General features: G+C 54.5%; 1 long non-coding RNA gene across 1 annotated transcript; it reads right to left on the bottom strand.

Annotated features, from left to right (window-relative positions):
* Positions 1-16,720: 16,720 nt before the first annotated feature.
* Positions 16,721-58,557, bottom strand: LOC119045397 (uncharacterized). The gene is made up of 3 exons (XR_005081777.2): positions 58,477-58,557; positions 58,044-58,172; positions 16,721-16,944 (listed from the first exon to the last, which is right to left on the bottom strand). It is a non-coding gene; the product is annotated as an uncharacterized LOC119045397 (long non-coding RNA).
* Positions 58,558-70,045: the final 11,488 nt, after the last annotated feature.

Genomic DNA, 70,045 nt, shown 5'->3' with positions numbered 1-70,045 from the left:
TCTTCTCTGCAACAGAGAACCATGCTCGGCTGCAGTATGTCTGGGGCGGCGGCTTTGGCCAGGAGATGTGATTTATTCCATGAAACGAAAGACTTTTTTGAAGAAGCTTCAAGAACTGAGAGGCCCTGGGACCTCCCCCTCGCAGGCCTACCTCGAGATACCATGCGGTGACGTCTGTGTTGCTGCCTCAGACTCCCTCCTGGCTGCTGCCCAGTGACCTTTGCCCCACAGACTCTCCTGGAGGCAGGTCTGGACCTCAGCAAGGAAGCCCACCCGCTTGGACCCCCCAGGATGAATCCACACCCCACCATACACACCCCTCTCCAAGGCCTTGAGCTCGCCTCCTCGAGTGGTCCCGTCGGGCCCCACGGCCCTGGCACAAGCTCCTCCCTCCTGAGAGATCCCCACAAATCACACTGCCCTGTGGGGAGGACCTGTGGACTCCAGCACAAGTCTCAGCCTCATGAAGACGAAAGGCTTCAGCAGGAGAGGAGGGAGAGCAGGGGCCCAGCAGAATACCCCCCCCACAGGATGCGGTGCCCTGCCCTGCACTGGGCCTCCATGCAGAGGCCTGGCTGGTCCCCTGCTGAGCTGCACCAGTGCCTCAGAGGCTCTCACCAAAAGCCGGGGGTCCATCCCCAAGGGAGGGGAAGGGGTAGGAGACAGTGTAAAATCCCATCAGCAGTTTGGCTGCCTCTGGGCAGGAACCCACCAGGCACCGAAGCCACCCCCCCCCCGCCCCAGGCAGGACAGGATGCCTGGGGGGTGTTGGCTCAAAGTCGGTGCCACCAAGACAAGAGCTTTAGGCTGCCTTGCTGAAGGCCTTGACCAGGCGTGAGAACAGCCTTGTCATCTCCCTACACATCTGCTCTCCGGCACCGCCCAAATAACACTTCCGCAGCTATACAGCCAGCAGCCCCAGCTCCAGAGTAAGGAGGGAGGGGCGTGGCATTGCCTTCTTGGCCTGCCATGCGTGGGAAGATTGTCCAGCTGACAGCCAAAACACCTGGCACTAGTTTGGGTGAGTGACATCCCCTCTCTAGGTGCCCAGGAGCCAGGGGGCTTCCCCCACCTTGACTTTCCCAGATTCTCTGCCTCTGAGCTGTTCTCCTCCTAGTGGCCATGGACTTGCTTTAATTGTCTGGGTGACCTTGAAACCGGTCACATGTGCTTTCTGGGCCTCTTTCCTTCTCTAACACAGGCCAGGTTGGACTGGGCTGTCCAGCCTCCCGGTTAACCTGATTCTGGGTCTCCAGGCTGAGTGTAGACAGTGACTGGGGGTGGGGAGGTCAAGGTGGCCTGGCACCTGCCCAGTGTGGAACTGGACACCTGGAAGGAGTCACGGAGAAGCCCAGCAAGGCTGCGGGCACACCACCACCCCGCTTCTTCGGAGAACGCCCTCAGGCACCACCCCAGCAGCAGCAGCTGGAGCTCTGGACAACTCTGATGGATGAACCACTCACCTCCGTACCCCCCCGGCTCCCCTACCCGGCACCTAAGGGTGCAGAGAAACAAATTCTCCTTGATTTCAAATAACCCAAGGGCTTTGGGGGATGTCTGGTTAAGAGACGTGTTTGAAAAGAACTTCAGTGACATTGCAATGGCAAGCAGTCTCAGAAATGTGCCCCTGGGATGTTCAAGCAGAGGACAGAGGGACCATTCAAGGAAAAGATAAGAACCTTAGGGAATTAGCACATGCACCAAAGCTACAGCGGTTCCAAAGGTTCTCAAGTAGGGGAACCATTGCCCCTAGAATCGGGATTAATCAGGATTAATCTGGACTCTTTGTTAAACTAGGCCTTGCTTTCTGGGTCATGCCAAGGGACCTTTATGTCATGCCGGCTGAAGATTCAGGAGAGTACAAATGCCAAGGGACACTGTCCAACAGAGCGGGCCTTCAGTGGGAGAAACAGTGGTCAGAGGGCTGGGGTTCAAGTGCTGGTCCAAACCCCACCACCAGTGTGCGGTGTGACTTTTGGCAAGTCGCTTCCTCTCTCCGGGCCCCGTCTCATCTTTTGTAGAAGGATGAGGTCACACGAGATCAGCATTTCCAACTCTGTTCTGTGGTGTGTGCATTAGCAATGCGTAAGAAATTGTCCTCGAGCAAACACGTTGGGGAAACACTGGGAAAACCATCTCTTTAGGTCAGGGTGACCTGGCCCCAAGAAGTGGGTCTTGTCAGTCTCTAATATGTGACTCAAAAGGTCCCTCTCCCCAGGTTCCTCAGCCCAGAAAATGCCGGTCTGGGTCTCCCCGAGGGTCCTTCCGGCACTGACATTCAGAAAGCTTTGGCTGAAGGCCTACTGTATGCCAGGCACACCGGGGTAGCCTTGGGTGCGTTTCCGGCCCTGGTTGGAGCTCGGTGAGAAGCATTTGAAGAACGTCTGCCCAGTGGACCGCTGCCCCGCTCCCTGGTGTGCCTCAGCTGGCCTGGCCTTGTCCCCAACCTGTGGTCTTGCCACCCGTAGGTGTGGCCTCAGCCCACACCGTGGAGGCACCGTGCACCCTGAAGGCCAGCCCCCGAGTGCTCTGACACTCAGTGATGGGGCGAGCAAAGCCGACCACAGCTCCTGCTGGGGGCTGCTTGTCTGGGGGAGTGTGGAGCCCCCGCAGCGAAGTGCCTTGAGGGTCCAACCTCCTGCCTCTGCACAGAGGTGGGGTCCTCCCTCTGAGACCCTCAGCTGAGGAGACCAACTCCAGACCCTGGGAGAGTGGCATCGGCTTTCAGAGGCACTTGTGTGTGCCCAGCCATCCCCTACTATCCACGGACAAAACGAATGACATCTACTGTCCCCGACTGCTGTGACCGACGATGGAGGAGTGGTTCCATTCTAGCTGCTGGTGGGTCCTCACCTTTTCCTCCGGTGGTTGAGAAAGCGAGAGATCCTCTTTATTCGCCTGGAGCCAAAAAGCCTTCTGGAAGTTGCTCTCAATCCTAACTTGCCACCCGTTGGTCCCTACGCTTACTTGAAGGCTCTTTCTTTCTCCCTTGGCTGCTGTTCCCCTTCTCTTCCTCGGCAGGGACTCCCATTGAGAGGAAGTGGGAGAAGGGGTCTCCCCAGTCTGAGCCCCTGCCTGCCTGGCTGGAGCCCGTGGGACACTCCAGCTCCCACCGTTGCCAGGCCCCAGTGCTGCCTCTCACTTCTGACACATTGGAACATCTCCAAGTGGTCCCCAGGCACAGACGAATGCCGCATCCTCAGTGCCCTGGCCAGGGAAGAGAAGGGCACTGCTGCCCCGGGGCCGGGTGGTGTGTTCACTGCAATGGCATGGGGGAGACATTTTTTATCCCCCACTAATCTAGCAGGGACTAGAGAAACCGGTGAGCAGAGCATGGGCATGTGCCTGGGCTGCAGCACACCCTGCAGAGCCAGCGTACGGCCAGCCAGGGAGGGGGCATGTGCCGTGTTCTGCAGCTGGATAACCTGATGGGCAGCGATCTGTCCTGAGGTCAGGAGCTTGGCAGCATCTCCTGGTCAGGCTCCCGTGCCTAGTACAGGGCTCCCTGACCGTCTCCTGAGCTACCTGACAAAGTGGGGTTTCTTCTGCCCTTGCTGCAGCCCTCCTTGGCTCAGAGCCGGCGGCCTTGAGCTTGTAGCCGCTTCCCAAGGCAAAGCGCCTCGTCTCCATGTGGCCAACTGTGGTGGCACACGCAGTGTAGTTTCACTATCTGCCCAGGTGGCTGTGGCTCAAGTGGCATGGCCGGTGCTTGTCCCCCTCAGAGCCTCAAGTGCCTACAGTGTGCTGGCCCGTCCCCTTGCCTGCTCGCCTGTCACGTCCCCGTGGTGCCTGGGACACTTCTTGTGCTTGGAATCCACGTTGCCTTTTTGCCCAGTAGCCAATGACGTAGATGTCGTGGAAGTCCCAGACACCAGCCGTCTAGGATCCACCACTGAGTAGGGAATCGCACCCTGGAGCTGTGTGTGTCTGTTCTCAAAAGAGCAGCTTCTTTGCACGTGGCGGCTACTGTTCTCTTCCAGGCTTTTAGCTTATAAAAACTGTTGAAGCTGATGACATGACGAAATAATACCTGTGTCTGCCCTTTTGTTCTCCAAGCTGATACTTGACTTTCGAACTGGGGGGCCAGTGATCTGCTTGCTTCAGTGTGTTCACCTCCCACTTGCTTTGGGTTTCCCCGGAGTGACCAACTGCCCCAGTTTGTCTGGGATGGAGGTAGGGAGATCCCAGGATGTGGGACTTTCCAGTCTTAAAACTGGAGCAATCTGGGGGAAACTGGGACAAGCTGGCCACAGTAGTTCTCCCGGAAGCAAAGCCTGAGATAAGGAGTCGGCGCAGATGGTGTTGTTGTGTGATCCAGGAGGCATTCTTGGGCAGTGACGGGATGGACACTGACAAAGGGAGTGTCACCAGGCCGGTCAATGCCATGGGTCTGGACTTTCATCCCACTGGGAATTCTGGGAAGCAGAGTAGACTCACAGGGAAGGAGTAGGGGGAGGGGTACCAGCTCCACCCAGTCACTGGGTGAGGTCACCCCGGGGCCACTAATTCCATGGCACTTCCGGGGTGCCCCAGGCATACCAGCTGTGCTGACTTCTGCAGTTAGAGGAAGCCAGGTGCTGGCAGTGGCCCAGCCTGTGTGCACAGAGGAAGAAGAGGCTCAGGCGACCCAGCCAGGCTCAAGCAGCCGTTAAGTTACAAGGTCTGCAAGCTGCTTTCCACGTTTCCAATATTCCTCAATCAGGTATCACAAAATATCTTTATGGGAAAATCAGCACACACACTGATACCGAAACCAAACACGAGGCTCATTTGGAAACCCTTGAGCAGTTCATCTTGTTTCCTCCAAATCAGTCATTGTTTCTTGGCCTTCTGGGAGAACAGTCTATGCAAGCAGGAATTCCCCAACGGCCAAAACATTGCCGCAGTGTGCTGGGCCCCTGAGAGGAGCCATTCGGGGAGCCCATGGGCTGATACTAAAACAGTCACGGCGAAGGAGTGTTCACAGGCAGGGCCTCGTGGGTGACCTCCGCTGGGCAGTTGGCCTTCCCCGAGGCGGACAAGCCCTTCCTCCACCCCCACCCCACCCCCATGCAGATCTAGGTGCCTCACTGACTTCAGTGAGCTGGGGTACTCCCTCCACCTCTGTGAGAAACTGGCTGCTTTGTTCTCTGCTGCCACTGGGCAGCCTGTAAAAGCCGTGTGTTTGTGTGTGTGTGTGTGTGTGTGTGTGCGTGTACGTGTCCTGCTGGGATGGCAGTAAGAGTCTCCTAGTCCCTCACACTAGGAGCAAGGTGCCCCAAAAAACAGGGACTCAGAGCGGGAACTCTCTAGGAGAGAATGAAGTGAGCCCAGAGGGATGGGTCTCTGGGTCTCCCGGTCTCCCGGGCCCTCTGTCCTGTGGTTGTCGGTCCCCTCCAAGGCCCTGCTGGCCCCCCGGGAAACAGATTTGGAGCCTGTTTCCGTCTATCCTTCAGGATAGACAGGACCCACTTCCTGTCTATCCTTCATTCCTGGCCTCGGGGTCTGGGGCTTCCCCAGAGCAAGACACCAGGGGCTCCTGACACAAACGCCAGGGCATGCAGAGCCTGCGGCGTTGTTCTGATATCGTCCAGCAGAGGGCGCTGTGGGCATGCATTGCCTTCCAGGCCCAAGGCCTGTTGAGACATTTGGGGCAAGAGGGGCCGCAGGAATGAAGAAGGGAGGCTTCAGAAGCTATTTCTGTCCCTTATCGACAGTCTTTCTTCCTCCGCTACAAGGGGGTGATTCGTGACAACTAGTTAGCCCACTGAAAGGCTGTGCTGGTTGAGTATTCGCCTGTGTGTCCAGCCACCAGGCTAGCTCACCTGGGAAAGAAGAAGGTGACTACTTTCCTTTGCTGCTCACCCACTCCTCCTCCCCGCCATCATATTAGTACCCCCTCCTTCTCCGGACTTCGTGCAGACCCACTTCCTGCAGGAAGGCTTCCAGGCCTCCTCCCAGCAGCAGTTTCTTGCAGGAGCTCCCCTGTGTGCCCCAGACACAGGCCTTATCTCCTCCACTGGGCCAGGGGTTCCCCCAGCAGGGCTCTGTGTCCTCCCTCCGACTCTCATGTCCCTCCATTAGCGACTCTGTCCACAGACAGGGACCGGCTTGGGGACAGCCCCCTCCCGACTCCCTCCTTGGGGAGATGCCCCAAAGTCCCATGAGCTTTGCGCATTGTCAAGAGAAAGATGGGGTTTGAGCGGGCAAAAGATCAAAGGATTGGGCAAAATAATGTCTGGGAAAGCAGAACAGTGGAAAAAATACAATGAAAAAAAAAGATGTTCACCCCCCAAAAAAGAGAGAAAGTGGCAGCAGGTGAGACGGTAAAAGACTGAAGACACCAGCGCCCCCTTGTCTGCACCACACCTTTGCCCTCCCCCGCAGGACCCCCACTCTACCTGCACTGCCACCCAAGAGGTGGCCCTCATCCCTGTATTGCTCACCCGGTCCATAGTTCAATCCTGCCCTGTTCCCCCTGCCTCCAGCTTGGCCCCTTTGGGTCCAGTATGTGCCATGAAGCCGGATAAAACGTCTAAAAACACCTTCCGTGGCTGCCCACCGCCTGTGGAGGGAAAGACCAAACTGTCACCCTGACCTTCAGGACCCCTCGCCATCTTGCTCGTTTTGCTTCCTGGTCTCCTTCCCTCCACTTTCCATGTGTCACAATCGAGGTTCATTCATTCACTCAAGAACTGTGAGTAGTGCTGACTACTAAATGCTGGGCCATGTCCTACCTGGGAACACAGATGAAAAGGAACCGTCTGTGCCCGCCTTAGCTTGTAGGGCTGCCCTGGAAAAGCGCGCAGATCAACACAGACTTGCCGTCTCGGGGTTGCAGAGGCTGGAAGTCCAAGGCCAGGGTGGCAACAGGGTCGGTGCCTCCTGAGGGCTGCGAAGGAGGCTCTGTGCCGGCCCCTCCCCTAGCATCCGCTGGTCCCTCAGCTTATGGCGGCGTAACCGCAGGCTTCACAGAGCTTCTCCCAGCGTTGGTGTCTGTCTTCCAGTTTCCCCTCTTTACAAGGACACCAGTCATATTGGATCAGGTTTAAAAAGACCTAATTTTTTAAAATATTTTATTTATTTATATTTTAGAGAGAGGGGAAGAGAAAGAGAGGGAGCGAAACATCAATGTGTGGTTGCCTCTCATGTGGCCCCCACTGAGGACCTGGCCTGCAACCCAGGCATGTGCCCTGATTGGGAATTGAACTGACAACCCTTTGGTTCACAGCCCACACTCAATCCACTGAGCTACACCAGGCAGGGCAAAAAAAAAAAAAAAAGGCCTCATTTTAATGTGATTACCTCTGTAAAGATCCTGTCTCCCCAAATGGTCGCATTCAGAGGTATTAGGGGTTAAGACTACAGCACGTTACAGTTAAACCTGTAACATCGCACTCGTAGGGTCGATGCTCTAGCACAGAGACGCAGACAAGAACACAAAACTGCATAACTATATGTTAGGACTGGAGATGATGGGGCAGCTGAAGGAGGCAATGTTAGGGGAGAGGAAGTAGCAGGGTGGAGAGGATGCTGTTTATCCCAGGGCGGTCAGAGGAGCCTGCCCGACAAAGTGGCGGGGGAGCAGAGACTGGATTCCAAGGGTTCCCCCAGCAGGTCGTTCATGTCTTTGCCATGTGCCCACGATGGATATTCACCAAGAGCAAACTCCTTCAAAGCTTAGTGTGGGGCCCACCTCTTCCAGGAAGCCTTCTGTGACCTGCAGCCCAGGGCAGACTGGACCTCTCCCACAGTACTTAGGGCTCTTGGTGATGGCTGTGATGAGCACTTTCCGCAGTAGTTCAAGGCTGTGTGGCTGTTAAACAAGAGCAGAGACTGGGCCTCCCAAGGCCTCAGTGGTGCTCAGAACACCCCAGATGCTCCGTGAGCAAATGTGTGCTGAAGCGCCAGGTGAGGGGGTGACCCCGTCATTGTACCTGTAGTGCAAGTAATCGGCATAACTTGGCGAGTCCTAAATGTCAGATGTGATGCTGAGGTTTTTCCATTGATTCACCACCTTCGCTCCTCACAGCTCTGTGCCGTATCACTAGTGTTACAGAGGAGGAAACTGAAGTTCAGAGACATTTACTAAGTCATCTGCTCGAGACCACACAGCCAGAAACTGGTGGGGGCAGGACCCCAACCCGGGTCTGCCTGAGTCTGGAGCAAGGTCTCCTAACTTCAAGACATGCACTCACTCACTCGTTCGCTCTCTCTGTGAACTCACCTGACATCTACCAAGTGCAGGCACCCAGGCCAGGCCACCTGGGGAGAGGAGGGGAGGTGGGGGCAGCATCTGTCCCTGGGCTCTCCATTTCCTTCCCCATAGAGGAAGGACAGCACTTCCCTGCTCGGCTGTGGGACGGCGGCTCATTGTCCCCGTGCTCAGTGTCCCTGTGCCCACAAGTCTCCTCACCACACCATCCTCAGAAGGTAATTATAGCCCAACTCTTCCTGTCCCTCCCCAGGAAGACAACCAGGGACCGAAGACACAGGAGAAGGGGCTGTGGCAAATCCTCCTGCCTGTCCCTGCTCATCACGTGCCGCTCAGTGGGGCCCACGGGGGTTGCCTTTTCTCACTGTGTTTTCCCACAGCCCGTTCCTGCTCCTGCCCCGAGGAGGGCGGGCAGCAGACGCCCCCGCCTGGCGACCCAAGTCCCAGCTGCTCCTACTGTGGGCAGACTCCAGATGCCAGGGGCTGGAAGGGGTGTTTAGAAACCTCCAAATGCCACCCCACCCCCATCTTCCCGACAGGGACACTGAGGCCCAGGGAGGCACAGGGCCCGGACCAAGGTCACTCGGGTCCCCCCAAACCTGCCCTCGTTGCATCTGAAGATGCCATGTTAGAGCTACTCTAAGTTAATGTCTTCAGAAAGGCCCCTGTGGAAATACGCACGTGGGTGAGTGAGAGCTAAAGACGGGGGACTTCAGAGCAGGACTGCTGAGGCCAGGAAGCCGGTCCAGGGCAGCGGAGCTCTGGGGGAGCGGGGAGCAAGAGTCGGAAGGAAGGCTGGAGCAACTGGAAACGAATCTCGCTGCCTCCCCATGTGGTAGTAAAACCGAGATTCTCTGAGGCTAAGAAGAGGGACTGGGGGAAGAGGTGCCCAGCTCCGACGATCACTCAGCGGAGACCCGGGTCATTTCCTGTGGCACAGCCGGTGTGGCCCCAGGCAAGCCCCCCCCCATCTCCGGGCCTCCGTTCCCCCATTTGTTAAATGGGGGAGATGGACTGGAGAACTGCCAAGGCTCCCTCCAGCTCTGAGGCTGGTGAGTTCAACATCCTGATTCCAGAACACTCCAGGATGGATGCGGACCGTCCCCACCCCACCTTCAGCCCCCGCGAGGCTGCACTCGCGCTGCTGGAGACTCGGACTCTCCCTTGGCCAACGTTGAGACAGCAGATTCCAGCATGGCCGCACCTGGGCCAGGGCGGACGAACGAGCCCTGGGACCCCAGAACAGGCAGGTCAGCAGGGCTCCGTTCCAGAAAGCTCCGAGGCCACCACATCAGCGTCCCCTGGGACCAGAGGCCTGATGAAATTACAGCCGCCATCAATCAGAGGTTTGGCCCTGGGTGATGGAAATGGTGTGAGTTTCTGGGCTGGCCTCTCCATCCCGTGTCTGCCTGTCACTGCCTGGGAGAGTCACTTCACCTCTCGGAGCCCTGGTCTGCGCAACTGGAGAATCACCGTGCCGCCCCGGGGCTGCCCACGGCTGGAGACGCACTTGGCTCAGGAAGCTCAGGAGAAGGACCCAAGAGGCCCCAGCGCAGCCCAGCTTTCAGGCCGTCTCTGTCCTGGGGTGGGAGGGGCAGGGCATGGCTCCCCAGGGTTTATTAAGTTGCAATTGCCGGTCCAGACAGAACTTTCAGGGTGACACCAACCAGGCCTGGGCGTTGGCAGACACTGTACCCACAGTGCCAATAATAAAATTATATGAATAAATGTCCCCTTCTGGGAACTAAGACCGCCTGCAGGGATGGGCTGTGCAGATGCCGCCAGGAGGGGGAGGGCCCCCACCTGGCGGTGGGCAGAAGCCAGCCTGGCAGGACCCCTCCCCGCTGTCCCTCCAGCCTCCATCTCCCCCTGTTTTTGCCCAGCTGTCTGTCCCTCTTCCCCTGCTTCTCTCTTCCAATCGTCACCCGCCCCTGCCTTTGTCTCCTCTCTCCAGGGACGTCAGTCGGGGTCTCCCCCAGTCCGTTTCCCTGCTCCTCTCCCCACTGGGACCGGCATCCTCTCTGGTGCCCCAGAGCGAGTGCCCAGCCTCCAAACCCGGTAAAGCCATGTCTGTCCTAACCCCAAAATCCCACCAATTAAACTGCTCTTGCCCGCTCCTGCGTCTATTGCTGACGCACAAAGAAGCGAGGCAGCCAGGCAACCGCCTGCACGGTGAGGTGGGGAGAGGCTATGGCCATGGCCCCCTCCGGAGGCCGGCAGTCGTCTGTCCGTCTGCCGTCTGTCCGCCCACACCCAGGAGGGACTTGCAAGGCCCAGGTGCAGCTGGTCCGAAACTCCCACTGGGCCTCATGCTTGGGGCCCCCACCTGCCCCATCTCGTTCCCCCTGCACTGACCCTCAAGTTCAGGGATCCCAGCCTTGGGTCCAAGATGCCAAATTGTGCTCCAGCCACCGCCCCTCTTGCTCTATTTCCCCAGTCCTTTCCAAGACCCGCCACCAGGCTTCCCTGCACCACCCCTGACAGTGGGGGACCCCCTCCCAGCTCCAAGACCCCCACCAGGCTTCTCAGCACTGGGAGATGCCCTCCCCTCTCCCAGGCTCCAAACTGCATTCCCGGCCTGCCCCTGCAGTACGCGCAGCCCAGCGACCTCCACCCCTCACTATGGGCATCCCCAACTCACCAACTGTGAACTCCCAGCACCCTCTGGGCCTCCACCGCGCACTCCCCACGCCCCCACCCGCCTGCCCACCCATGGTCCCAGCACCCTCTGCGGGCCGGGTCCCTGGTTTCCCTGCTCTTCCACAGCACGAGCGTCAGGCTCCTTGACGGCGTCGCGTTGGGAACCGAGAGTGGGCACTTAAGAGCAATTAGCTCCCGCACAGTTGGCAGTGATACCTTAATAAATAATAGCTTGAAAAGCATGTAAATACATATTAGAGCACATTACATGGGCAGAAGGCACAGCACGGGGTCCAAGAGCTGGTTCGGGACGCGGAGATGCCGGGGGATCGGCAAGTGCTCACGGCCACAGGGAGATTCCCTGCATCCCAGAGGCTGAGCTGGGGGGTATGGAGAGAGAGAGACCAGAGAAGAAGCCCAGGGAGAGAGAGACACAGAAAAAAACACTGGAAACGACATGGAAAGTATAAAAAGGAGAAGTCAAGGGGAGGAGGAAGAGGGAAGGCGCCATAAGAAGGGAGCCACCAAGGGAGGGGGCAGGAAAGGCAGGGTCGGCTGGGGCTCGGCTACGAAGGTAAGTGCCGCCCTGGCTTCTCCTCCTGCCTCTCTACTCCTTCTGCTCGTGCCCCTGCCCCCCACTGCAGACCTCGAGCCCCTTCTCACCTACCCTCAGGCCTGGATGCGCACATCCAGTCTGGATGCAGCAAATGCCATCCACGGGTGGAGGGCTGGCCCGTGCACACGGCAGCCAGACCTGTCTGCTCTGGGCCACGCCACAGACTGACACCTCTCTGGGAGGTGACCACCTTCGCATGCCCCGGCCAATCACCTGACCTCTCCCCACCCCAGCTTCACCCACAGTCTTCCCAGCTCAGCAACTGGCAGACCCCTCCTTTGTTATTGAAGCCAAAACCCCTAGAGCCATTCTCGATGCTTGTCTCTCACACCTCATGTCTACCCACCAGGGAATCCCGTCCTCTCTGCCTGGAAAATGCTTCTAGAATCCTTCTATCCCTCCCAGTCCTTGGTCGCCACCATTTCTCATCTGGGTTGCAGCACCAGCTCCTCCTCATTGGGCTCCCCCACCTCCATGGTCTCTCCATGGACAAGCTGATCAGGATGCCCCTCTGCGCCAGCGCTTCCTTCGAGGGAAAGCCGACATCCGTAAGATGGCCCAGCAGGCCCCACGCCCTCCCCTCCCCTTCAGCTGGCCTCCTCCCCGACGCCCTCCCCCCACCCCACCCCGACCCAGCCTGGCCCCTCAGTGTGCTCAGACACCCAGAGCCTGTCCCCACCTCAGGGCTTTTGCACTGTTTCCTCTTTGTTCAAGCGTCCCACCCTCTACAAGGCCGACCACGGCCACCCTAACAAGACTGAATTTCCCCCGCTCCACCCAAAAGAACACCTCTTCACGCCAATCACCCTGCTCTCCAGTTCCCCCCACCGCACGCAGCCTCGTAACATGCCACACACCTGTCTCACATAGACAGAGCTCCGCCACAGCGGGTTTGGGCTCCCCCGCCCCCGCAGCACCGTAGCTTCAGGACCTGGAGCAGTGCCAGAACATAAGAGACTAAGAAATACCAAGGGAAGAAGGAGGGTAGTTGGTTGGAGGGAAGAAAGGGGAACATGAAGAGAGAGGAGAGACTGCCGGCCGGGGAGCACTGGGAAGGGCGCTGCCTGGTTGGAGCTTGGAGCCGCCTGGGGCTGGCTGGGGTGTGTGAGTGACTCCTTCACCAGCCTGGCACCCAGGCCAAAGGAGCACCCAGTGGGGGATGCAGCAGCCCCGTCTCGGCTGAGATCTCCCCCTCAACCCCGTGGCAGGGGACACCAGTTCCACCTGAGGCCCCAGCCTGGCGTTGGGCCCCGGGGCTACAGACAGTACTACACGGGTAGGCTCCTGGTAACAGCCACAGTAATTACTGGTTGTATGCGATTAAGGGATAATTATGCTTAATAAGTCCAAAAGTAATTACCACGCAGGCTGCTTGCCTCTTTGGAAAACAGAGGCCTCCAGGGAGCAGGATCCAGGAGATGGAGAAGGGGGTGAGTGGGCATCAAGGAACATCAGAGGTGCTGGTCTGTCTCCCAGTCGGAGCCCGAATCCTGTCGGCGGCGCCCCTGCCCGGGGCCTGCTCACCTCCAGGGACGCAAGCTCGCTCTCGCAGGCAGCTCCTTCCACCACTGCAAGTCTGCACAGTCAATTTTGCGTACAGTTCCAGCAACTCTCGGCCACACCAGAGGAGTGGTATTCCACTTCTCACTCTTCACTTTCTGGCTCAACATCTTAGCACGTACACAGGCACAGAACCAAAGTCTCATTTGTAAATGGAGCGAAGTGTGTCATATGTATTGTCCTCACTGACTCACATCACAGAGGTGGCATTTCCTGTTGTTCCTAACACCTAAGCTGTGCTGCTTCCCCCTGGAGAGACATAAAACCAGTCCAACCCATCTTCCCAGAAACTAACCCACGTCCCCTGGACTTTCTTCTTTTTCACTCCAGACAGAAGCAGGGGCTGAACTTGTGGCACTGCACCCAGGAGGCCATGTGGTACAATGAAAAGGACAACTGGTTCTTCCCATTGGTGCTGCTGAAACTCACCCTGTGGCTTTGAGGGGTCAAGTTGATCGACCCCTTTGGGCCTCCACCTTCCCATCTGTGCAAAAGAGGCAAAGGAGCCCCCAGTGTGTGACCTCGGGCTCTGCTCCCTCAGACCAACCCGAGGACCTGAATAGCTCTAAGCCCCCCGCCCCTGGGCCCAAGGCTTCCACACCAGAGGCCTGGGAGACCTGCTCCAACCCTGGGACAGTTTCCTTTCTTTCTTTGGTTTGGACAGCTTTTGAGAGGCACCTGGAGTAGATGCCTCAGCAGGGGCAGTGCTTTGACACCCAACCCTGCCCTTCCATGACCCCAAACACCTACCGTCAACTTCATTCTTCCAACTTGATTTCCAGGGAAGGGGCAGAGAAGTGGAAATTTGCAGGACACCAAGAATTCCATATTACATTGTAAATGCCCTCCCTAAGTTTCCAGCCATCATCTGAGAAGAGATTCATTTGTATGACTGTAATAACTTAGTGTTTTATATAGGAAGACACTTGGATGCCCATTTTCTCAAATGATGTCTACATCAACCCTGTGGAAGCATGGATAGTGCTGTTCATATTTTACACATGAGGCAACAGAGGCCTGGGAAGTAAAAGCAACTTGTCCAAAATCACACAGATCATAAAAAGCAGAGCCAGGCTTTGAACCTGGGTCTGACCCCCAAGCCTCTGCTTTGTAATCACTGCTCTACGCCTCCTCACAGCCACCAAGCTAGTTGCTCTGACATTGGGAAGCCAGAGAAGAGGTGATGCAGGCCGTGGGGAACCGAATCCACTCTCCTCCACATCATCAGAGCCCATGGGGGGGGTCAGAAGCTATGGGGGTCTCCTAGCCCCACCCCACTAGCACTTGCTTGGTAGAATGTCCCATGCAACCATTTCTCCACTGAAGGAAAGAGAAGAATCTGGACGAGTAAATGCCACAATGTAGGTATCTCGTCTCTGCCTGGAGCAGTGCACTGTGGGGACAGGGAGCACGTGAACATAATTAAACCCACCCCAGCACCTTAAATCCCTGGGTCTGCAGGCCGAGGGAAAGAATGGAATGGACTTCAGAGGGGACCACAAACGTGGAGTCGGGAGGGAATACGCCCCCAGAGTAGAAAACAATCGCTACTGCTGTGAAAATAATAGACTGCCAACAGCCCATAAAATCTGCTCCATTAATATGAAACATATAAAATAACTTATGTTTTCTGTGACAGTATCAAAATAACAATTTTTTCAGCAAATAATGTCACTAAAAAGCAATGATCCACTTCTCCCGTGGGTTGGGGATTGGAGTACACAAATGCTCCCCGAGGTAGTGGGGTTCTGACCCACCCCTCAGATTCACAAAAGTATGGAAGCTCTACCAACGTCAGGAGATCTGATTCGATGGGTAAGAAGCAACACTTGGAATCACAGTTTGACGGACTCCCCGGGAGATTCTACAACAGCCATTTCAGCCCAGTCTGGGCTTGGGGACCACTGCACCAGGCTCCAGGTCATGTTTCAGCACCAGGGACAGGGGCAGATGCTTTGCCTCTCTCAGAAGTGCCTGGTCCCTCTGTCTGGGGGCAATTTAGCTCTTTTACCTTTATTGGTGGGGAGGGAAGAGTAGGAACTTCCTGCCTCCTCCTTCTTCCTGGTTGGGAAGAAAGCTATGTATTTTGTGGCCACTAGAGTTCAAGCCTCGCAGGGCATAAAATGCCAGTGATGAAGGAGGGGAATCACATGAGTCTCAAAGATGAAGGACACCCCTCCTTACCTCCTGCTTTTCCTTAACAACGAAGTTAGAGAGATAAGGAAGAGGGAGAGTCCTGGGCTGGGAGTCCTGTATCAGTCCTGAGTCTCTCCCCCTAACTATATGGCCTTGGACGAGCCACTTCCTCTCTCAGGGCCTGACGGTAGCACTTCCTGGGCCAGGTGGCTGGTCGGGTGCTGTGGAGTTTGACCCCAGATCTTGGGGACGACTCAGATGAGGCCTTCTTCCTCTACCTCACTCACCATGGTCCAGAAATGATGAATAATCCCAAACCAGCATTTCTCTGGCTGGGACCCTCAAGGTGGGCATGTCCTAAGAGACGGGTGTTTGGGGCCTATAAAGAAGAAAAGGAGAGCATGATCATAAAAGTAAGTTCAAGAATTACCAAGGTAACCAAAGTCAAAGAGGTCTTTTTGCTGTCGGACTCCTGGGCCCAGACTGTGCTATTGTGTGTTGGTTGTTCCCAAGACGGTCTCAGTGTTTCTCGAACTTCCTTTCACGGAACACCTATAGAAGCAGGTCACACAGCACTTATTATGTGCCAGGCATTGTGCTAAGATCTTTCCATTTTAAGTCTTCATAAAAACCTATGAAGCGGGTACTATTATTATTTTTGCAGAAAGGGAAACTGAGGCACGGAGCCATGAAGCCCTTACCCAAGGTCACATGGCCAGTGTGTCATAGGGCGGGGATTAGAAGCCAGGCAGACAAGGTTGAGAGCCTGTGCTTCAGCCACATCCCTGAACGGCATCTCCCACTGCAAGGACCTGGAGTTCATGGGCCACGGTTTAGGAAATGCTGTCCTCGATGCACATCCATGTAGCTATGGAACATTTTAGCGATGGATTTTCCTTGTCAACTTTGTTTGCTTTTGGCTGATGGTTAGAGTCCCCAAACAGACAGTGGCAGGCCCAGATGATGGCTGGGGGCAGAAAGAGCCCAGTGTGGTTTGTTTTTGTTTAATTACTTTCTTTATCAATCTATTTTTCTGTGTATATAATAAGATTGGTTTTGCTGGACAAGAGACAGAGGACCGCTGCATTTCTGGTCACCTGATGGGGCAGGAGAAAGGAGAGAAGAGAGTGTCTGGAGGAAGGAGGGACAAAGAGAAGATGTCAAAGAGGTGAAGAGAGTGGCATAGGTGCAAGGAAGGAAGGAAGGAAAGAAGGAAGGAGAGAAGAGGAGGAGAGGGCAGAGAACTGGAGTGGAGAGGAGGGGGGTAGAACTGAAGAGAGAAAAAAGGCAAACAGAAAAAGAACTGAGGAATTAGGAACCCAAAGACCCACTTCCCCTTAGCTCCTGCACCCAGGGGTCTCCTCCCCCAGTGCACTTCCCCCTTGACCCCCACTCCTCCCATTCTCCTCCTCCGCAGCCCTAGCCCAGGAGAGCCCTCATCTGGACAGTGCTGGGAGGACACCTGTGGGATTCCAGCTGGTCCTGCCTGCGAGCTGCAGGACTGCATCTTGGGGGCCCTCTCTTCCCCCAGAGCCCCATTCTGGACCTGGACCCCTCTCCAGGCAGTTTTCTATGTTCCTTCCCCAGAACAAATCAATGCCTGTCACCCACCTCTGCTGACACTGCCACTGGGAGCCTCTGCCGCCTCGTTTCCTCCCTGGAACTTCCAAAGGGCCTCACGAGGTTCCTCTCCAGCAGTTCTTCCCCATCTAGGCAGTGCCATCCACTCCAGGACCCAGCTTCCGGTCTTAAAAACAATCTGAACCATGGTTCCTGCTTCTCTCTTCATGGGGAGAATCTGCACCAAATTGGAGCATCGTTGGTGACAGCCCCTGCTCTGGGCCCAGCCCCGGGGCTTCCTTGAGGGCTTCAGGGTGATGTCATCCCACTGGCCTGAGACACAGAGGACTCCAGCCCCATCCAGGTCAGCCCCCCTCCCACCCCTCCCCATGCTGGAGGCCTCTCACAGCTCCAGCCAGCGCTCCCGGCACCCCTGGGAGGAAATTTGGGACCAGTGTTGCCATGGTAACCTGATATCAGTGATTGTTATTCATTATTCTCAGGGTATAGAATTATATGACCTGCAATCAAAATGAGAAGCCGCTCGCATCCTGGAAAGAGCAATAGCCTTGGAGTCAGGGGCCTGCGTCTGGCCGCAGCAAAATCACCACCAAACAGAGTGGCTCCAACAAGTTACCTGTCTCTCTGGGGACTCAGCTACCCCATCTGCCAAATGCACACCTGTGTGATGTGGGGAGGGTTGGATGAGGTGGCCCCCAGGATCTCCCCAGTGGTCAGTGCCTCCAGTCCCTAAGCGACGGCATGCAAGCCCCTGCAACACCCACCCAGCAGCTCCTGGGGGAGGGCGAAGATGCAGTCAACAGGGCATCATCCAAATTTCTGTTTGAGATCTAAGCCCACGGCCAGAAGTCAGACATCTGTTTGTCCAAAGGAAGCCAGCCCCCATCACGAGTTGGTGTCCCTTAAAAAGAAACCGCCATCCTGGGAGTGAGCTTCCAGGACCCCTTGGACCTCTGCCCGTCTCCCCGCTCCCAAGCAGCCCTTCCTTTGGTCCAGTAATTCCCGTTCCAGAAATCTCCACTCAGGAAACCACCTGAAGTGTAGAAAATGCTCGAACACAAAGAAATGCAGCACAGTGCTGCTTATGAGAGGGAAAACGTGGAGTCTATCCACCTATCCAAAGTTAGGGGAATTGCTAAGAAAATGGGGGTGCACATCCCCAGCCAGAAGAGCCATCAATAATCACACTTGCTGAGAGTTTCACTCACACAGGAAACTGTTTCTGCTCTACTGTTCCATTGAAAAACCAAGATGCCAATTGGTGAGGGCTCTGATGTCTTTTCTGTGGCATAGAAAAAAGTCTCGTTTTAAGGGAAGTTCTATTTTCTTTCCTGAACTCCACTTTCCCAAGTATCTACAGCCAGCCTGTATTATTATACTCTGCAAAGGTTCCTAAGTCATCTTTAAAAAGTAGGCCTGGACAGAGACAGAGCAGGGATTGACAGGCCTTGACTGGCATTTCAGCCATGGGCTTGATGACACCCCTGGCCCATCCGTGCCGTGGTGTCTAGCGTGGGGATGGTGATGACAAGTACGCCAGAGGCTACTGTGAGGCTGGAAGGAGACAAGGCCCCTAGAGCACATAGCGCAGGACTTGGCACATAGTAGGTGCTCCGTAAATACCAGCTATCAGCTGGATTCTGTGTGGCTGTCATCTCAGACCCAGGCTGGCCAAGGTCTCAGCAGCCTTCCAAACACTTGGCCTCTGCCTCTCAGCCTGAGGTCTTAGCCCTCTCAGCCTCTCTCAGCTCCATCTCCAGCCCCATTCGGAAGGCTGGTCCCCTGCCCACATCCATCAGGCTCCTGTCCATCCCAAGACACCAGCCACCCCAAGTCTTCCTCAGGGATTTGCCCACAGGGATCCCCCAAGACGCCCAGCCTCGGTGCAGGCGGCACCACTTCTTAGCCCCCTCTAACACCCTCAGCTGGGGACTGCCCCTGGCCAAGTATTCATTGACCCCGGTTGCTCTAAAAAAAATTCTGCAGCCCCAGGGACTAACAGCATTTTCATAGTCTTTGTCACTTTCTCTGGCTCCTCAGGGGACAGACAGCAGGCCCAAGTGGACCTTCACCCCTCTCCGGAGGAGAGGAGCATCTTTTGATGAATCAGCCAGTTCCAGCACTCCCACCCAGCATGCCTGGTGACAGACATGATTTACCTCTGATAATTGCACTGTTTTTGGCACCTAAGAGACAGGGAGAGACAGAGCAGAGCAGGCAAGAGAACAAGGAATATTTTGTGGGAGCCAGAGGCAAACGAGGCTCTGCTGAGTGGCAGGCAGAGCAGAGGGAGCAGGAGGGAGGGGACGGGCCCTGTGGTATCAGCTCTGCAGGTGGAGGAGAGGGGCCCCAGGGGACACGGCCTGAAACCCATGCTCCTCTCTGCCTTTTTCCATCACATTCATTTTTTCGTTCTGTTTTCTTCTCTCCTGTCCTTCCTTACCCTTTTCCTTCATTTTTCCCCTCCTCCCTTCTTTCTGTCATTTCTTCCTTTGCTCATTAATTTGTCCCTATTTAAATCCCTCTTCCATCGATTGATTCAAGTGATATTTCCTTTGCTTCTGCTCCGTGCTGAGCCCTGTGCTGGGCACTGGGGGTGAAACACAGCCTGGGTCCTCGGGCACCCACACTGACCCCCACAACCCCATCACTCTGAGCACAGTGGGGGCCCGGGGAACCAGGAGTGACCAGCGCTCCAGGGGTGTCTGCAAAGGCTTCCCCGAGGAGGTGCCCATTCTGCAGAATGATGAGGCCGTTGGCCAGTGGGCAAGGCAGAGCAAGGCATCAGGGCAGAGAACTGTGCATACAAAGGCATGTGGGAGGTACTGGCCAGGAGTGGCCAAAGTGAGGGTGTGGCCAGGTGGTGCACTTAGTCTGGGTCAGACACTGATAAGTACTCTCCCTTGTACAGATAGGGAAACTGAGGCTCAGAGAATGACATGACTTGCCTAACATCACACAGCCAGGAAGTGGCAGAGCTGGGACTTGAATCCAGACCTGGGGGCCCTTGGCCCTTGACCATGACAAACCTCAGCTCAGTGGCTCTCAGAGGTAGAAACGTCCCAACAGGTGACTGCTGAAGTCTGCAGCCTCTGGGTGCTCATGACACCCCCCAGAGGCACACAGCCTCTGTCTGCAGGCAAGAGGCCTCGTGCTGTCCTGGGTCACGGGAAAGAAACCAGGTCCTTTAAGCTGCTTTGCATGAATGATGCGTGTCCAGGCGCCCTCAGAGAGCTGTAGAGGTCCCCGTGGTCGGGAAGCACACCTGCTCCCGTGTCCCTGGGATGGGAGGCACTGTGCGCCGGTGGGCACTCTCGTGTGTCTGCTGACTTGAGGTTAAACAGACCGACTTCACAACCTGCTGACCTGTGTGGTCGGGCAGGTTTCTTAGCCTCTCTAGCTTCAGTTTGCTCATTTGTAAGACGAGAATTAAAAACATACTTCCCTGCAGGGTCATTTTGAGGATTAAATAAAGTTATGCATGTGACATGCTTAGCTCTATGTCTATCGCAGATAAAGCTGTTAAAAATGTTAATAACTAACAGTGTTATTAATTATGGTAGGAATGACGGTGGTGATGGTGGCCGTTTGGATGGCAGTGATAATGGTGAAGTGGGTGGTGGTGGTGGTGTTACTTATGGTGATGGTGGTGGTGGTGACGGTAGTGATGACAGTGGTGTTGGTGACAAAGACAACAATGATGTGATGGAGATAACAGCCCTGCCTAGGTCAGCTCAGGCTGACCCAGAATCAGCTCCTGCACTGGCCCTTGGAGTCCAGCTAGCAGTTGGCAAAGCAGGCTCTTGGAACCCTGACAAGGCCTTTTGGCCTCAAGTATTGCCACTGCGGTGGATGCAGAACACATCCCCCCACATTCAGTAGGAGGTTGGGATGTTTCCAATGGCATGTTCTGCCAACAAAAGGTGAATGTGATCATTCTGAAAGGAATATTTGTGCACTTGAGCTGCTGAACAGCCATTTAACACATTGCCTGGCAGGGAAGCTGAGACGCATGGACACTAGGAAATACGTACCCATTACACCCAAGAGGGCGGCTGACACATGTGTGGAGCGGAGGGTGCGTGCCATTTGTCTGGGTAAGAGCTGCTTGCAGAAATAAGCCACAGACCTTTGCTGAGCACCTACTGTGTGCAGGCTGGGCATGAAACCCAGTTGTTACCAGATGAAGAGAAGGGAGACAAAATATATGAAATAATGACATTAGTATCTGTCCCTTCATTCAGCAAAGGTCCACTAAGCACCTAGTGGTAGGCCTGTGGTAGACACTGGGAATATGGAAGTCCAGGAGCTCGCAGCCTGGTTGGGGAAACAGGTAAATAAATAAGAACAAGCACAAGAGGGGCCCCAGGCCATCCAATGAGCATTGCTCCTCCAGGGCTCACGGCAGGCCAGGCACTGGGCTAGGGTTTTACATCAGTCTTCTCATTAAGTTCATCTTACTGCAAGCCCATGAGGTCAGGACCACTGTGATCCCTGCTTTACCAAGGAACAGAGGTCAAGTAAGTTGTCCTAAGTCACAGAGCTCCTCAGTGGAAAGGTTGAGATTTGAACCTGGCCTTGGGGCTCTTAGCCACTCTCCTAGCCCAGGAGAGAGAGGGCTCTGCTCTGCCTGGAGAACCAGGGAGGGTTCAGAGGAGCCCCCTGAGCTGGGTCACGAAGGTCGAGGAGGACTGGGCCAGGCGCTCGGAGGTGGAGGGCAGAACCAGGTGCTCTAAAAGGAGCAGAGGTGTGGAGGGGGGACGGCATGAGGCATTCCGAGGACACAGTGAGAAGAGCAATGGCACCAGGGAGGAAAGCTCCTGTAGGCGAAGGGAGAGTTGAGACGGTTCAGCGAGGGGAGAGAGCCAGGAGCACACCACTGGACTCGGAGCAGAACTGAGGGCCCCAGAAGAGCCCATGCTGACCTCTGGGCTCCTGGTGGGCTGGGCACCAGTGAAGTGCATGACCCTTGCCCTCCGGGTACCTGGTCCTTAAGAGAGACAAATCCTTCCTGGGCTCCAGGTTAAAACTTGCCTTTCAGAGATGACTGATGTGTGGAAAGTACTCCACCCCAAAGTACCTGTGCAACTTGAAGCAGGTCATCTAACCCCACTGAACCTTTGTTTTCTCCTCTGTGAAATGGGCTGATTAATCCCTCCCTCCTTTCTGTGAGAAGTTAATAGCATGATTCTATTAAAAAGAAAAAACTAGCCTCAGGTCTGGTATCCAGCAGATGCTCCTAAATAACAGGTCCTCTTTTCTTTTCCCTTCCTTCCTCTCCCTCCCCTCTGGTCTCCCTGTTGTTAGATAGCATGGAAATCATACAGCCTCAATCTTCTGAAATTGTCCTGATTTCAAGTATCATCCCTACAAACCCTCGATAAAAATCCCAGGAATTCTGAAGTTTCTGCATCCACAAAAATCCTCTGGAATGTACACAGCTCAGGAACCAGCCTGGGATTCCTTTGTGAGTGCTGACTCGGGCGCCAGAAATACCGTCCCCACCTAGGGAGGATGCAAGGTCAACACAAACAATGTGGGCAGACATTTACCTCGTTCTCCAATATTCCACCCACCCTTGGATTAGAAACGATCTAAAAATACCAAAGACAGATGAGGTTGGTGCTGACTGGAGTGGCTCACTGGGTTGGGCATCATCCCACAGACTGAAAGGTCACTGGTTTGATTCCCGGTCAGGGTGTGTACCTGGGCTGGGGGAGGCCCCGAGTTGGGACGCGTGCAAGAGGCAACTGATCAATGTTTCTCTTGCGCATTGATGTTTTTCTTCTTCTTTTTCTCCCTGTCTTCCCTTCTCTTTAAAATAAATAAATATATAAATAAATAATGTTTTTTAAAAAAGACAGATGAGGTTGGTTGCATCTGGGAGGCGTCAGATGCAGAGGGACTCCTAATGAGTCCCTCTTCCCAGGGCTGGGAGGACACAACCCCCCATCCGCCCCTTCCCCGAGCTCCAGACCCTTTACCCAGCTGCCACTAGGAAGCCCTAAAGGCAGTGTAAACTCAGCACACCATCACTAGAGCCCTGCTCTTCCCCCCCCCCACAAACCTGGGCTTCCCCAACCTCATGTTTACCGCTTCGGTCACTCAAAGGCTCTTCAGAAGTCTAGAGGTCATTGTCAACACACCCCTCCTCCAGCCTCCTGTACCAGCGCCCAATGCTCATCCTTCACCAAGCCTTCACCTTCAATGGCTACTCTCACAGCCTCGGGCACTTCTATCCATCTCCACCCTCGTGACCGACCCCCAGCCCTTGCTTTCTTTCACTTGGCCAACCCACAGGCTCCTGACTGGCTTCCACCCACCCGTTCTTCACACCATCGTCCAGGCCATCTTTGTAGAGTGCAAACCTGATTATGTCACTTCCTAGCTTCATGGTTTCCAGTGCTCTTAGCATGAAGGCATCACTGCTTCAAAGACAACCTTCCCTGATGGGTCTGACAGGCCCGCAGGCTTGGCCCCTGTGTCCTGTCCATTCTCCATTCACAGCCCCCTCACTCAGACACAGTGCCTTCCTCTCCCTTCCGCACACTCAATCCGCCCCTCCCCACCCCAGGGCCTTTGCACATGCTTTTGCTCCTCCCTGGAAGGTTCTTCTAGCCCCTTACCATCTCAGCTGAAGGACACTTCCTCCAGGAAGTCTTCTGTAACTTTCCAGACTAATTCTGGGCTCCCATAAAGCACCGCATGTCTCTTCGTAGCACCTACTGCAGTTGCACTTGTACCTTGATGTGTGAGGTCATTTGCCTTGTGCCAGTCTCCCCGAAACCCCCCGACAACAGGGGTCACGGTTCATTTTGTTCACCTCAGGACAGAGAGCAATGGTACACTGTAGGCACATAGTGAACAAAATCAAATCAATGAATGAATGACGTGATACTTCAGGCACCCGCCCTCCACTTCCAGATCTTCTGTAAACCCGTCTCACACAAAAGCAGGCTGAGACCCTGAGAGGAAGAGTGACTTGTCAAGTCACACAGTACGTGTGGAGCAGAAACAGGACCAGGAGAATCCAAGCTCACCGACTGAGACACGCCTCCTGCCTGCTGACTTGGGGTCCAAGCTCCCCAGTGGGGGAAGGGATGCGGGAAAGGGTGCCCTGGAGGAGGTCAAGGGCCACAGGAGGAAAGAATTTTAAAGGCCAGTTTCTGCACACCTGGGCTCTGATCCAGGCTGCAAGCACCCTGGCCTGAAAAATGTGTTTTCCCCCATGTCGTGCTGGGCCCTGCAACACCATATGCAAATGTATGCAAATCGTGTGCAAACACGGTCTCTGGCTTGGATGAGAGAAACCTAAAACGTGGTACCAGGGGGAGCCATCTAAGAATAGACCAAGCTGTCAGGCCCTTCTGGCCATAAAGCTCTGACTCTACCCTGTTGGCTGTACCACTGAAGTGGGGCAGGGGTGTTAGCAGGTTGGGACATGTCCCCCTCCTGCTCTCCTGAAACACAGACCACCAACCCCAGGGCACTTGGGTGCTATGGACTTGCCCCCAGCCCCGCCCACCCATCCTTGGCACAGCTGCAGAAACGTCAGTCAGTAGTGGCTCCTCACGGCCTCACTCCAGCAAACTCAAAAGCAGGTTTCATGGCCCCCTCCAGAGACAGAAGCTGCAGGGCCAGGAGGCCCCCATCCCTTCCTCAGATGACACCCTGCTGTCCCTCCTTGAGACTCAACTCAAGGACCCTCTGTGAAGTACATCCCCCAGTCCCCACGGTGTACCCCCCTGATGTGGACCTCTCATGCTCCTTGGGTCTCCCACAGCTGCTGGGTGCCCCTCCAGAAGAACCGGTCGCAGGTTTCGGGTTAAGGCTCCATCTCTCCCACCGCACTGGGAAGAGCTCAGGTGCATGTGGCCAAAAGGGACAGGTAGTTTGGTGAGGGGATGAATAAATGTGAGTGATGGGGAAGGAGAGAATAAATAGAGCATCAGTGTTCTCTTAGGGAAAATCCCAGAAGTGAGGCAGCAGTGTGTGCCAGGCGGATCTGGCCTCCTGTCCCCAGGTGCCACTGAAGCTGGGTCCCACCTTGGCTCACATCCTGGCTCCGGTTCCCCCTCCCTCCACCACCCTCCTGCCTGCCCAGCATCAACTTAATTGGCCGTCAACACCAGTCTTTCCTCCCTAAAGTGATCTGTTCCTTGAAATCTCACAGCCCATGATTAGATCTATGGCAACTTTCTAAGCAGCTCAGTGGTTCCCATGGCAACCCCACTGGTACCCAACTGGCAGCAGGCCACCTGGAGGAAAGGGAGAGGAGGGAGAGACAGGTGTGGGGCTGCTGCCTGAGGCAGGAAGAGGATGGACAGAGGTTCAGGGAGGATGGAGAAATCAGGAGCGCCCTGGGGAGGGAGGAAAGCCTGGTGACATGGGTACATGGAGGGGAATGGAAGTGACACGGGGAGGGGTCAGATGGGTGGCTAGAGGAAGCTGGGAGATTTGAGGCAGCTGAGGGAAACTGGGGAACAAAGAAACTGGGGGAGTTTGGGAGACAAGGTGAGAACTTGAACTGGGGAGACACGAAGGCTAGGAGGGGAGAGAGGGAGGGGGGAGCTGGTCAAGATCAAAGGAAAACCATAGTGGGGATGACAGAGGCAGAGAGAGCCTGGCCAGGTGGGGGGCAGAAGAAGGAAGCCAGGGGTGCACAGCTGGGGAAGCTGTGCAGGGAATGGCCTCCCCACACACCTGTGCAGACCTTGAGTGAAGGAGGAAAGAGGACGCACCACTGCCCCAAGGTCCCTCTGACCTCAGCCCATCACCAGGTTTGGGATGTGGGGCCTTGGCGCCGCCAAAGAGGAGGCCCAGCGGCAGCTACGGAGGAGGATGCCTGGCAGACAGAGGACATTTAAAGGCCAAGGAGCCTCATCAAAAAGTCCCCACATGGCTAATGTGCCCAGGACTCTGTGGAGCCGGTCTCTGGGAGGAGGCACCTCTGCTCCTTGCGGGCAAACAGGGAGACCAAAGAGAAAAGAGGGGCCAGAGCAGGAGTTGGGAATTCAAGCCTTGCCTGCAACTCGCTGTCTGGCCTTGAACTCACTTCAGTCACTTCTTTGGAAAATGCTTGGGTCAGATTAGGCACTTGGCAGGGGTCCTTCACATGTGAGTGGCAGAAACCCAACTCAAAGTGGCAAAAGCCAGTTGAGTCTGTAATACTCTCCACCAATTGCCATTTGCACATGAAATGGAAGCATCCAGCAGCTTTAGGTATGGCCCAGGTACCCCGAAAATGTCCCTTGGAAACACTCTCCCCTTTATTTTCTTCTTCGGTGCTTTAACTGTCAGGCAAGCTCTCCCCCAAGGTGGCCTGTGGTCACCGGCAGCTCCAGGCTGCGTCCAATCTCAGCAGAAAGAGACTTTTTTCCTGATGGTGCCTGCAGAGGTCTCGGGGCCGATGCGCATCGTGCAGGACTGGGTTCCATGCCGTCCATCTCTGAGCAGTAACAGCGACAGTGAGCCCTCCAGCCTGTACTCACAGGCCAGGGGCTGCTGGAGGCACTCTGTGTGTATTAGCCTATTTGGTCCTCAAAAATGTTGTGACGGCTATTATTTCCAGTTCACAGATGAGGAGACTGAGGCCCAGAAAGCTTATGTAACTTGTCCATAGCTGTGAGTGGAGACCCTGGAATTCCAGCCCCCACCCGCACATGCCGTTTGCCTTCACGGTGCAGGTGCTGAAGTGCAGGGGGGTCTCCTGCACTGAGGACAGGCAGTGCTGACTCAGGAGGGGGCCCAGGAAGTCCACGCTGCTGTCTGCAGGCCCCGCTCTCAGCGATGCTGAACACCCCTCAGATGCCTCTCCTGAGCCACTAGGTCCAACTGTGTGAACCAATCACAGTGACTCAGATTTGCCACATCTGGGTCCTATAGCCAAGCCAAGTGGGGTGGGGGTGGGGGCCAAGGCCTCAGCCACACAGACCAAAAACGAGGGAGGGCAGACATGAAAGAAGAGAACAGGTTCTGTAGCTACAGGATGCTTGGGCGCCTTGGGGCCCCTCCTTGTGCCTTAATTTTGTCATCTACCATTTGGGGACTTCCTGTCCCACAGGGTCAAATTAGTTGATAATTGTAAAGCACTTAGAATTGTGCCTGGAACAGAGTGAGCACCCAATAAAAATTAGATACACACTTAACGTGCATTAGCACAGACACACACCTATGCTGATACTTGTGAACAAGAACACAAAAGCACCCAGCCACACCCTTGCAAACACACACATGGGTGCGTAAACATGCAGAACACATGTGATACAACTTGGACTGCATGGCATGTGCAAAATCTCCAGGACACGCATAAGGACACAGGTGTGAACACACAACTGGGCACAGGCTCAAACACCTTTGTTCCCAAGGTGAACGAAGGTCTTGCCCCTGGGTTTGTTCTCATGGGTTCTCTCCGAGTGCACTGCTGCTGGCTGCTGCCCGCAGTGAACACCCTGATGATGGCATCAGAGGGAGGAGGCAGGTCGGGGACAGCGCAGCAGCACAGCTCAGAGCCAGATGTTTAAATCAGTCCACAGTGGGTCTCTGACACTCTCCAGCAATTGCTAGCAGAGTGACCTTGAGCGAGTCACTTAACCTCTCCAAGCCTGTTCCCACCTTCGTCAAAGGGGGATGACAAAGTCCCTACTTCTGGGGGTGGTCATGAGAATGAAGCTTCCCATCAAAAGTGCTCACTGAGGGTCAGCTCTGGTTATTCTTTTATTATGATAAACGGCACTGGTTTCTGGACTGGTTTTCAGTGGGGGGAGGAGTCGGTGCAGATGCAGACAAACAGCTGGGACTAGGCCAACCCTCAAAGCCACCACAAAACCAGGGTCCCCCTCCTGCCACGTGGCAGTGGGGGCAGCAACAGCATTGCTATTCTGTCCTAAGCCGCACAGCCACCCGGCAGGCCGAGAGCCGTTGGCAGCTTTCCCTGAGCATTCAGGGCCTCCCCCTGCAGCTCCGAGTGGCAGGGTGATACTTAGAAATTGCAACAATATGTAATGTTTACTCAGTGATCTGTATAAAGGTATAGGATCCCGATTGGATATAGGCAGCCAGGATTTGCGTTGCAGAAAGGTGTTCTCAGTGAGCAGGCAGCCTGGCTTGGTGGGTCAGCCCGAAATCACCCATGACGGCTTCGTAGTCAAGGACTAGAGGGTGTGAGGGCCAAGACAACGTCTGGGACAACCCTCCGAAGGTCCCCATGGCCAGGCCCAGCTCCTGCACACACTCCTTGTAACACCCTTTCACCCTTCCTAGCAGTCAAGCCAAGTGCTTGAGAACTCGGGCTTTGGAGCCAAACAGACCTGGATTCAAACCCTGCCTCCACCACCCTCTGCCCACTGGCCTGGGGTGACTCCCAGCACCACCTCCTCCTTAAATCAGAGCAAGTAAAAACGTCTGCCTGCCGGGGTGGAGGCTCAGAGAGAGAACCTAGATATCGGCATGTAACAAGAGCTCAATAAACAGCACTTAGGATTGCCTACCAAATTGACCCCTCACTTGCTATTCCCCTTTCGTCATTCTTTTTTCCCAGAACCACCACCAGGCCTTGGTTCCATGACACCATCACCCACCGGCCCCTGCACGCACCCACTGGCACGGACCCCCAGGGAGCAGCAGCAGCAGCGAAAGCCCTGCGGGACGTATGACTCACTTTTGTTGTTTAAATACATTGAGCCCCAAACCGAGACCCACGGTGATGGAGCCTTTGTCTTACCCACTGCTGCCCCCTGGGCTCCTGGACGATGCTGGTCCCACAGTCGGCAGACGCGACCGCTGGATCTATTTCCACTCATTCGTTCTGTCAACAGTACTGGCATCTGCTACATTTCTGACACTGAACACAGAGAGAAATCAAGCACAGCCTGGGGGGAGATGGGGAACAAAGGCAACAGGCAGTCTCTGCTCAAGGTCACCCCCTCTCAGATTATTTCTTCATTCAAAAAGTGCTTCTGACCCAGCCTAGTGCACGTCCCCAGTCCTGAACCCAACAAAGATGCCGGCGAGCCTAACTCTCCCTTTCAAGCACTGTTGAGAACAGCCAATCCAGAGCATCCCATCTGCTGCCCCGTACACCAGAGTCAGCACAAACTGGGTGGCGAGCACAGCATCCCAGTGTTTGGCACGTGAGAGTAGCTGTGTCCCATCTGGTCCCCACCTCTTTAAAACTGGCACGAGGGAGTAGAGAGGTCTCTTCTTGGCATGTTCAGACTCCACTGACTCCAAGATCTGCACAGTAGCCTTGCTTAGGCTTCGATTAGCTCCCAGTGTGCACTTGGGCTGTTCACGCAAATTAACGTCTTTTTTTTTTTTTTTTTGATGGCTTTCACAGAAGATCGCTTTCAGTCTGAAGTCCTGAGGCTGGCATTCAATGACCACGAACAATGTGGCCACAAGTCTAGATGGACAGGTGGATGGGTGGGTGGATGAATGGATGAGGGATGGATGATGAAGGATGGGTAGACACATGGATGGATGGATAGGTGGGTGGATAGTAGATGGTGGTTAGGTGGGTGGGTAAATGAAATGTTAACCATCTCCTCACCTCTCTTTCTCCTGAGTCCAACTGTCTAGGCATGAAAACCTGCAACATCTGGCCCCAACCCTAGACAGGGAGTGAGTGGCTGGGTCAGTGGGTAAATAAACTTTTGCCTCCCTGGTCTTCTCCTCCCCCTCAGCTGGCCTACCCCTCTAAGCATGAAAATCTATGCACCGCTGCCCTGGGGGTTCCCCACAGGCCACTTACCCAGAGCCCCAGGAGAGTAAGCCTCCAGCATTTCCCCATCAGTGGGGAACCTCCAATCAGCAATGTCTAGTGAAATGCGTGAGCTGACACAGATAAACACTCATTCACTCATTCATTCAGTCAGTAAATATTTCCTGATCACTTACTATGTGCCAGGTACTCTATCAGGCGCAGAGCGATAAGCCCAACCACTCACTGCCTTCAGGAATCCGACCAGGGCCCGCAGAGGGAACCCAAGGCCTCTGTCCCTCCATGTTTCACACACGTTTGGATTTACACAGTTACACCAAATGCCCAACCCCTGGTCCCCTTCCTGCACCTCACTTAGACCTCCGCCAGCCCAGCCCCAGTGAGGGCGCCTCCCTCAGGGCTGTCTGTACCCCCACTAGGTGGTAGCACAGGGCTGTCCTGCTCTAGGTCTAAATCTGCGTGTCCACTCACCGCCTTCTCCTCTCACATCATCACCGTGCGTGCGTGCAGCGGTGGCTGTGCTGGGCCCCTGTGATCGTACCCCCACCACAGCAGGCTTCTCCCACCAAAACCCGCAAACGATCGGACATTTGCTTTCTGTTTCATCCACAGATGCCAAATCATATTCGACTGGTTTATCTCTTTTTACTTTCTAACCAAGGCTTGTTTCTCTTTCTAACTACGTAGATAAAAATAGATGTACTTATTTTTTAAAAACACTAGAGAACTCAGTCAACTCCTGATTGTGAACCAAAGTGGAGTGCACGCACTCTCCCAAGCCCTCCTGCTAACTACAGCTGAGCCTCGGACAGTGTATCCGAAACACGCAGACCCTCAGAGACGGAGAGGAGGCCGGCTGGCTAGGGACCTGAGGGATGACGCAGTGGTGAGTTTCTGGACTTTTTTGTTTTGTTACGCTGTGTTTTACTTTGTGTGCATGTGTGTGTTTTGTCTTATATATCCCAGACTGGGTGCTGAAGAAGCCAGCAACCTGAAAATGCCTTTGGGAAAAGGAAGGGAGGAAAGAAGGAAGGAAGGAAGGAAGGAAGGAAGGAAGGAAGGAAGGAAGGAAGGAAGGAAGGAAGGAAGGAAGGAAGGAAGGGTTCTTCCTAGCCAAAGGACCAGGAGAGATCAAGAACCTAGCACAATAACTTAAACACTCAATTCCCAACCAAACTCCCAACTCCAGCCAAACATCATGAGAAAAAACAAGGCCCTGTCCCCATCTCAGGAGGTAGGCCCTGCGACCCTATCTTGGGGCACCTTCTGAGGCCCACGTTGCCCAGCCCTCCCACTCAGGGTCAGCGGTGCCCAGAGAAAGCCCCTTGGCCCTGTCTGAGCTGACTTCAGAGGTTGGCCAGAGCCAGATTTAAAAATATAGCTGCCCATGTACCCTCGGTGCCAACGGCCCACGCAGCCCGCAGGCTGTGCTGCCCACTCCACAGATGCCGATGTGGCCACTGTGGGCGGCACAGAAAACAAGGAGGGGTGGGGAGTCCAGAGAGGCCCGGGGGTGGCTAGTGAGGGGGGTGGACATTCCTCAGAGCCCAGACCACAGAACAGAGCTGTTTACACCATCTGGTCATACCCGGTTCCCTGGTCTCCGGAGAGAACTGGGCCACCTCCGCGAAGACTCCCAGTGGCATGGGCTCCAGGGTCCGACAAGCCTGGAACCAAATCCTGGCTTGGCCAATGAATGGCAGTGTGAGTTCAGGCAGGTCACTTGCCCTCTCTGAGCCTCAGACCCTATTTGTACGCCAGGGGTGATAAAAGTACATCCTTCAAAGGGCCCTCGCGAGGATTAGGTTGGATGACACGTGACAGGGGCTCAGCATGGCCAGGCAGGGGCAATGGTCATGCCGTCACTGCCGTGACAGTGTGGTGTGGTTGGTCTGTGCCGGGCCTCAGTCAGGAAGCTCGAGAGCAGCGGGGGATGAGACGTCCTGGCTCTACTCTCCAGACGCACAGGGGTGCAGGCACGCCGGCACCAATGAAGCCGACGGGGGACTCATTCTCCCGTTACACAAACCGGCAGACCAGGGCTCAGGGAGAGAACATGCTCGGCCCAAGCAAGCCGGCAACAGCAACAGACTCTGATTCTGGAAACCTGCGCCTCTCTCCCCAGGTTGAGAGAACAGCGCCCCTGGAACGGGAGACTACCTGGAGATTACCAAGCCGCCCCTCCTCAGTTTTCCAGAAAGGGAGGCCCCAAAAGGGGAAGAGACCTGTCTGATCTCACAGGAGAGCTGGGACCCAGGCTAGGATTCCTGACCCCCGGCAGGGCTGTCTTGCTTGCCCCACACCACCGCCTCGCCCTCCCCATGGCTGCCCCAGCCTGGCTGCGGTTCTCAGTCCCAGGTGGGCAGCTGAGTGATGGGAGCAGGAGCAAGGCCCTGCTCCAGAGGCTTCTGCCGGGGGCTGGGGGGCTGCTCTGTTCCCCCGGTCCCCCCAGGGCCTGCTACATCCTTACATAACCCACTCCCCATTACATAACCTGCTGCTGCTTCCTTCCCGAATGGGAGCTCCGGGAGCAGACTGGAGCGTGGGGAGAGACCATGTGCAGCCTCGAATGGAAACAGGGTCATTACCAGCACTGGAGCTCCGGGGCCTGCTAATGGATTCCTCGCCACGGCCTGGAGCCTGCCAGCCTGCCCCTGACCCTCCCCAAGCCGGGGTAAGTGGAAAGGCCCCAGCAGGACTGCAGCCCCACCACCCGCAGGGCACAGAAGGAGGTCACCTTCTTCAGGGACACCAGGGGAGGAATCCACCCGAGGCTGCATCCTGTTGCTCCAGCCTCCAGGCACACACCTGCCCCCAGACTCCAAAGTCCCAGGCAAATTTATCAGCTGTAAAGATTCCCCGGAGGGAAACCCGGAGGCAGGCACATTTGGGGGCCCTGGGCGCTGGAATCTCAGGTCTGAGTTTGAGTTCAGACACGTCCATTTGCTTCTCTGCACCTTGGCTTCCTTAGCTGAAGAATGAGGCTTCCATGGGTCCTGCTAACACTGAACGCAATCATGGCTCACAGGGTCCTGGCACAATGCCTGGCATAAAGTGCATGCCCATTTGGCAGATGAGAACACTGAGGCCCAGAAAGGTGATGTGACTTTAGGGGCACATATCACCTGGGAACGGAGAAAAGCTATACATACAATAGAGAACCTTCCACATGCCAGGCACACGCTTTCTATACACTAACTGGGCAACTCCCCGAAACAACCCTGTGGGGCAGGTGCTATTATTCTTCCCACTGGACAGATGAAGAAGCCAGGCTGACGGGGGTTATGTGACTTCCTGAAAGCACACATTTAGGAAGTGACAGAGACAGGACTTGAACTCGGACATCTGGCCCCGGCACTGTAGTAAGCGGCTAGAGAGAAGGCAGGAGGGATGCCCCACAGCTTGTCCCCATCGTTTAGAAGTACAGCCACCCACCACCTGCCTTGTCTCTGGCCACTGTTGTGCTGTGTGACCTTGGCGGAGCCAGTTGACCTCTCTGGGCTCTCATCTCCCCATCTGAAACAGGAAGCCTGATCCCTGAGCTGACAATTACCGGGGTTATTGTGAGGACGAATTAAGATAACGAGTTGGAAACTGCTTTTCAGTGGAGAAAGTACCGCACAGCTGCGATGGCTCATCACTTCCGCAGCCTTGGACTCCCTCCTACTCAGCAGGAACCGGCTAATGGACAGACACCAGGGGCCTCTCCGCACCTCCGGCTGCTCAGACAAACACCGCTCCCCCCCACTGCCCCTGCTCTGGGCTGCCCTTTGCCTGTGGAGGCAAAGCTCTGGGTCTCTCTCTAACTTCTCTCACACTGAAGTGGACCAGGCTGGACATCTGTATCGCCACCTTCCAGCGAATGGCCTTTCTTTAAAAGGCCATTCATTTTAGTCTGAGTCCCCTACTGTATGCTTCATGGGCACTGCACGCTTAATCCTCACAATGACCTCCACGAAGCTGGGATTCATCACCTCCATTTTACAGACGAGGGTGACACCGCTCAGAGAGGTAAAGTCATGTGCCAGGGGTCACACAGCAGTCAGCCCAGTGGAGTCAGGGTTCAAACCAGCATCCCCTGCCTGCAAAGTCCACACTCTTTAACTCCCTCCCCAACCCACTTCTCCATGAAATAGGTGGTGCTGTGCCGATTTTCCAGAGGAAGAGACTGACGCTCCAGAGGGTTAAGGTACAAGCCCAAGAAGCCAAAAAAAGAGCCAGGCTGCTCTCTCAGAGCTGGAGGGGGAGGCAGCCTTGCCTCAGGACCAGGAAGCGCAGGTGCAGGGCTGCACTGGCCCGTGCTCAGGAGAAGCCAGACCAGGCAGACACCGTGAGTGCTGATGGAGAGGCTGAAGCAGAGGGGCCAGTGCGGCCGGGCCAAGCCACACCCCTCCCAGGACCTCAGTCTCCCCACGTGTACAAGAAGCACCAAACTGGACCTGGGGTTGCCTGGGGAGACTCCTTATAGCCTCCCCCTGCCCCAGCACAAGAGGCTGTGTCCTGAGCAGAAGTCCCCAGACCTGGCCCCTCACCAGAAACTGCTGGGAGCTGGCTGCAACCCCAAATGCCAGGCTGTACCCCAGAGAGTCAGTGTGAGGAGGCCTGGGGACCTGTGTGAGAAATACCCACCATGACCACCTCCCACACCCACACCCCGAGCTCTGTCATCAGCCTCATCCAAGAATCCCAGTCTAGGACGATTTTCCCAAGGTCAGAGGGAACACGGTCCCCTGCCAGCCCTCACAGAGTTCACAGCTAGGGCAGAAGGTGGTACTCAGGGGCCTGGTGTGTTGGAGGGGAGGAGCTCACAGGTGGCCTTGAGGGGTCTCTAATGTAGCCCACAGCTTGGAACCAGGGGTGGGACCTTGAGATGCCCCCACCTTCTTATTTGACTAATTCTTCATGTAGCAGCTCCTATGTGTTAGGCGCTGTTTTAGGAGCTGGGGAACAGCAGTGAATAAAGCAATATCCTTTCTCTCACAATGCTTTGGGGCTGGTGGGGCAGATGGTCATAAAGCAGCCAAGACCAGCTGGGCCCTCTGCAGCTCTCAACAGCCTCCCCCCTTAGACCCCCTTCAGGATGACCCTCACAGCAGGCTGGGAGCTTCCCCCTCATTTTACAGTGGAATCACTGAGGCTCAAAGCCATTTCCACAGCCTGTCTCCCTACACTAGGCAGGCAACCCTGCGCCATGCCTCCCAACCAACCCTGTGTGTCTGCCTCTGAGCAGAACCTTCCCTGTTGCCACGGCAACCCCCCTGGGGAGGCCTGCCCTACTTTGCATCCCTGTCATAGAGCGGGCAGTCTCATCCTCTCCCCTAAGACAGAGAGATGGGGTTTATCCCACCATGGAGGGAACTGGTCCCACCGGGGAAAGAACTGGGCTCCTTTATTCAGACATTCAATCATCAAAAATGTGCCAGGGCCCACGCCAGGCCCTGGGAGAGGAGAAGAAATAAGCCGTGGTCCCACTGTTACAGAGCACACCGCCCCCGCCCCAGGGAGGCTGACAAAGAACCAGGTGCCGCACACGTGCCAGGCTGGAACAACAGCGGTGAAGGTGATAGCGGCTAAGCGCAGGGTGCGGTTCCAGCCCTTTTCATGTATTAACTCAGATAACCTTGCCAGTAACTCTCGGGGTAGGCGACCAATTATCCTCATTTTATAGCTGAGGAAACTGAGGCCCAGAGAGGTTAAGAAACTTGCCCAAAGTCACACAGCTGAGAGGCAGCAGAGCCAGAAGTAGGATCCAGAGAGATGCCAAGTCAGATTGTAGGTGCTGAGGGAAGGGATTCCCCAAACTCCATCAGACTGGTCCAGGACGGCTTCCGAGGGAAGGCATCTGTCCTCAAAAGCCATCTCAACAAAAAGCGATGAAGGTAGGATCAGGAGCAAGGTGTGGGTAGAGGCTCTAAGACCTACCAGATTGGGGTGGGGGAGTGGCTTGATTCTTTACTTCCTGCCTATGGGGCTCAGCTGGGTTCTCAGACTCTGAGAAAAGAACTGGAACGGAAGGGGGTCAGTGTTAGAGACAGGCTCAGGAGCCACAGGGCCCTGGTCCCCTGAAAAGCTGAAAGGCTGCAGCAGGAGGCTCCCCAGGGGCAACTCGGGGCAGGTGTGCACACACTTGCCACCTGCCCGCCTTCACACCCATGGGAAAAAGTGCCCTGTACTTACGCTCCCTAAACTTACGTTCCCATGAGAGAAAGGGCCCAGGTTAGGGACTGGTCCCACCCCTACAATGCCTGCCAATGCAGGCATTGCAGTACCAAGTGAGCCTCATGGTTATGAGTGTGGGTTTGGAGCCTGCGTCTGGATGCAAACCCCCGCCCGCCTCTGTCCCACCTGTGGGAACTTGGGCAAGTTACGTGTCCTTCCTGAGCCTCCGTTTCTACATCCGTGAACATGAGGATGACAATAGAATCATATGACACTGTCATCGTAAGGGCTCAATGAACTAACACACCCTCAAGCGCACAGTGCCTGCCCGACACATAGGTGTGTAACTGTCAGCTGTTGCTATCTCGGTGGATGCACGCAGGTCTGGGTACATGTTTACGTAAACAAGCCTGTATGCACGGCGAGTGCACACTGGCAGAGCACCACTGTCTGTGCTGGCACAAGAGTAAATCTACTCACACGTGTAGAGCTGAGAAGACACCACTATGAGTGGGAAAGGAGGAAGCAGCTACGCAGCAAGGCCAGGGACATGTGCACACGCTGTGTGCCTGCCAGAAAGTGAGCACGTGTGCAAGGCCAGTCATGCCCATCCCACATCTGTGCCTTTATGTGCACACCAGGTGGGTCTGTGCGGTGGGCACCTGTGGATACATGCTACAGGCTGACACATGTAACATATGTGTGTTTTCATGAAGGAGGCAAGGAAGGAGCTGGCTGAGGTCCTCTCCCAGAACCACAGTGTTGCAAAGAGAGCTCAGGTCTGGAAAAGACAGCTCAATCAGCAGGAGGAAAAAAAGTACTTAAGGCAGAAACCTCCCCCACAAGCCCCCAAGGAGTGTGGGAGCCACAAGTCAGGAAAGAGAACCACAATGAAGATTAGAGTTAGGAGGACACAGAGTGGGAGTCCCGGGCCGAGGAAGGTGTCCCCAAGGAAGCCGTGGCCCTTTGGGGACCACTCAAAGGCCTGCCCAGGCTCCAGCCCACCCTCAACCTATTGAGTTTTCTTGGAGGAAGAAAGTCCCACTTATTCCACTACTCCCTTGGATGTTACTTGAAGAGAAAAGACTAAAAAGAAAAGGCTGTTTAGCAAGACCCCTCTGGGAGATTGCCTTGAAGCAGGCCTTTGTTGAAGGGGGTGTATGCTGAGGAATAGAGGGAGGGGTGTCTGTGCCTTAGGCTATCAGCAACCAACCAAGACCATAAGCCCAAGTAGCAGAGAGGGAAATAGATCCTGAAATGAGGAAGACTTCTCCAGTTTATTGAGCACTATACCGTTTTCATGTGAATCCAAACCACACACCTCTGAAGTTCAGAGACGTTCAGTAACTCACTTGAGATTGCACAGCATTTCAGCGTAGAGTAAGGCTTGACCCCTTGTCTGATTCCACATCTCATGGCATTGTCTTTGCATCATGGCACTGCCCAAATGCAACACATCAACAGTGATTCTAGGAATAAATTAGCGTGGGGCCTGCTCTCAAGCAGTGAACTGACACAAAAGCAAAAAGCAGAGAATGGGGGCTCGTTTGGGCAGCTCCTCATCAAAGGGTCAGAGGAGAAAGGCGGCCTCAGCTGGCCTGGGGTAGTGAGGAAATGCTCTGTGGGGAGTGAGGGGGGCTGTTCATGGGCCCTAAAGGATGAGTAGGGTTTGAATAAATCATGAGTTGGGGGGCATTCCAGACAGAGGGGACATCAGGCACAAAAAGGCAGAAATTAGGGGCTTGGTGTGCTGACATGGGGGGAGGGGCCGGGATGAGAGAATGTCTGTTTGGCAGAAGGGAGATGAATAAGGTGGGGTGGGCCAGACTGCCCGGATCATAGGCAGGCAGCCCAACCATGAACTTCCTACCCTGTTCAGCCCAAGGTGGTTCAGGTACGTAATATCTTTCTGAATGGAGGGATGGATGATGAATGGATAGAAGGTTGGATGGTGGATGAATGGATGGATGGGTGGATGATGGAAGGAAAGGAGGGAGGGAGGAAGAGAGGTGAGCGTGACAGCAGGAGCTCCAGGCTGGGACCTGAGAGCCTGCAAGCCAGATCTTTGCTCTGCCACTAACCAACCACCTGTATCTCTAGGGTTCGGCCGTCCCCTGCCCCCACCGGTGGAGCTCAGGTGATTCTCAAGAAAGGCCCGCACTGGACGGTCTGTGTTCTTGCAGAGAGAGCAGGGGCTCAGGCAGGCGTGTGGGCTCCTGTAGCCCCAGGGAAGGAGCTGGCAGCAGGCGCCATGCCCTGCATGTTCCCTGAGGAGGAGACCCAGCTGGCTTTCGCCTGCCCCTGCCACGTCTCTGCCTGCCGTCACTTCCCCTCCCTGGACCCCAGACTCGGCAGAGGCGCTCCAGCATTTTAAGTTCCTGAGACTTGCCTGAGGGGCCAAATCTATAGAGCAAGAGGCCCAGCCCGCCCCCTTCTTACCCCACTTAGGAGATTAAAGCAACTTGGGAAAGCACTTATTCTCATCTCCTGGAATTACCCGTCACTTTCCTGGCAGATAAATGGGGCAAACAGAAGATGCCGACGCATTTAAATGGAGCAAGGCAAGCGGAAGTTATAAGATTTGAATATGCTTTTTGGCCACTTTTGAATATTCATTTGCCCAAGGGAGTGTGGGGCAGCCAGATCCCCTGCTTAGAGGGAGTTTATTTGAGGTTGGGGAGAAGGGGGGCACACGAAGAGGGGGTTGGCAGAAATCCCTGCTCCTCCAGCTCTCAGAGCGGTTCTCCACTAGCTGAAATGTCACGGCCCAGGAAATTCTGGAAGTTGATACACCCCATGGTTACTGTTGCCATAGCAACTGCCTCCCTGTAACTGTGTGTACCAGCAGATCACAGCAGATAAGTCCGCAGAGGTGAATGATGGGGAGCCAGCCCTGGACTCCAGCAGGTCCCCAGAGTTCTGAAATATGTCCAGAATTCCAGAAAACACCCAAGGCTTCTCATACATCCCCGAGAATTCTGAAACAGAGCCCAGACTTGTTCTGGAACAAGTCTGGAATTCTGAAATCTGTCCTCGAATTCCAGAATATTTCCCCCGAGGTCCAGAACACAGTCTAGCGATCATCCAAAGAAGACCCTCCCTTTCTAGCAGTCTGGGTACAGTCTCCAGGGAGAACCCCCCAACCCTAAAATATGTCCTGAGACAGAACACGTCCTTAAATGAGTTGATTCTTCCAAAGAACTAGTTTTCTGTTTAACTGGGAGCGTTGTGTTGGAAAAGTGAGTCCGAAGGACCACCTGTGTGGTAGAGAGGATGATGACCTTGACCTCAGACCCCCACAGACTGCCCATCTCATGCCAGCCCGCAGTCTGGGGGGCTGCCCTGGCCCGGAACCCCAGTGCGGTCCACAGTGTGCCTCATTCTCTGCAGTGCGGATGAGTCGACCCTGAGTCACCCTTCTCTCTGCCAAGGCTCCTGGGGGACCAAGAGCTCATTAACCCTGGGCCTGAAGGGAGGGCCACCCCAAACTCTCCTCTGTACTCAGGCAGCCTGAGGGAGGGAGCCGCTGAGTTGTGAAACCTCACCCTCCCCATCTGGGGAGGGACGGGGGAGGCCAGCCCCACCCCCCCGCCATCCCTGCAACAACACACTCGGCCAGAAGGATTCCTGGACCAGAGCTCTGTCCCCGATCAGAAACTTCAGCACTGTCCCAGAGTCCTCCCTCTTCCTTTCCACCTCACAGATCCACTGCCAAACAGGCTCTACTCTCAGCTCCCTCCCTCCTGAACTCCGTGATCACTCCATTTGCACTGCCCTGGACCGGGCTCACCACCTGTCAGCCCCTCCCAGTCTCTCTGCCCCGCCTCTGCCCCCTCCATCCCATCACCCACACGCAAGGCTCTGATGGTTCTGTCCTACACCAAGGTTCGGTGCCGACTCTCTGCGCCAGGTCCCAAATCCGGCCCAGACAACTCACCTCCGCTCCCAAGGCCCTTGGAGAGCCCACCCTGCAGACATTTCCCATGAACAACCCCCCACCCTCCTCGACCTCCGCCACCCTGACTGGCTCAAGGCTGTCTGGAGAAGGCCCGCCTCACCCCCCACCCCACGCCAGGGACTCTGTTTCTCTTCTTCCTTTTTGAAGGCTCTTTACAGTGTCTCTAAATCTCCACAGAAACGACTGGCACCCTTCCTCCCCTTGCCCTTCTCTGAAATCCCAGCACTTCCCAGCCGTTTCTGAGTCGGTTACAGATTGTCAGAACTGCTGGGGGTCTTCGAGATCATCCAGTCCAAAAGGTTTTCAAGCTGGGCTCTGTGGCCCCCCAAGGGGAGGGGAGCAGAGAGGGGCTCAGAGACCATAGGTGGGGGGGTCGGGAGGGGTGGCAAGGCCAGTGGGGTGCGCAGCCCCCCACACCTGTCTCAACCCAGAGCAAGCTCCCCTTCATCTGTTGGAGCTGCTCGTGAGTGCGCTCATTCATTCACTCCGACTGCCTTCCCTGTGCTCATGGGTAGGGGTAGAGAAGTGAGAAAGGAGTCAAAAACTGCCCTCACGAAACTCGTAAGCTAGTGGGGAGAACAGACCACCAACATGCTAACACACAAAGACACAAGAAAACATCGAGAAGGGGTAACCCCTGAGGGCACAGTAGGGTGGGGATGGGGTGCAGAGGACTTAGCGGGTGCAGGACACCAGTAAACAGGCTCAGAGAAGGCCTCTCTGCAGAAGCGACATCCCAGCTGACTCCTGAAAGCCCAGCTCGGGGCCAGCTGTGCACCGCCCAACCCAGGGGAAGGACGTTCACGCTAAAGGAAAGGCCGGTGCATAAGGAAAGCCAGAGCAAGGCTGCCGTCTCAACACACACACCAACTCCCACCCACCCAGGGGTCAGGCGAGTGGCGACCAAGGACCAGAGCCATTCAAGGTGAGACTTCCACAGCCCATTCCAGTTCGGGAAGTTGGGTTTCACTGCTTTAAAAAAATATGTAAACCACTGAGCTAGTCTAATGCTGCCACTGCACAGAAGCAAAGCTAAGACCCGGCACGTCCGGGGATTGCCTGAGGCCCCACCACGAGCTGGCTGCAGAGCACAGACCAGCACCCGAGTCTCGGGACACTGCCTGGCACCTGCCCTGGCCTCGGCTTGTCCCAGCTGCCCGGCAGACCCCACTCCTGGCCCCCTCCCCGCCCTTTGCACAGGTGAGAAGGCAAATGAGGTAATGTCTCCCGGGCCAGCCAAGCTCTAGGGAACAAGCAGTCAGCCAAATAAAGGCCTTATTGGATTTGTTAAACTCGCATCCGGTGGCCAAGGGCCTCCTGGCACCAGACAGCATCACAGGGGGAAAAAGGAAAAGCAGACGATGGAATTAAAAGGCATTTCATTTCCAGAGCTGAGGCTGACACATTCGATTCAAGACTGTGTCTCTCCCTGGCTTCTTCCCCCTCCCTCCTACCCCGTTTTTGGCCTCTATCTGTGGTGCAGCCACGCCGGCCAGAGCCACAGCCACATGGTGACGCAGGCTTCCTGGGCAGCCATCTGGGGGCACCTGACCCAGAAATCCAGGGCCTGGAAGGGCTTCTGGGGAAGAAAGGATGCTGGGGAGGTGTTGGAGAGGTCACCGAGTCTATTCCACCGCCTGAGAGCAAGATCCGAACTTGACCAGCTCCACGGCAGGAGAGCAGCCCAAGCCCTCCTGGCACATAGTAGGCTCCACAAAAATAGCACTCTGTGAAGGCACCGGGAGCCCCAGTTTTCCATGTGACCCCCGCAGAGGGCGGGGCTGGAATCTCTATTTTTTTTTAATCCCCACTCTTACTCCAGTTTGCCCAGAGCTCTGATCAAAGCAAACTGTTTGTGTATAAATATATTAAACTGCATAATATTTTCACTACTCCCCCAGAGAGCATTGCCTCGTTTCTGGTTGCTCCTTTTGGTCAGTCAGGCCACTAAGATATTTGTGTGTAAACAGATGCAGTTTCCCCACCACAATCCATCGGGTGTGGCCGTGTGTGTGTGTGTGTGTCTGTGTGTGTGTGTGTTCAAAGAAAGGAGCAATGTTGTTAAACACATGCTCCCAAGGCCAAGGTTACCACTCTATTGTCTCCAATGCCCTTGAGAAAGGGTCTGTGAGAATTGATAAGCACCACCAGGAAACCAGATAATTGTAAATTGCTTCAGAGGAGATAATGTCACTGCTGGCTCTTTTTAATGCTTTTCGCCCCATCAAATATCTATTAAGCACCTAGTGTGTACAAGGCCATCTATTCAATATATTCTAGCCCTGGCTGGTGTAGCTCAGTGGATTGAGCACGGGCCTATGAACTAGAGGATCGCGGTTTTGATTCCCAGTCAAGGAACATGCCTGGGTTGCAGGCCAGTTCCCAGCAGGGGACGTATGAGAGGCAACCATACATTGATATTTCCCTCCTTCTCTCCTTCCCTTCCCCTCTAAAGATAAAGAAATTTTAAAATCTTTTTAAAAATTAAAAATATATATATTCTGTTCAAATAGACCTACCTTCTTGACTTTTGAAGCTTACATGTCAGGGCTGAGAGACAGTTAAGTAAACCCATAAGCGGTCAAATGACCCAATTCCAAGGGTGCTGACACATAGATCAGTGTCAGCCTGCAGGGTCTCCGACGGTATGTCGTGGAACTCCGTCTTTGGACCTCTCATCGAGGAGCCGAGGGTGGAGGAGGCCTGGGTGGCAGAGACAGGGGCATTCCTGCACGGTGTTCGCCGGGCGCCTGCTCCGGGCCAGGCCCTGGAGAAACAGCTGTGCGCACGGCGGACCGAAACCTCTCCTCCTCGTGGGGCTGACATCCCAGTTGGCGGAGACAGAGAACCAACCAACAAGTAATTGAAATAAAGGAACATCAAGTGCTGATAAGCGCTCTGAAAAAAAAAATAAATGAGAGGCTAGAGAGGGCTAGGAGGTGGGGCCGGAATGTTAAATAAAATGACCAGGCAAGGCCTTGTGGAGGAGAGAGTATTTCGGCAAATCAGGAAAACCACCTGACCGACACAGGGCATGCTGAACAAAGGGGAAGCACGTGCAAAGGCCCTGGGGTGGGAGTGTGCCCAGCATGTTCATGGAGCAGCAAGGAGGCCAGTAAGGCCGGACTGACAGAGGGTGTGGGGGGGTCGGTGAGGTCAGAGGGGAAACAAGGAGAGGCCACGGTGGGGGTTTGGGTGGCCAGTGAGCACACACAGCACAGGACAGACACACGGAGAAGTGAATAAAAAGCAGGCTCTGAGGCCAGGGTGCTGGGGTCAAGACGCATGTTACTCAAGCTTGCACAGGTTACTTTAACTTTCTCTGCCTCTGTTTCCTCACTTTAAAAAGGACTCGGTAAAAGTATCTTCCTCCTGGGGCGATTCTGAGACTTAAAGGAGCTGACACCCACCGCAGCACAAACACTGTTTGGTACCTACTCAGTACTTAAATGTCAAGGCTTTGCCTTTCTAGGGGAGAGACCTAGTGAAAGCCTCTGTAATTATGTAGTCAAGGTTCACCCCTCTGACAATGCCACGTGGGTGTCGTGCACCCCGGTACAATGGGATGGGAAGGGCACTTCATCCCAAGGCGTGATTTCCACAACCCTAGTCTCATCGTGAGAAGAACACCAGAAAAACCCAAGTGCAGGGACATTCTACAGAATGCCTGGCCATTCCTCCTCCATGCTCCGAAAAGGTCATGAAAGCCTAGGGAAGATGGAGACACTGTCACAGACCAGAGGACACAGGGGGACGTGATAACTACATGCAGTGTGGGGTCCTGGATTGGATCCTGGAATGCGGAAAGAATGTAAGTGGAAAGACTGGTGACACCCACATGAAATGAATGGACCCGAGTTAACAGTCACGCACCAGTGTTGGTCTCTTAGCTTTGACAATACACCAGGGCTGTGTGAGATGTTAACGATAGGAAAGATCAGGGGACAAGGGGGGAAGTCTTAGCTCCTGTCAAACTCCCCAAGGACCAGACTAGCATGTTTGTATTATTCATTCACCAAATACATAAAGGGGCACCAGGCTACCTCTGCTCATTCCACAGGGTCACAGAGGGGAGAGACAGCAATGAGCAAGGAGGTGAGGCGGGGAGGAAGGGCTCCCTAATAATCCAGGTTCATCATCCCCGAAAAGGGTGCTTCCTCACCATGGGAAAGACTCCACAGAGGATGCAGAACCTTGGCCTTGGAGACCAGATTCCACCATCCAAAGAGGAGGCTGCAGACGAGCTGGGTGGCTCCGGTCCCCACCAGAAAGTCTGGATCTCTGGTAGGTCTCCAAGATTTACCCCAACCCCCAAATGAGTCGGCCCCAGGTCACCCTCTCCTTCCTGTCCCTCAAAAACAGCTGCAGCTGGCAGAGGCGAGCTGTTCAAACCCCTTCCTGTTGACACATCCACCCACCACCACACGTCATCACTGTCAGTCATTCAACAAACTCCGTCTCCATGTTGGGAGGGAGTATGTCACAGTTCAGAAGACGGGGCTCAGAGGGGTCAGCTCTCGGCTGCGCCACCTCCGACTGTGTGACCGCGGCTAGGCCCCTTAACCTCTCAGAACCTGTTTTCTCATCCAAAAATGGACAGAATAGTAGAACCTGCTTCAGGATTCGTGTGTTTGTTAAAAGATAACTCTCATAATTATATGTATGCAGCAAGCATTTTGCTGGAATCAAAAGGCCTACAAAGTTGAACAGATCCAAGCCTGACATCTTGGAGGGGAGCCAGACATTTAACAATTAATTCCAATAAAGGAGAGATGTGCCATTGGAGATGCCTATTAGGTCACAGAGTACCCGCTCCGGGAGCCCCAGCCCCAGGTCTCAGGACTTCAAGGAAGGAATTCTAGGGCCCTTCCCCCAAAAGCTTAAGGACCCTGACTCTAGTTGGAGTTGGTGCCCTGCCAAAGAAGACTGGCATCTGAAATCTGCGTGCCTGGGTTAGAGAGAAAATCCTTTTGGATTTTACAGACACAATGAGAATAGAGACTTCCCCAAATCCTCAAGGCAGGCTCCCAGATCAGCCCTCCTGTCCCTCGCTTCCCTGCCCCGCCACCCCTGCGGGCCTCTGCTCCTGCAGCACCCTGGTCCCGTGGGTGTCCTGGGGACTGCTCACCTCCGAGGCCTGCTGCCCTGCTGCTACCCCGAGGGGAGGACTCAGGTGCCCCAGCGATGCTGGAGTGCTGTTTGGCCGGCTGGCCAGGACAGGATGCGTCCAGGCCGTGCTGTTTAGAGCCAAACACAGAGTGCAGACAGGCCAATCTCTGAATGGTGGGGGCCAAGCTGGTGCACCAGGAAGTCAGCCAGCTGCCTGGGGCACCGGGAGGAAGTCAGGAGGAGGCACCTGCTGTCGGGGTGTGCAAGCCTGTGGGCTGGGGTGGGGGACGCCTGGCTTATAAGAGCAGTGATTTCCGCTGAGTGCCTACTCCGTGCCAGGCCCCGTGCAGAGTGACTTCATTCATGAAGTCATCGAGTCCTCGTGTAGTGGGCAACTAGTTTTCTCCCCATTTCTTAGATAAAGTTGAGGAACTTCCCCATTTTGCACAGCCAGCTGGTGGGAGAGCTTGACGTCCAATCCAGGCCACCCTTTCAACCACGCCCCTAGTCTGCATCATTCATCTCACGTGGCCACTCCTTCCGTCCCTCCCAGCTGCCGGCCTTGACCTGGGCTCTGGGGACACTGAGCCGAACAAGATCCAGTTCCTGTCCCAAAGAGCCCACAGCTGAATGTGGACAGAGAGTGGCAGCTACCTGCAAGCATTCTCGGGCTCACACTGATAGCAGGGCACACAGCTCCGACAGAGCAGGCAAAGAGCAGATGACTCTGCGCCAGGCAGTCCTGAGGGGCTTCCTTGAGGTGGCATCCGTGGGGTAGGACCTTGAAGGACTCTCTTAAGGAGCTGTCCATCCATCAGGGGCAATCTCGTGAGCATGGGCAGCCTGAGGCCAGGCTCTGATCTAACTTCTTACTCCTGGACAAGGACCTGGGTCTCAGTCTTCTTTCTCTGACCTTGCGGAGGGTCTGTCTTAGCAGCACACCTGCTCGGGAGCCAGGGCTTTGGAGGCAGACGGGAGTGCTACATCCTCCCACTGCTACTTTCTAGCCAGAGAATATTAATGTTCACAACCACAATAATAATCCATGGATGGATTAATGGATGAATGAGTGAAGGCAGGGTTACAGACCCAGAGCTTCTGAAATCCCCTGCCCAGAAGGAAGTCAGTCCCAGAGCCAGGGCTAGGGCGGAGCATTCATTCATTCATTCATTCATTCACTCACTCATCCACTCATTCACGAGACACGTATTTGGTGATCCAGGCATTGTCCTAGGTGCTGGGATCACAGCAGTGAACAAAATAAGTCAAAGTCCCTGCCCTCCAGCCCATCCATTCCAGAGAGATAAGCTATAAATAACCCAACAAAGAGGTAGAAATATATCTGGTCTTGAGAGATGCTCTAAAGACAGATAAAGTGGGATAACAAAGATGGAAGGGGCCCAGAGAGGAAGAGAGACTCACTTTTAAATAGAAGAGTCTGGGGAGACTCACAGGTGACCTGAAGGGGGGGAGAGAGGGAGTCCTGCAAGCGTCTGGAGGAGGAGGGCTCCAGGCAAAGGGAACCGCGAGGGAGGGAGCTGGCTGGCGTGTTACGAGATGGGCAGGCTGCCATGGAGCCTGGGAAGGTCTCTGGGCTTCCTCACGCAGGGTCCTGTGAGCCTTGCCAAATCCTGGGCTCTCAATCAGAGCGAAATGGGAGCCACGGGAGAGTTTTAGGGAGAGGAGTGATGGGATGAGACAGATGTGACAGGACATGACAGCTGCCGAGCTGAGGGCAGACTCCAGGGAATGGAAGACAGAAAGAAGGAAGCCAGCGTGGAGGGTCTTGTGGTGCCCGGGTGAGAGACGACGTGGCCGAGTGGTGGCAATGGAGGTGAGAATTCTGGGTCTATTTTGAAGTGAAAGCTCACAAGATTTGCTGAGATTGGATGGGGGGCACGGGAGAAAGAGAGGAGCTACACATGGCTCCCCTTTAGGGGATTTATTTATCCTAAATAAATTAGGAGCATGGAGTCTCCTTTGCCTGGGATGGGGGAGGCAGTGAGAAGAGAAACATCCATGTCAAATGGCAAACTGAACACACACGACGACTTTGGTTCCCACTTGGATGCCAAAACAACCGTCCGGAATGATCGGGAGAGTCGGAGAGGAAACCACAACATGTCAGGCGCTGGTAAGTAAATGGATAATTGGGGGAAATAAATATGAAAAAATAACCACCAAAACAACTCAGGGATTTGTCGCATCGCTTCCCTCTGGGAGTCGCAGTAAAGGGCCGTTCGAATCAAGAGGATTCTTTGAGCTGTTTAAGAAGCTCTTCTCACCCCAGATCTCAGACACCTGTAGACGAGGGAGCACCAGGTATAGTGCATGAGGCAGCACTCTGCTGAGGACAGGGGACAGGCTCAACATCAAGGCCACAGCCATCTCTCAGGACATCTCCCAACCATCTGCTCAGGACACTGACAGCCAGACTCACACCTACCAGTCAGGCAACTGGAAGAGCTTTCTCTGAGAAACATGGTGGGTCAAGGAGGAGAAGCCCTAGAGACACCCCCCTGGCGCTTTCCCCCCGAACAGCCCTGCCGGGTCACCCTGGGAAGGAGTGCGAGCCCACAGACCCACCCGTGTGCCCAGAGCTTCCGAGCAGCCTCTCCTTTTCCTACTTGTAAATACGCACAGATATTTGCATAGCTGATAGCCGAGTCTGCCAGACATCAGGAGAACCCCGCTAACCTGAAATATAAAAATAAAACAAACAGCAAACACCAACCTGAAGATAACAGAGAAGGAGCAGGGGGAAGAACCTGTCAGTATCCCCAGAGAGGTCACATGAGACATGCACAGGTGAAATGAAAATAAGATTCTCATTTGCAAAAGAGAGACACAGAGCGCAAGGTAAAAAAGCTTTCAAACATGTTTAAAAATGAGCCCTGGCTGGTGTGGCTCAGTGGATTGAGTGCTGACCTGCAAACCAAAGAGTCTCCAGTTTGATGGTCAGTCAGGGCACATGCCTGGGCTGCAGGCCGGGTCCCCGGTTGGGGGTTTAAGGGGAGGCAACCACACATTGATATTTCTCTCCTTCTCTTCCTCCTTCCTTTCCCTTCTCTCTAAAAATAAATAAATAAAATCTTTTCTAAAAATTAAAAGTGTAAAGGCAGGAATTAAAAGAAGATAAGGTGTATCATTTCCAGAGTGACAGATAAGGAAATCAGACAGGAATTTGTTTTTAAATACAGGGTTTCTCCAGGAGCCCCATTTTCCAATAATAAAAATTCCAGGAAGAGTATAAAAAAATATATAGGGGGTGGGATTATCAATGAAAATAATTCAAAAAAAATGTACAGACCCAAAGAACAGCTTTCTAGACTTTAAGGACTGACAGAGGTGGAGTGCAATAAAGAAAAACAGACCCACCCCAGGGCACACCACCGTGAAACGCCACCCCCTGGGGACTAAGAGACGACTCTCTCTGCTTCCAGATGGAAAAGCTGAGGAATGAGAATAGCTTCCTTCTCACCGGAAGGCAATAGAGCAAAGCCTTCAGATTTTCTGGAGGAAAATAATTTCCAGCCTGGAATTCTATACTTAGACTAACTAACAGCTGACCAAGGGTGGGGAGAGAATAAAGACACGTTCAGCTGGGCATAGTCTCAAGGAACGGACAGCCCACGGGTGTTTTCTCAAGCACCACTGGAGGATGTGCTCCACCAAAACAAAGGACTGAGCCAAGAAAGAGGAAGGCAGGAGGGGGAGGGGGCAGCGAGCTGAAGACCCTACACAGCAGAGACCCAGCAGGGTCCTTTTGGCCCACAGTGAAGGAGTCCAGGACGACACCTGGCAGCAGGTGCAGAAACCACCCAGTCCAGCTGGAAGCAGGTCAGGAGGCCCCGGAGACTTCTCCTGGAAGAAGCAATTGCATGGAAACTGATGCATCTAAATGTCTTGACAGCAGAGTCACACTGTTGGCCAAGAGCTTGGAGTTTACTTAGTTGTGAGTACAAGCAAACAAAGACACAAATTTTAAAAAAGACAATAAGAAACTCAGGGGGAAACAAAAACTTACACAGAAAGGGGACGAACATCACAGCATTGCCGGGAGGCTGGGAAGTGCGAGGGGAGGGAGGGGAGGGAGCACAGGGCTAACCGCTCCTCTCCCTTAACGTTGGGAGTCAAGGAGCTGGAGCTCCACTTCCAACTTCCGGCACCACACTGTGAGCGGCTCAACAGACTTGCTCCCCAGTGGAATTGCTGAAAATTATCTTAAAACAACCACTTAAAGTTTCTGAAAAGAGTCCTAAGGGCGTATGGCAAATGAAGAAACATTTATTCAAGGAAACCTAATAAACAGCAAAAGTCTGAGGTGTTTGAACTGTGATCCACTCCCTCCCTGTCCCCTCCCAGCTCAGTATGTGGAACAGCCGCTCCAGATGGGCGCAGCCAACAGCACAGAGCGCTTGCTCCCGCGTTCTCACTCTCTCTCTCCTTCTCTCTCCCCCGGCTCCCAGCTGGAGGCCTGCAGCATCTTCCCAGGAAGGGCAGGATATCAGTAGTTCTCATCCTGCCCCAGCTTAGGCTACAGAGGCTAAGTTCTGGAGCGGTGTCGCTTAGAGACCAGCACTCCTTTCTTCCTTTCTTCCTTTCTTTCCGGCCTCCATCAGGAGGATGAAGACTCTGCCTTCTGTGTGGCGTGCTGAGAAATAAATATTGGGACCCCAATCGCCCTCACCCTGACTCATTCAGAAGCAGAGTCGCCATGCCAGGAAAGGCAAGCTAAGACCAGAGGCTGCAGCCAGCTCCCGCTCCGCCAAGTGCCCAGTAACTAAAGCAGGGACGGCACTCAGAGAGAAGATGCCACTGTCCCCACTCCCGGCTCCCGGCTGAGATTGTGCCCAAGGGAAGAGACAGATCATAAAAGAGAGAGTTCCCAAAGAGCGTCTCAAAAGAACCGAATTCATTTCCAGCACAGCTTGAGAAAGTTGAAGACTGAGGGTGCTCTTGAAAACAAGAAAGGTTTTGGTTTAAACAAACAACAACTATTTAGAGGAGGCTGGTAGATTCATTTGAAATATAAAGTAAACCATAAACAGACCAGTGTATCAGAGAGAACCGGGGACGGACAGAGCTAAGAAGAGCCTCTGGGGGTCAGAACCATCTCAGACAATGACCTCAGAAACTCTGTCCACAAAAGAGGCCAGAACTGCTACCATGGACGACTTCAGAAGTCCAACATCCAACAAGAGAAAATGCACAAGGCCTGCTTCGACACAGGGAATGTTGGCCCACACACAAGAAAAATAGCAAGCAATAGAACCGCCTGTGAGAGGGACAGATGTCAGATCTAACAAAGAATTCTAAGTAGCTATTATAAATGTTTTCAAATAACTAAAGAAAACTACGATGCTTAGTGGAATGTAAAATAGGACAGCCTCTGCAGAAAACGTTCCTGCCATTCCTCAACAGTTTAAATTTTTTATTTATTGATTTGAGAGAGAGAAGCAGGTATTTGTTGTTCTACTCACTGATAGGTCATTGGTTGATCCTGTATGTGCCCCAACATGGGGCTCGAACCCAACCCTGGCATTTCGGGACGGCACTCCAACCAACTGACCAAAGACCATGTCCTCAAAAATTTAAACGTGAAGTTACCCTATGATCCAACAATTCCACGCCGAGGTATAAAACACCCAAGAGAAATAAAAACATACAGTCACGTGAAAACTTTCGCATGAATGTTCACAGCAGCCTTGTTCACAAGAGCCAAAAGCTGAAACCACCCAATATGCACCCACCGATGAATAGGTAAACAGCATGTGGCCTGTCGGCCCAACAGAATATTATCCGTCCACAGAGAAGGAATGAAGTCTTGACATGGGCTACAACGGGATGAACCTTGAACGCACATGCCCAGTGAAAGAAGCCAGTCGCAAAAGACCACACGCTCTGTGATTTGTTCACACAGAACGTCCAACGCAGGCAAACAGAGAGAGAGAGTGTGCACATCAGCTGCCGGTCGGGGCTGGGGCAGTGGGGGGGGATGTGGGGAGAGCTAAAGGGAACAGGATGTTTTTGAAGTAATGAAAATGCTCTCAGGTTGATTGTGCTGGCAGTCACACAATTCCATGAAACTGTGAACCACCACTAATTGTACCCTTTAAATGGGTGCATCAGAGGGTATGTGAGTTATACCTTAATAAAACTGTTACCGAAAAAGTCAAATAACTAACAAAAAAGTGGACATTCAAGAAGTAGCCGTGCAAGCACATTCTTTAGAAACATGAGTATGAATCCAAAACGATCAGCCAGAAGAAACGAAAGCAGTTGCCTCTCTGGGGTCAGAGAAATGGCGTGAGCTCCGAGCACAGCTGACCTTTGTAACAAACCCCGTGGAACTGTTGGGTGTTTTAAAATGATGTGCATGAAAACTTCGATGAAATGAAAACTTTGGAGACTTAAAAATAAAGTCCCCTCTGGTCTTGGGGCCTAAACCATGTCAGTCTGAGGAAAAAGGGGGGCTATACGGAGGGCAATGAAGGAGAGCGGGGAAGGGAGGGATGTCGACCTCAGATTCACTGCCCCAGAATCAGAAGCCTGTACATTTGGCTGAAGGCTGGGGTCTGGCCTCGTAGAGAGGAAGCAAGTGGGGACACACATCCGGCCTGGGCCTGCCCACATCCTCTCGACCTGGGCCATTGTCTCACGGGAGAACCTTCGGACTCTTCCATGCTCTAAGGACACCAGCCCACTGTTGGGGAAACAGTCTGTGTCCTTCAGGACTGGCGCTGGCCCAGGTGCCCGGGCACATATTGAACACCTACTGTGTGCCAGACACCTCATGATGTGCTCTTATAACCCTCTCAAGGGTCCTGGGAAGTAGATGAGTTTATCCTCGTGTTCCTGTGCCAGATGAGGAAACTGAGGCTCAGGGATGTTTAGCCGCTGATCTGGGCTCATGAAGCTAAAGGAGCCAGAGTGAGCTCCCAGGTCTGGCTGCATCCAAATCCGGTCCTCTTTTCACTGCAGCTCTCCCAGGGCCAAGGAGGAGGCAGGCAGAGTTGGAGAAAAAGGACCCCCTTCCTTGCTGGACGACTGAGGCCATGTTTGAGCCCGGCTTACTCCCAGAGGCTGGATTCTCGGTGTCTATTTCCGGGTGGGTTGCAGTGAGAAGCCCAAATTAATCGTTCTCAGGGAAGGTGATGGCTCCACCAGCCTGGGCACTGGAGCTGTGGGCAGTGGCCCCAAACAGGCTGGTCCAGCCCCCACGGGCCCCCAGCAGCCCAGTCACTAGATGGCTCCACCCACCACTGCTCACCTCTGTTTGGGTCACCCAGATGTTGAACATGTCAGGGCTACCAGGGGCCTCTGATGCCAGTTATGGTCACCCCACATTAGCCGTCCAGGGGAAGAATCAGTACCGACCTCCTATTCTGGAAGAAATCATAGTATCTCTTAGTCTCTATTGTACAAATGGGAGACACCACCCTCACAGAGAACACAACTTGCTCAGGGTCACACAGCGAGTTGGTGGCAGGACCAGCGCTCTAGCCAAAGCTTCACCCATGATGTCTTCTCTGCTGCTCCTTCACCAACAGGTAAGTTAGTGCCAGGGCCCTCCTGGCTGCCCACAGCAACACCTCACCCTGGACACCCCCGCTTCTTAGTCGCATGCTCCCTTGTTACTTTCTGCTCTTAACAACCAGCCTCAGTGCCAGGGAAGAAGCTACTAATTCATACTAAAAGGTAAGTGACCGATAAGTACCCATTTTCCCAAACGTTTAAAAAATATCTAAGAATTTGTCTCCTCCCTCTTGCCATGGCACACAGCTGCCACTCAGTAATGGCCACAACGACAGCTGGGAAAGAGAGCAGTGGGCCCATGTACACCATCAGCAGTGAGGAGGGCAGGTGTGAATTTAGACAGATTTGGGGTCCACCTCTGGATCTGACATCTAGTAACTGCAATCCTGGGAAAGTCAGTCAACTTTTCTGAGCCTTGGTTTCTCCATCTGTAAAGTGGGACAACAATATCCACCTCTCAGGGATGTGGCGAGGATTCGGGGGGACAATGTCCATGGAGTCCTTCGCACAGTGCGCAGGCCAGAGTGAGCTCCTGGAAGTGTGAATGTGGACCGTGAGAGATAAGGAGGGAGGGGGCAAGATTCTTCCTCTCTTTCTGTGATTTTCAGAATTATCTCACACACGAGTCTTGTCTCTCTGGTGAGACTGGGAGCTCCCTGATGCCAGAAACACAACTTGCCCCTTCTGAACCCCACCGGACCACAACCTTATGCCCAGCACAGGGCTTCTGTCATTGTAGAGGCTCAGTAAAACCTTCAGCCCCCAAGCATGGATGCAAAGAGACCAGCTTACTGTGAGGTGCCCGGACCCTGACTGTTGCACCAGCAAACCTGCCCTCCGGCAAGGAGCTCAGAGCAGCGTTTCACAGGGGCCCTTGGAGGTCGCCAGGGCCAACTCTCCCCATTCACAGGTAGGTCGACTGAGGCAACCAAGAGTGAAAAGACTCTCCTCGGGCCACAGCCTGGAGACCAAGGTCCTGCCTCTCACTGCCCCCTCCGGACGTTGGGAGGCTGGCTCAGCCTCCCAGTCCACTTAGGTCCCCCTTCTGTCCCCATCTGGGCCCCAGCACCATGATGTTCCCTCCAGAATGTTCTCTCAATGCCTGTTTTATTTTTAGATGCACCAAGACTGTTGGAGAAACAGGAAGGACACACATTTCCATCAAAAAATGTTGTCCTCATTTTGAAAACGCCCATCTCTTCTCTGCCTCACAAAGGCCACTGGGCCTTCCAGTTTGCCTTCTCGCTGCCCTGTCCACACTTGCGCCTTGTCCTCCAGCAGCTGGGCCATGCCCGCTCCCCAGCTCCTCTCCCACCCTGGTTCTCCCACCACCACCACGCTGCACCCACCGCCGTTCATGCCTGGAGTGCCTCTTGCTCCTCCTCCCACCTGGAAGGCCCTTCCCTCGTGCTCTGGTGCCAGAGCTGTTAGTCTTCCTGCGGAGCTCAGTAAAGGCTGGAGCCCACCGGGCTCCCCTGATCTGCACTCCATGGCACCCAGAACTCTTCTTTTTTTAACACATTCCCCACACTCATAAGGACTTAAGAATCTACAATTTAAAAATAACTTCAACTATACACACTCATTCCATCCTTGATAGGTTGAATGCTTCATGATGATAAGCTCTGTGTCTACGTTGTCCTTCAGTGTCTAGCAGGGCCCCTAGGACACAGCAGGTGCTCAAGGAACCTTTTTTGACAGACTGACCTACTAAGGCAAAAGAAACTCCCATTTGAGTGTCTACTATGTGTGGGTTCCTGTATGTTATTCTATCCTATCCTCACAAGAAAGGTGGGGTTGGTCGCCCCAGTTTACAGAAGAGGAAACTAAAGCTTGGAGAGGTGAAGCGACTTGCTAGAGGAGGAGAGAGGGACCTGATGGAAACTCAGCCCCTCCCCTCCCCCCAGAAAATCCCTCCCCTTGCCATTGTTAGGCCTCTGCTCTTGGGGTCAGTCCAGACCCACCCCAGGCTCCAAACAGGCTAGAGCTGGCCCAGTTCTATGAGCACCCACTGCTGTGGCATCATCTCCTCTGGGACCCTTCAAAGCTCCCCAGTGGGTCCAAGGCTGATAAATCATGGACCACTGTGGCGCCTCAGCGCCCTCTAGTGGTGGCAGGAAAGAGCGACTAAGGAGGGGACGTACACGGGAGGGTGTGCAAAAAGATGGAGAAAGTTGGAGCCGAGGAAGGGGTTGAACAGGAGCAAGAAGAAACAAGCAAGGCATTTGTCCTTGGCTTCAAAGCCCCCCCTTTACCCCTCCCCTGCCAGCATCCTCTCGGGGTTTCTGCCCACCAGCTCAGCCTAGGTCCCGGGACCTCGGAGGGAGACCCCTGCCAGCACAGGTTGTAAGGGAGGAAATTGGTCTCTCCTTCCCGCCTGGGACAGTTTGCAGTCTTCTGGGATCGAGCTGTTGACCTCACCCAGCTAAAACCGGGCTAGGAAAGAGTGCCTTTCCATCTCGCCTTCCCGCCCAGCCAACCCCAAAATCCCAGCAGCTGTGGTTGCCATGGTAAGAGCACCCCCCACCCTTTGCACATAAATAAACTGCAACCTGGGGACCTGGAGCTGCTGGAAGAGGCCGAATGTGCAGCACCAGCTCATTTCCCACTCCTCTCACTTCGGGATAATTAGTGCAAATTAAATTTCACACCCTACTCTGAGCAGAGCAGCGAGCGCTCCCGGGGAATGGATGCGGGCGGTTCAGGGGAGAGCACACTCCGCTGTCTCTCTGCAACGCGCAGACGTGAGAGAACATTTCTCAGCCACGAGTCCTCAGCAATTCCCCAAAGCCGCTGGCACCCAGGCAGGCTCAGACACATGCACCCGTGTGTGGGTGGAGAAGAACCCTGGAAATGGGAGACGAGTTCAATGCCAACGCTGGCACCCCTCAGCCAGGCTTCCCTCGTCTGCAGAACCAAAAGGATGGGCCATGGACAGGAACCCCTCAAAAACACGCACGCATGTCCACATCTACATGCCCACCCTCAGCACGGCTTCCTCCTGTGACCCGTGTGGTCACGCAAGGCCCCGAGCTAAGGAGGGCCTGTGTTTGCTTTCAGGCTCTGTCTGCTATCTAATATTTTTAAGAGGTTTGTTTTTGTTGTTTTATTATTTATTTTATTTTATTTTATTTTAATTCCTCTCCTGAAGCTATGGTTATCCATCTTAGAGAGAGGGAACAGAGGGAGAGAGAAGGGGAGAGCCTTCATTGATGTGAAACAGAAACATCCATTGGTTGCCTATCGTACCCACCCCAACCGGGCACCAGATGGGTCCTGCAATTTGGTTATGTCCCCTGACCGGGAATCGAACAGTCAACCTTTCAGTTTACAGGACGATGCTCCAACCAACTGAGCCAAACTGGCCAAGGCTACCATCTAATTTTTTAACTAGAGGCCCACATTTCCTTTTACAATGGACCCTGCAAATTATGCAGCTCGTGCATTTACACATATTAAGTATCTGAACAACCAAACATGCTAGACACACCTTGACGCCAATAGTGATTAATAGCAGACCACATGCTGTTCTAAGTGCTGTCTGTAACTTTACGCCACTGAACACTCACAAGAACCCCGTGAGGCTGGTTCATTCGGTATTTCTAGAATTTTAATGTTGTCAGCCCTGGGGACCATGATTAAGTGCAGGTTCTGAGTCAGAAAGTCTAGGGCAGGGCCTGTGACTCTGCATTTCTAACAAGCTCCCAGGGGAGGCTGAGGCTGCCTGTCCCCAGGGCCTCATTTTGAGAAGCAAAGGTGTAGTCAAGGCTGTTGCTGCCCCCATCCCCCCGCTGCTGTGAGGTGGGCCCCCTCTCGGGGCACTGCCCTATGCCAGCCCAAGCTGCCTCGCCAGAAAATGCCTCAGAGATGACCCCCCGCTCCTGCCACCAAGAGAGCTGGCCTCCTTCCCTCCAGGTGGGCCAGCTGTTCCGTGTCATTCATGCTCCAGAACTCGGTGTGGCATCAGGCTGAGACCAGACTCCAGCCAAACCCACACCTAGCTTGGCTTCTCCTCCAACTCTGTGCTGGTTCACTCCCTTATAAGCTCCTCCCCAAATCAGTCACATGTGTAGGAATGCCTGTCTGGGGCGCTGCTTCTGAAGAACCCGACCTAGTCAGGGAGACACTGTTATTATCCCCATTCCGTTGATTGAAAAACTGATGGTGGTTAACTTACCCAGGACAGACAAGCGGCAAAGCCAAGATCTGAGTGGGCAGCCGAGTTCCACGACACAACCCCACCACACACTCCTGTGAATGCACCCGCCGTGTGTGCCCGTACACACACAGCATCTCTGCATGCACACTGATGCTCACGTGCACATACGTAGGTATCATCGCTTCAGGCTAACATCTACTCGCATGCATGCACATCTGTGTCTGTATCCGAAAAGATGCAGGTGTGCAAACCCCTTCATTCATTTGGCGAGTAAGTGAATAATTGCACAATAGTGCACATGTACATCTGTCCATCTATTCCCAGGCCTCACCCCATCGTGCTGGAGCTTTGATGTCTCCCTGAAATTAGGGGGGGCCCTCCTCCCCACTCCCTCAGCCCTATACTTGCTCTTGTTTCCAAGTCTGTTTCCCCTGCTGGTCTGAGAGGTCCCCTAAGGCAGGGGACCTGGTCTGATCTGTCATGGTAAACACGGGGTCTGGCCTATAGTACGTGCTCAATACACATTCCTGGAACTGAATTTAATCCAGCTCTGCCATTTGCTAGTCATGTGACTTCTGACGAGTCCCTTCCCTCTTGGAACCTCAGTTTCCTTCCTTCCAGGTAGGGGGCGCTATAGCAGGTGGACCCAGTTCAGCGTTAAGGAAGGCGCTGGGGAAGATTCGTTCAAGGAAGAACCGGCATCCCGAGCTGAAATCCGAGGGAGAATCAGGATTTCTCCAGGGGAAGAGGGGCAAGGAGAGTTCTAGTCAGGCGGAACAGCACGTGCAAAGGCGCAGAGGTAAGGGAATGCGGTTCATTCAAGGAGAAGCCTATTCAAGGGGGAAAACCATGTGTCTGGAGCTCAGTGGGGAGAATCCCCCAGGTGGAGGCCGAAAATATGCCTAGGGGGCCACGGTTTAGATTTTTTTTTTCTTGAGGGCAAAGGAGAATCATAGAAAATTTTAGTGACGACATCCGATTTGGGTTTTTAGGGCTCCCCGGGTAAACACAATTTCACCCTCCACTCCCACCGACTCGCTCTAGGCACCCTGCAGGGCTGTTCAGAGCCATTTCTCTAGAGCTTATTAGATGTGTCCTGCGGGCCAGGCCCAGAACAGCGGCTGGGAACTCATCTCCGTCCCAGCCTCGGAGGAGCCTGCAGGCTGGGGGACCACCATGCCTCCCCTGCACTGGTATGACCTGGGCCCCCCAAGGCTGTGTGCCTTTGAACACGTCACTCTTCCCCCTAGGCTCCAATCTTTCCATTTGTAACGTGAGAGCGTGGGGTGCCATTACCCCTCAGAATCTGGCCAAGAATACCAAACCCCCTAGGCTGCAGGGATTGGTTCCAGGGTGGGCACATGACCCAAGCTGAGCCAATGAGAATCCATCCTGAGGCCCTTTCCGGATGTCAGTTGCCCCTGAAAATCACACGGCAAATGTGGGTGTGAATGCATGCGCGTGTTTTTGGAGGGCGAGAAAGTCTGTAGCTTCTGCTACATTCTCCAATGCCTCCATGGCCTAAAGGAGGGTGATAAATGCTGGCCATCAGGAAAACTCAGCAACAGGAAGAGGTTAGGGTAAGGAACTTGTTACCTGTGTGAAGGGAAGCATGGAGGGATTGAGGCTCTGAGTGAGTGAATGTATTCAAGTCTCAACAGATGCTTTTACCTTCGCCGAGCTAGGATGGCCTTGATCACGGTGACAGGTAAAAAGAGTTCGTGATGAGTTCCAGCACCCCTTTTTCACAGTTGGCTGTCCTCAGGCAAGTGACAACCTCCCTGCACCTGTTTCCTCCGCCTGTAAAATGAGGACACCCTCAGGTCCGATCTCGCAGGAAAAGGATTCAATGAGATCTGCAGGGGAGGTTCTCAGTTCAGGGCGGACACAGAGTAAACATGCAATAAAGGCCAGTCAGCACCAGTCACAGCTTGGCACAAATCAAACTGAGAAAAATCACCCCCAAACAAAGAGGAAAGCAATAATCTTTCGCAGGTTGTCCCTCCATCACAGAGGGACTCCCACACCTTGTCTCCTGCCCACTGGGACCTCGATAGGTGCCTCACCCCCACGTGTCCCCAAAATGTCCATCAGTTCTCCTTACCTTGGGACCAATCAGAGGCAGGTTGGTGTCCAAGCTTCCATTCTGATGCTCGAGGCCTGCTCAGCTCTGTGCCCTGGAGCTGGGGGGTCATATTCCTTGTATATGTATATGGTGGGAAGCAGTTTCCTATTTTCTATAGCTTCTGAGATGGCTCCTGAGGTGTCCCCCCCCCCGTATTGATGTTCTGTGTGAGCCCCGCCGCTTGAGTGCCTGCTGGACCTAGTGGCTTGCTTCTAACAAATAAAACACCACAGCGCCATTGGGATGTCCCTTTAAAAATCAGGTGACGACAGACTTTGGCTTCCATGTTGCTCGCTCGCTCGCTGTCTCTCTCTCTCTCTCCCTTCCCTGCTCTGATTGAAGCCGCTGCCCTGGTGTGAGCTGCCCTGCGGAGAGGCCCACGTGGCAAGGACCTGAGGGTGGCCTCTCAGTTCCTCTCCATCCAGCAACCCACCAGGAAATGAACCCTGCCAGCAGAAGCGAGCTCGAGAGCACATCCCTTCCCAGTCGGGCCTTGAGATGATGCAGCCTAGGCCGATGCCTTCGCTGCCGTCTCGTGAGGGGCCCTGAGCCAGAGGACCCAGCTAAGCCGCCCCTGGGCTCCTCACCTACAGAGACTCTGGCACACTCAGTGGTGTGTGAAGCCACTACATTTGGGGGTGAACTGTTACACAATACTAGATAACTCATACACAGAGCAGAAAGGGAGGGGGTTTGATTTTTTTATTTCTCTCTTAGCTGAAAAGCCCAGGAGTAGAGTTTGAAGTTGCAGGTGTGGCTGGATCCAAATGCTCAGTTGTCAACAGGGATGTGTCCGTCCTAGCTTGGGCTTCCATGAGAATTGATGCTGAGACAAGGACCTGGGTGCCGGTGGTGTATTTGGGAGGGAGTGTGGGAAGCAAGAGTGACAGAGAGAGAGGAGATGGGGGCAAGGAAGAAGGAAAGGGTGATAAATGTGTTTTCAAATTTGCTGCTGAACAGGCTGGACCTCTCTGCAGCCTCCAAGAAGCATGCTGCCTCCCACCATTGTCCTTCTGAAGAACGGGAGCCAGGGCCTCTCACCCACCAGCTCCTCACTGCACTGGTTAAAGGCGGGCCCCAGTGTATTAACTTCCCAGAAAGTCAGAGCTGCACCGACACTGTGGCTGAGCAGCCTTCTCAGCTCCAGAGACACTTGTCATGGACCCTGGCATGAGGTGATGCAGGATGCCCAAAGCATCTGTGCACCGTCTCCTCCACCCTCAGCTCGCCTCCTCTGAGATGCCTGCAGCATCGGGCAGCCTCTTCCCTGCTCTTCCAGCAGCAGCAGTGCAGCAGCCGCAGGCTCTCTTCCCCTTTGGAAAGAGCTGTTTCCCAGTAGTGCCAGCAAAGTCTCAGGACAGCATTTCATTGGATGACAAAGATCACATGCTCATCCCTGACCTAACCACTGCTTCAGCTGGCTAGGCCTGGGTCTTGACCTATCCCTGGAGCCATGAACTAGAAGTAGCTCTTCTACTGAAATTTGGTAAGAAGGAGGAGGAAGAGAAAAAGAAAAAAAAAAAGAAATGAATGCTGGCAGGACGACAGACAGACTTCTGTGAAGTCTCTGATTCAGAAGGTTTGGGGTGGGGCCCACAAAATCGCATGCCTGACAAGTTCTCAGGTGCTGGTGTTACTGGTGCTGCTGGTGCAGGGACCACACTCTGAGAATCCCTGGAATGGAACCCGACAGGTGATACGGCTGCTTCATTCCTGGCACTTTTGTTTTGGTGACACATGCATGTAGGCACGCAGTCACCAAGGGAAAGGCATCCCTTACCGAGAGCACTTTGTGCACTGAGAGCAAGCGGCCGGTCCAGAGCCACGGAGCTGCGAGGCGAGAGAGCAGGGCTTCGCAGGCAGGCCTAGCAGGCTTCGAACCACAGTGCTTTGTGGCAGATCCCAGTCGCACAGGCAGCTTGGCAGCAAAGGGAGGCTGGGAAACAGCCCTAGGCTGGAGGGCTGTGATACAGTAAGTTGACAGACTCTACAGCACCAGGCACTGTGGCCTCAGATGCCTGGCAGAGGCACCCAGAGAGGACGGGGGCGGCTCCTGGAAGGACCCCCGGGGAGTCTGCTAGTGGCAGCGTTCCCCACAGACGACAGGGTGGTGGCCCAGCCTCGCTTCCCAGAGGCAGGACCCAGCCACCCTTCTCTAGCCCTCAACTCTGATCTAATGCCAACCCCCTGCCCAGACCGTTCTAACGGGGCTTGACATTTTCTAACAGATCTCTACTGTTATTTTCCTGTTTATTACATCATGTCAAGTACAGCTTTCACTTGGAAGCTTCAAAGTTTATTTGCTTATAAAATATTTGCTTTATCAAAAAGGACACGGCGTGGTTAATAAAACTAGGTACCCCCCACACACCCGCCCCCATCCCCAGCCAATAAAATAATTGCCTCTGGGTAAATGGGAGTGAGACTACATTCGACTTTATGGCAGGGATCATTTTTACTGGCCTTGCCACTGAACTTCACCCCCCCCTGTGGCATTGCCAACTGCAGATGCTTCTTTTTCTAATCTTTCCAAAAAAGCAGTGACTCATAAACAAGAACAGATTTCTCTTGCTTGCAGAAAAGGTAAATTGCTGGCAGAAATAAATTTGCAGATGCTAGAAATTCACAGAAAAGAGCTCGCTGGTGGAGAGGGTTTGATATCCTGCCCTATCCCCCACCCCCTTCTCCCTCCGTCTGTACACTTTCTCTTCCTGGGCAAAGCCGAGCTGCGTGCTGTTGGGTCCTCGCTGGGTGCGATGCTGGGCCTGGGGAGGAGGTGGGCTCTGCTGTTTTAAATGACTCCCCTGTTTATCTCCCAGTTTGTCCCAGTTCCTGGGTCTGGGACTGGGAGGAGGTCCCAGAGATGGAGGACTCCGGCACCCCAGCCCCACACCGTACACTGACCTCAATTTATGTGGGTTGCTCCCAGCCTGTGAACCTGTCGCCCGGGGAGCAGAAGGCCTGTGGGACCTGCCCGGGGCCTACGGGGAGGTGGCGCCTCTCTCAGACAGACTGCGGGACCCAAGTCGGCCCGAGAGAGGCCTAACTGGGGGCCTGGGATCCAGTCTAGGAGCCTCCCTCACTGACACGTGGCAGAGGGGACGAGGGGTGCCATTTCCCAAGCGACTGCTGCATCCCCTTACCAGGGCCAGACCTCCACATACGTCTTCCCCAATCCTCACAGCACCGTGGGAAGTTATTGTACCCATTTTACAGATCAGAGAATGTCACAGGGAGAGGAAGTCACTCGCCCACACACCCTCTAACTGAAATGACCCTGCGACTGGTCTCATTTATAGTTTCCTGCAGACCTCCCTTCTCCCTCTCCCTCTCTCTCCTCTTCTCCCAGCCACCCCCAGTCCAGGCCACCCCCTCCCCCCACTTCACTCCTCTACCGAAATCCTGACTCCCTCCTCCTCCCCACTGCTCTTTTCACACTAAGCACAGGGCATCCAAGAGAGAAAATTTTTCCAAAGAAAACAAATGTACAGGAGCCAGAAGTGGGGGTAGGGGAACCTCTGAGTTCAGTAGGGAAAACTCAGCTCCCAACAGCAGCAAAGGCCTCCGAAGTGGAGGGACCCCCTCTCCCACCAACCCCAAGGACAAGTTGGATGTGCAGTCACCCGACTGCACCCCCAGACCACCTGAACAACTGGGTTTTAAATTGTTGAGTACCCCTACACTTTCCTCCCATGCCAAGAATGTTCCCTGTTGATAAGTTGACAATTTAAGCTTTAAATTTTTATTAAAGTCCAACTTTCTACAACCCCCCCAAAGCCAGTGCCGTCCCAGAAGAGGTGAGTCATTTACACTCTAGTGTGAGTAAGTCTCTAGCCCTTCCGTGAGAGAGGCTGTTACCAAGCATGTTTGTCCCAGAGGGAACCATGGGCTCTCTCAATGTCCACTCCTCTCCAGTAGCTAGAGGGCTTCCATGCTGCAGAGTCTCTAAACACTCCAGGGCTACGAGGTGCCAGACATGGCCAATGGCTGTCCCAGAATGGGCCAGATGCCTCCTCACACTAATTCCTAACATGATAAAGACCTGCCAAGGTCCCTATAGGCAGCAGATGGCAAGCCAACTTCTACGTTGCCATGGCAGCCCTGAACCGGGGGTGAGGAGACTGCATTGTGTCTTGTGCCTGGATTACAAGAGGGCCCATGGAGGGATAGATGCAGCTTCAGGTATTATTCCCTCCCTCCAATCCCATCAGGTGGTGGCAGATGTCTCTGGAGGTTCCCCGGGAGGGTGGGGCCGTGAACAGGGCACAGGACCTGAATGCCAACAAAGCTGGGCTGCAGGCCAGCCAGCTCCTCACTCTGGAGCAAAGCCAGCTGTGAAGTCAGGTGCATCCAAGGGCTTCTGGGAGCCCGCAGCCCTCTGCTTGGAAATTTGAGGACCTATTATGTGTAGGACCCTCAAAGACCATGGAAGTCCCAGAGGACACAGATCTAGGGGTCAAAGATCAAAGGGTAGATTGGCCAAAAGACAGGCCCCCAGAACCTGTCTCCCTCATCTCTACCAGGAAAAGATGCAGGTGCCCAGGTCTCTGGGTAGCACCAGCGTCCAGTTCAGGACCCAGCCCAAGGTGATCACAGGCCTCCAGCCCCCTACAGACATCCCCACCCCCTGGGGATGTCTGAGCTGTGAGAGCGGGCACCGTGAGGCAGGACTGGGCCGAGCTAGCAGGACCGGGCAGGATGCGCACACAGCTCGGAGCCTTGAAGCCCTTCCCCGGCCCACACTCAGAGCCAACCCTGGCTCTCAGAGGGCTGACCACCATGTGTGCTCACAGCATGCACGGTAAGCGGTGTGAGTACAATGTGCACACATACCTTGTGCACACACGCAACATGCATACACTCAGGGTGCACATGCAGTGCACACAATGTATACAGTAGGTGCTCAGGGTGTGAGCACATTGTGCGCCTGCCCCTAGGACTCCCTTATCCACCAGTCCATGCTCACAAGCTGTGCATGACTTGTACACACAACACACACATAGGAGGCTCACATATTGGGCAGAGGAGGGTCCGGTGAGAGCTTGTGTGCACACACCTGCACGCCTACCTCCAGTGAGCACACAGAGTGGACACAGGGTGCATGTGGATAATGCATGCACGCACGCAGCGGCGTGCACACACAGCACCCTCAGCCCTGCAGGGTCAGCCCATGGAAGGGACACACAGAAGCAGGGAACCCCTTGCCACTTCCTGGAGACAAGCTAAGACACGGAGGATTGCCCACAGAGGCAGGCCAGGGCCTGGGGAATTCCTCACTCGTCTCCTGTGCCTGCGCCACAGACAGTGAGGTCAGGGACCCATCCCCCCGAGTGGGCCCAGCAGCCCTGTAATCACCAGGGACAGGGATGGGGCTGCAGGACAGCTCCAGGGAGGCTCCCTGAGCCAGGCCGACGCCTGGCCTGGGGCAGGCCCCACCCTGCCTGACTCCTGTCGTCTCTCTCAGCTACACCCATGGCAGTCCCAGTGGTGGGGGAGGAGCTGAGCAGAGAGCTTCAAGTGGGGGGTCAGAGGGCCTGGGTTCTAGGCCTGGCTCTGCTGCTACCTAAATGGACATCCCGGGCAGAGCCCAGCCCGTCCTGAGCCTCGGTTTCTCCATGGGGACCCAGGGAGAGAATCTTGGCCCTGCTGCCTTCTTTGCTCACAGGGAGGCCTGTGTCACATGGGTCACTAGGCATCCAAACACCGGACCCCACCAGGTGGTGGGCCCATGGTCAGGTGCCACCTCTCTGGGGCCTCCCCAGTGGCAGCACCGGGTGGCCGCATGGGACAGATCGGTAACAGGCTTCACCACCCAGGAACCTTTTGTGCTGGACAGTGTCCAGTTTGGTCTGCTCTTTCCAGCCACCAAGCCCAGAAGACACGCACCGCTTGGCCCATGAGTGTCCCAGCCTCATGGCAGGGGCACCAGGCCAGAGGTCGTAACATGGAAGCTCCAGCCACTGACTCTGTGTTTGCTCAGGTGGGTCCCACTCTGGGCCTTAGTTTCCTGTCTTTAATCCAAGGAAGCTGGACCAACTGGTCTCCAAGGGACATCTTATTCTGAGATTGATTCCCTGTCACCAGAAGCAGCTGGCAGGTGGAGGAGATGAGGACAGGGAAGGTCCGGGGCGGGAGGCCCGTCCCCAAACTGAGAATTCTCCAGCACCATCCGGATCAGGCGCTGGGTCAAGCCCTTTGTACATACAATCTAATTTATGAGGAAAACGCAAACAGGAGGACAATTTACAGATCAGGACATGGCAGCTTAGAAAGGACCCCAGGTGCCCTGGCCAGTGTGGCTCAGTTAGTTGGAGTACTGTCCCACAGGCCAAAAGGTTGCAGGTTCAATTCCCAGTCAAGGCACAAACCCAGGTTGTGGGTTTGATCCCAGGTTGGGTGTGTACAGAGGCAACCAGTCAATGTTTCTCACACCAGTGTCTCTTTATCTCTCTCCCCCTTCCCCTCTCTCTAAAAGCAATGAAAAGTCCTCAGGTGAGCTGGAAGGAAGGAAGGAAGGAAGGAAGGAAGGAAGGAAGGAAGGAAGGAAGGAAGGAAGGAAGGAAGGAAGGAAGGAAGGAAGGAAGGAAGGAAACCCAAGGTCGCAACCCCAGCGAGACCGGGACTCCAGCTCACATGTATCTGACTGTGAAAACCACATGAAAACCACACCCTGAGTGTGGTTTTTCTAAGTGTTTTCTGCGTGTTAACTCACTTTATCCACATAACCACACTAGAGGTGGATTCTATGATTTTCTAGATTTTAGAGAAAACCAGGGCCACTCTGTTAGTAAGTTGCCCCAAAGTCACACAGTTACAAAGTGGAAAACCTGGGTTCTGAAGCCAGGTGGTCTTTAGCCAGAATTAAGTGTTTTATCATTACATAAACCCACCCTGCCCAGCCCTCGAGGACAGCAATAGACCAGAACAGAGGTGGTGCAGAGGGTCAAGGCCATACTTTTCTCCACCAACCTCGTGTATCAGTTATCTACTGACTCAGTCATGCCGTGTAACAACCACAAAACCTCAAGGACGCACAATAATCAACGTTTGCGCTCTCTCACCAGCCTGCAGCTGAGCCGGGCGGTTCTGCTTCTCTGGTCCAGGTTCAGCTGACCTCGGTCTATCCTGTCGTGTGTCTGCCAACAACTGGCAGGGGCGCAGGGGACTGCCTAGCACAGGGTGGTCTCACTGTCCCCTGACTGACAATGAGCTCGCTGTCAGCTGGGGTGACAGAAGAGCCTGGGCCACATGTCTGTCATCCCCCAGCAGACTAGCCAAACTGCTGACTTGGCTCACGAGAGTCAGAGTAAGGGAGAGAATGTGAGAGAGACGGAGGAAAGGATGGAGGGAGGGGAAAGAGAAAGATAGAAGAAGGAAGGGAGGGCGGAAGGGAGGGAGGGAGGGGAGGGAGGGAGGGAGGGAGGGGAGGGAGGGAGGGAGGAAAACAGAGAGAGGGAGGAGAGGGAAGGGAAGCTGCAGCCCTCTTCAGGCCTAAACTTGGAACCCGCACTTTGCCACCTCCTCCACTTTGCTTTAGTCAAAGCAAATCACCAGGACAGCCAGACTCACGGGCTGGAGAAATAGACTCCCCGTATACTGAAGGGAGAAGCTGCAAAGTCATTTTGTAAATGGTGTGATTATGGAGAAAAGGGAAGAACCGGGTACATTTTTGCAATCGATCAACCACACTGTGCATCTGTTTTTCACTTTCATTTTTACACATCCTCTTATTCTACTGGAGTCACGGGAAATCAGGACTGGGATGCTGGGAGGGCTGCATAGAAATCTGCTAGTCTCCAATCACCCCCTTTACAAATGGGGAGCCTGAGGCCCAGAGAGGGAAAAGAATATGGGGGGTGCGGGGGAGGTGTTCCGGACCAAGGCTCTTCCCTTTGGCTCAGGCAGGGGCGCAGACTGGCGGCCTTCCCTTGCCTCTTAGTGGCCGGTGCCCTCCCTTCCACCCCACTGAGCTGGCACTTGGCGCTTAGCACCCAGAGAAGATGGATCTCCTTTCAGCCCTCACACCCTCACACTATCCAGACAGAATGCTTCGCATTTATGAGTCACACCAAGCCCTGGCCTTTGTGTCATTGTCTTCCCTGTACAAAGTAACTTCACCCATTATTCAACGCCCCCATCACCCTAACGGGAGGGCAAAAGTAGTCATAACAATTACCCTTAGCATTTACTGAGCACATAGCAAGGGGCGTGCGTTGTTCTGGGTACTTAACATATATCTACTCATTTAATGCTCACGCGAACCCAGTGCAGAAGGTATGAACGTCATCCCAAATTACAGAAGGGGAGAGTGTGGTTCAGAGAGGCGAAGCGCCTTACCCCAGGCCACGCAGCTAGGACTCTTCTAGTGCCAGAGCAGAGACACGAAGCCAGGTTGGTCAGCCTAGCTCCCAACTGTGGCTGTGCCAGGTCAGTGAGGCAGCCTGGAGAGGGGTCTGGGAGCTTTCGTTTCAGCTCCCCGGAGTTCTGGCCTGGCGTGAGGCTGGGGGTGGGCTCGCCCCCCCAAACAAGGAGCTGTGCGTGAGCCCCACCAGTAATCACGGTGGTGGGGTGGGGGGCAGAGAGGAACAGAATGAGACAGACTGAGAGTCAGGGCCTAAGAACACAGAGCTCAGCTGCCCAGGTTCAAATCCTAGTTCAGTCACCCGATAGCTGCGTCATTGGGCAATATATTGAACCCCTCTGCACCCCAGGGTTCCCACCTACACAGTGGAGGTGATGGTAATAGTATTCGCCTCCTGGATTTGTTGAGAAGATTGAGCGAATTAACATACACAAAGCGATTACTGGCACATAGTATGTGCTCAACAGGCATTGGCCATTCCTGTCACTGGCCTGCTGGCTTCCGGACCACCCGACAGCAGACCTCACAGGCTGCCAGCGAGTCAGCTCTCAGAGCCGCCCTACAGGGCTTGTCTGTCCACCAGAGGGATGAGAGAGTAGCGGTCCAGGGCCCTGCAGCGCCGCACGCCCCCTCCGGGCCCAGTCCAGACTTTCCGTGACTCAACGTGCCGAAGAGAAGAGGGGCCCCGCCCCGCCACACCGCGCGTAGTCCAGACAAAAATAACACTGAAACGTAAAGTGAGCACCCAGAAGTTGAACAACGTTCTGATTTTTTAAACGATGACAACGTTGATGCTTTGTCTCAAATACCATTTGAGTTTATTTTGGTGCCTCCATCTCGCTGGCATCTTGAACATATGCTCGGTCTGACTTGGCTTGTGCTTGTTCTGGCTCCCCACGGACCCCAGGCCCGGAGCGGGGGGTCCTCAGGAAACCATCAGCAGATCCTCTGCCAAGAGCACCCCCACCTTCAGGGGGATGCAAGAAGAAAACCCCCACCCAGGGTGCTAAAAAACCTCCAACCGACAATTTGGCAGCTGTGGTTGCCAGGGAGATGATGAAGAATGCGTGCTTGCGCTGCCTTCTGCTTGGAAGCACCCCTGCCCCCGCCCCAGGGGGGCTTTCTCCTGGTGTCATCGTGGGGGCGAGGGGCCAGGCCGGGAAACAGGAGCCCGAAGATCACATTCCCCCATTGTCACCGTTGTCCTCAGAGCGGAGGGCATGGACCAGACAATGGGCTGATGGACAATAGGGAACAGCAGATGGCCTCCCCCCACCGCCACCCCACCAGCTGGTGCCACCCAGCCTGCCAGGGCTGCTGGTGAGTTCAGGGTGGGGGCCCAGGCTCAGCTGGCTACAGACCCCCGCCTTGCACCTGCCCACTTGGGGTTTTTGGAAAGAGGTTTGAACTGGGAATTGACACTCCTGGGGGATGGAAAACAAGAGGAAGAATAAATAACTGCCAACACTCACTGGGTCTAAAATAAATCTGCTCTTCATGTAAAATCCAAACTCCTGCAAGGCCCAGCAGCACCAAGCCCCCGGGCAGCTCTCCGCCGACTCCGCAGCACGCCCGCCTGGCTCTCCGTGCCAGGGCCACACCGCCCTTTCTGAGCCTGAAACACCGTCAGCCCTTCCGAACTCTGCACCTTTGCATGTGCCGTGCCCACTCCCCAGAACACGGCCTCCATCTCCCCACCATTCAGGCCCCACCTTAAGTACCATCTCGCTGGACAGACTCTCTGATCACCCCCACCCATGTAGATGAGAATCAGATTCTTCAAATAGCACTGGTCGCAATGTATAACTATTGATTTTGTTTCCATATTTATAATGTCTCCCCCCCCATGTCTGAAAGCTCCAAGAGCACAGAGACTGTTTATCTCATTCTCTGCTAAGTCCCCACATGAAAAATAGTGCCTACCACACGGTAGGCACTAAATAAATGTTCCTTGAATTCATTCTTCTCCAGGCACTTAATCCTCCCAGTCTATCCCATGAGGTCATCTTTGTCCCCATCGTACAGAAGGGAAAGTGGAGGCTCAGAGAGGGGAGGAATGAGTCAAGACAAGGCTAGAATCCGGGGTTCCTCCAACTCCAAAAATCCCTGCGCTCCGCTCCACTGCCCCTCCCAGCTCCACCAACACCAAATCCCTCTGCGGGGAGTATATGTCTCTTCTCTCTGGGCCTCTGCTTGTTCTATCTGTAAAATGACAATCCAGAGCTTAATACCCCCGAAGGTTCTTGTTACTCTGGTGGCCCTAGATCTTCTTGGGTGGGATAAGCAACCCACCCAAGCCCCACCTCCGCCACCCACCAGCCCACCCTCACAGTGGATTCACAGTCTCACTGCTGCCCGGCTTTGGGGGCGGGGATCCTGGGTGGAAGAGCTGGCAGGCATATGGAGGAACTGGACCTCTTCTGCGCCGCCGATGAAAACACAGACCTGAGAGCCACTTTGCAAACCACTTGACATCCACTTATCACATGACCCAGCCATTTCACTCAGGAGAAATGAAAACCTGTGTCCACACAAAGACCCGTACGCAACTGTTCAGAGCAACTTTGTGTGTAATCACTGAAACCTGGAAAGAACCCAAATGTGCCTCAGCCGGTGAATGGACAAAACGCGGTACCTCTGCAGGTTGGAACACTCCTCAGCAGTGCGCAGGAGCAAACCACTGACACAGCGGGAACACGGATGGGTCCCAAAATAACTGTGCTGAGCGGAAGGAGCCAGGCACAAGACATAGGCCACATGCTGCCGACTCTGTGAAACTCTACGAGGAGCAGGACTGTGGAGACGGGACGGATCGGGGGTCACCTGGGCCAGGGGCGGGTGAGGGGCATGAGGGTGATGAAAACATCCTATATCACAACTGTGGTCACGGTGACACAACTGTATACAGTCGTCACAGTTCATCGGATTATACACTTGAAATTGGCCCATTTTCTTGCATACAAATTACACCGAATGGCATGACTAAACGAGGGGAAAGGAGGCTCCGGGCTGAAGAGCCAACTCTGCCTTTCCTTCCCCGGGCCGAGCCAGCCCCTGGCTTTGAGTCAACCTGGGGAAGAGCCTGGGCCTCCTGGACCTGGTGACGAAAGCCCAGCCGGGAGCAGTTGCCCCCTGGCCCAGCCCCTCACAGGGGCTGTTCCTGGTGCCCCACCCAACAACCACCAG

Source organism: Artibeus jamaicensis, unplaced genomic scaffold, assembly GCF_021234435.1.
Source record: "Artibeus jamaicensis isolate MK-2021 breed Jamaican fruit bat unplaced genomic scaffold, CSHL_Jam_final scaffold_847, whole genome shotgun sequence".
NCBI lineage: Eukaryota > Metazoa > Chordata > Mammalia > Chiroptera > Phyllostomidae > Artibeus > Artibeus jamaicensis.
Note: the sequence above shows the minus strand (reverse complement) of the source record. Positions and strands in the feature narration are given on the sequence as shown.